Consider the following 71707-nt stretch of genomic DNA (forward strand, 5'->3'; position numbering starts at 1 on the left):
GTAAAAAAATTCTAAATGAACATTGGCAACAAGATAGACAAAGACTTAGGTCTGAGATTAAATAACAATCTTAAAGTAATGACTTCTTAAAATTATATTTTTAAAATCAAAATAAAGTTTTCAATCAAAAGCAAAAATTTATTAATTTACAACATGAAGGTTTATAAATGTGACTAAATATCTCCAAAAAATAAACTTAAGGTCTTTTATTTTAACTTCTAGACCCAAGGATACACTTTTTATAAGTTTACAGATGCTACTAATGTTGTAGTGCATACAATTAATAAAAATCTATTAAAAATATGAAGGGTGCTTTGATCTAGCTACTATTAAAAGTTAAGTAATAATAAGCAATAAAAAGATAGACATAGAAAAAGTGTCAACTCTTAATTGAGTGATTTAAAAAATTCTTCAAGCGTTTTGGTATATTATAGAAGAAAACTATGTAAAAATTATTGAAAAAAATATTAGTATAAAGTAATTTTCTACAACATGTTTTCAAAAAATATGTTATATTGTTGTATAAAAGAAAGAATCTTATCACATTAAATTATCCAAAACCAATTACCTTATTAAACACCTCCTATAAATTGTTTTGCAAAGATTGAACAATAAAATTGCAATTAATCTTAGTAAGTATTGATTCACGTCAATCAAGCTTCCTTTTTATCCCATGCATTCATCTAAAACAAAAACCTAGGTATAAAAGAAACAATCATCCTAATAAAATTTTCTACTTTTATCTTTATTTATTTTTTAACAGTACATAATAAAACACAATAACATTTTTTTTATCCACTGAGTGGAAAATCCAGACTTTTATTTTTTTAGTTGTGCCTATATATATATATATATATATATATTTATGTTTTTCTAATTATCAAATCTGTATTAGTAAGATTTGAAATTCACTGTGATAAAGTGCTTGTTTGATAAGAACTTCAAACAGAAAGAAAACAGGATATAAGTGTAAAAAAATTGATATATTATTTTGCTTTCTGAGTTTAGATTAATATATTTGACATAGAAATTTGGAGTTGAATTTCATTAAATCTTAAAAATTAGGCAACATGAAGTCAAATCAATTACTACTTTGACTCTATTAGATTTAACGAGATTATGTCAAATCATTCATCATTATTGTTTTTTTAGTCTAATATCAATGTTGAATAAAATATATGTTTGTAGTTCTTAACATCTCATCTATATTCTGAAAAAGAATAGAGACTAGAAAAACTAATAAACTAAGAATACATGGTAAAAAAAAAAAAAAAAAAAAAAAAAAAATCAATAACAAGTCTCAGGGTAAGAAATGATAAGCTACAATACAAACTACAAAGTTGCAACATGTTCATTAAAGGCCCGAAATTATTTAAATGTAGTTGTTAGTCATGTTTACAAAATGTCTTATTAAAATATTTTCTACACTCACAACCCAAAGCCCATTCCTAAAACTTATTGTCCCATGGACTCAAGAGTGAGATTCAATTCACATACTTTGCAATTGTAAGTTCATTCTCTTTTAATTATTTTATGGATTCTGAACACCCCACATTTGGTACACTCCCATGGAACTGTTCACTCAAACGCTTTGTATCCAAAAGGTTGAGTGTGCAGATCTTGCAACTGGCCATCGTGCCCGTCCGATCTTTAAGAGGGCATCTGATCGTCCACGAAATGAAAACCGGGCTGATACTAGGGCTGATACACTAGTGTGTAATCGGGTTTATACTCGGTTGATACTAGGTTTGATACTCGGAGAGGCGAGTCCCCGGATTGGATTGTGCGGCGTCGAATTAGGGCAAGAGGTCCCTGGATGCGCAGCAACACACGGTGCACACGAATGAGATAGCGAGAGTGCGAGAGGGAGGGGACGAGACGGGCGGATGGCCAATGGCGGCGAGGGCGGCGGCAGCATCGGATTCAAAGCCCAAAGAGTTTGAGGGTCTGCAGTTGCGACGCGGAGTTCGGCAGCAACTCGGTCACTTGCACAACAGAAGCAGACTCGGGATTGTCAACGAGCATTGCGCCTCAATCCCCGACGGAGGGTCGCGCAACAGCACCATTGCACACGGCTGCCAGAGTAGGACGAGACCAGAGAAAGAGAGTGAGAGAAAGTGACGGTGGGCTTGTAGTTGGGGTGGGGGCAGGGTGGCTTCAGAAAGAGGCGTTGTGGAGATTAGGGACCGGCGAGCAGAAATGGATGGTAGCGCAACCACTACGAAGGGATAAGGCAAAGGAAGCCGGGATAGAAGAAGATGAATGAGGATGAAGGGTGGGTATTCATCCTTGGGAGGGGAGGGGAGGGGCGGAGATGCGGGAGTCGGAGCCTGGGCTCGGGAGCAGGGTGCCGGGCCGAGAATGTATGGATCCATGTCCACAGCTACTAGATAATGTACACGGCGGGCCGATTGGATAGCCCCCTTTGCGCCGCTATTCTTTGCCTTTCCCTAAATCGTTCTTAACTTAGAATCATTTCTTTTGATCCGTCCATCGCCTACACGTATAGATACTGCCGTGATCGACCTCATCGATGCGTTTAGTCTTTTTTGAAGGATATTGTTTGTTGGCGGTGGGATCCTGTACAACTGAGGTGATCGATCGATGAGAGTGGTGCCTGATCGGACAGTTCTCGGGCGTTAGTTGCTGTTGTGTGGCAGCTGTGGTTGATTGTAGAAGGGTTGTGATCCGGTCGGGCCTTTGATCCCATGGACAGTGACTGCCGGTGTGGGCAGAAGGGGTGCATATCTGTGTGGGTGACAGATTTCCAGAGTGCGAGTGTCTGGTCTAGTACCATGAGGCGGCGAATTGGTGGTGTGAGAGAAGCTCTGTGAGCGGTTAGACTTGTCAGTGGACGTGGGATTAGTTATTCTTTCAGAGGGTTTTTCGAGTGATCGAGCACTGATCGCGTGAAGCCTCGGGGGTTGCGAGGATTGACGTAGTTCGGGTCGAGCTTACCAGCCAGGGTTTAAGAGGAATTGCGTTGATCACGAGGCCTTACTGGTGGAAACAAAGTAACTTTTTTTTGTTGTCGAGTCGAAGCAAGAGGTCTCCTACAATTTTTTCCAGTAGTTTTCTTCTGTTCGCATTCGAGGATGGTTGGCGTTCAAGCTGACACTAGTCCTAGCGCTGGAGGGCTGTGCGTTAGAGTAACGCCTAGAAAAATGGAGGAGCCGGGCTACTGTAATCTCTCGCTGGCTGTTGACTGTACCCTTTCTCTAGGGTCCACTACGTCGCGGATAGACATTCCCGCTCGGCTCTCTCGTGCAGGATCGCCTGATCAGGACCACCCATGGCCCCTGACAGTGCTATCGGAGCGAGTGGAACGTGACCGGAGTGAACAGGACATGTCTTGGGGCGGTAGTAGCAATCGCAGCGATCCCGACATCTCTCCTGAGTATTTCCCTCAGGTACATTTCTGGTCACTGAAAATTATCGAATTCTCAGGATAAGGTTCCACAATTTTTTCACGATATTCCACTGTTGTGCTCAATCTGTTTGCACAATGTCTCTCGAGTGCACCGTCCTCCTCGGCAGCGGTGGTCTGTAATTCCCGTGCGCTTCTGGAATTTAGGAGCTCATGTTTGCTGCTGTGATCATGAGATTTCGATGCTCTCGTGCTGATCATAGCAATTCTTTCTCACCTGGCCTTGTGTCGATTTCATTCAGGTTTCCGAACGAGGCCGAATCACTGATTTCGGCAGAAAAGACTTCAAGGCATGGCCAAGATCTTCTTCTCAATCATACAAGGACGAAGCGAATGCCTCCAAATCACTATTCAGCACGCTCGAAGATCAGGCTTACAGCAACCGTTCAAGTCGTCAGCCTTGGCTACCGAATTACTTTGCCTCTCGCGTCACGGTTGAGGCCAAAGCAGCGTCCAGGATCGAGCAAGAAGGGGACGGCACTGCCCGTGTTTGTGCCCACTGTGGGACTTCGAAGACACCTCTCTGGAGGAACGGACCTGGAGGACCAAAGGTGTTTATCTCAGCCTCTTTCGTTAGAACCGTGTACGGCCTTTGTTTCCCAAGATTGCTCTATCTCTCTGCTATATTGTTTTAATGTTAGTACTCACTCCCTGATCTCCCTCTTTGCAGTCCCTCTGTAATGCGTGTGGTATTCGCTTCAAGAAAGCTGGACGGAGGTCTGCTGCTAGTGGTTGCTCTGAGTCGCAGACTTCTCCCCCAGTCACCACTAAGGTTGGGAGGCGGAGACCTGCGAATGATGATCAACAGTACTGGATGTTTCCTCCAGAAGTGAAGTCTAGGAAGAGAAGCAGAGGGCCTCTTGTCAGGACGTCGGATAGCCTTCTATCCGGAAGTTGCATGACCTGGCAATCGTCTCTGTTTGCTACCTCGCCAAAGAGCACACTGCAACAAGATTTTAGAGCCTCACCAGTGTCTCGCAGTCAAGTCAAGGAGCTGAATCTCCAAATGGGTTCATTTTCCTCTGATGAGGAGGAAGGAGCTGTGCTGTTAATGGCACTCTCTTGCGGCATGGTGAATGCTTGACCTGTCCTTGGCTTTCCATTCATTCGAGACACATTTCAAATGCACCAAATTCGGTTGCATAAGGCTTTGTAAATAAATTCAAGAGTAATAACTTTCGTTAGTGGATTCAGCTTGGTTAAATTATTCAATGACACACTTTCAGTCTTGGAAGCAGTTCAGCTATTCCCGTTGCCGGTGCTTTGGCCATGCCGACTAGTGCTGCGGAGTATAGATTACGTACGTTGTGCTTCTGTTTCAGGGACAGAGCATTGATGATCAATTTTGACTGTAATCGGTGGTATTTAGTGGTATTTTTGCATCTTCTTGATGTTTTTCTTCGAGGATAGTCCTGCACTGTTTAGTTGAGATTCCGCCACCTTCCTCTGTTCATCGTTTTGATGAAGGAAGTTGATGTAGAGGTAGAGTCCATTTCAATGGAATAATGAAAATTCTGCCCATTTCGTACATCTGCTATCACGTTCTCATCCCTTCACTGCCATTGGCGCTTGTGCGGCTTTTGCTTCTCAACAAGTCAAGCAGACTATCTTAAAAGTGCATGCAATGTGGATAACTAATCTCATGCAACTAGAGGGACTTTTTTATGCTCCGCTTGTACTGGTAGATTGAGTTGTACCTGGTGTACACCATTCAGTATGTTAAAAGTACTCTAACCAGGCACAGCAGCAGGAGTTGGCTTGCACTTCAGCTGAATAGCTCTCTGTTGACACTAAGACGCAAATTCTGAAACCATGTTTCTCAAGACACGCTGCCGTAGTATTATTCGCATTGTGTGATCAGTTTCCAACTTTCACCGGTACAGTCAATTTGTGGCAGTGTACGCGAAAATAGTTAACGAAGGAGGGGAGAATGCCCCAAATTCTTCATCGATACTTTCACATGATTAACCAGTTTCCCGCCTTACTACAGTAGGGTTTTCCTTTAACAGAAATAATCTAGAAACAAGCTCAATTGGTAGCCATAATTTCTTATTTTCCCACGAGTAATATGTCAATGTACTTAGCAAGGTTAGTCAACAGCTTCCGGTTTTCCTCGTTCATTGCTCTGTCCGCATTGGCTTTCAACTCCGGATATCGCGACAGGTCTGGGATTGGGACTTTGCGATGGGGAGAGGGACATTGTTTCAGATCTCGATGCCACTGTTTTAAATCGTAGTCATTCATTCGCTTTGTTGGGATGAAGGGGCGACGTTGCTCATGCACAACGCCATTAACTTCCACCACGTCTGAAGTTTACCATCGAGCATCAGCCATAGTCTCTCACGTTCTCATAATAAGTGTCTCCAACTGCGCTCTTTCTCTGTACGGGTGGCTTTCAGTAACAAGACTGCCTAATTCTATCATCCGGTGAGTGGCGTGGCTCTCCGATTGAGATCGGCAACCTCAGATTTAAGACAAATGTGTGGATTACTGTGGTAGGGTCTCAATCATTTCATAAGGACATACTCAACCAGGTTAGTTGTTTTAATCGAAACGTCTTTGCAAAAACATCTGTAGACAATGACTTCCACACTTGATACTTCCAAAGTCGACCTATGTGGTTTTGAGGAACCCAAGATTGTTGAAGCGATGTGGCATTAGAAGCGCACAATCAACCAGGGTTGAGTTTTATCTCGATATTGTGCACCTTCACCAGCATAGCCTCTTGAAACAGATAAGTTTGAGGTGTTTGTCGGGACGGTTCTCATTTTCGCAATCATCAGACATTAAGCGGCGTAAGCGAGAAGGGTTTCGGATCATCACTGAGTAATGATGTTCAGGCAACTGGCGACAAGCCAAAGTTGGAGAATGCACGATGGGATTGCCACCTCTTACTTTGAATCCGCTAGGGGCACTCCACCAACGCAATAGTTATCGGTTACAGCATAGCAACAGTGAAGCGCTTACGTGCCACTGCATCCTGTTACAAGGCGTTCATGATAATATACTCAATGTGTGAAGACGCATGAGCAGGGGCTCACTCCTCACACAAAGTTCATGGTCACAAAACAGATCCTCCACATCACAGTACAATCTCGCACAGCACCGTCGGTAACACAATTTGCCAACTTCCCGTCACGCGTGTCACGCACACGTCAGCTTCACAGTGCACTCACGAGATCTTACTGTGCTGAGAAAATTCTTCTTCCAACATACCCCTGACATGCTCATTCTCCAACCACTGGAGTCAAAAAAAAATTAAACATTTCAGATGAAGCACTCTCTTACAGCTACTTCAAAGCCCAAATCAGGTCGAATGGTGTGGCAGTGCTAGGTATTAGTGCCAACCACAGCTCAGTTACTTTAACCTCGCCGCATGTTGAAACACTGGTATACAGCAGAAGCTATGGAGCACCGGCTACACATGTGGATGGCACTGGAGACTCAAATAGGAAACCCGGTACAAAATGGTATTTAATCGTCCAGCTTGCCCCCTGGCTCGTGATTCACGCTCCGAGTTTCCATAGAGTTCCTCCCCCACAACAGAAAACCTATAAATAAACCTACAGCGAACACGCTTTTATGATACGGTCTCAAAAAAGAGCACGCTAAGGATATTTGCAAGTTCAAAATCAGGTGTGGTATATTTGTAACACTGAAAACTTTTCGCCCGCAACACTTAATGGGCAAAAGACCTTTTCACATCTACTGCATTGTATGATGACCGTGCTCCCCTCTTCGTCCTATACTCCATAAAGAGGTCTTTTATAGTAAGCTTCATCTCCGAATGGCCAATAATCGGCAATAACGTGTTCGATCGACATCGGCGCGTGTTCTCACAGATTCCGGCATCTACCGTAATCACAGGTCGCAGCAACCATCAGATATTGCAACCAAATGATTGCCGATCTGGAAAGGTATGAGGACGTAGAGGTTCGATCCGAAGGCTATAACGACGACCGCAAATTCAGTTCGCAATTTGGAGGACAGGAAATGATTGAGCGATCCTCGGGAAACAAATAGGGCATCGTTCTTCAGGGGGGGGGGGAGCGCGAAAGGTGTGTGGGTGTCGTGCATACGGTGCTCGTTGGGCCACATCTCCCAGACTCCGTTGCTTTTGGCAACGATCAATCATAAGGGGTCGTGTCCAGTCATTCTTTCTGCCGTCGCCACCTCAACACAACAAAAAACGAAGCCAATAAAAAATGGGGGCGGAGAGTATTCTGAAACCCTAATTTGGGTGCCGGTCAGCTCCACGGTCAGTTGGGTGAACCTTCTCATCCATATCGAGCACTCGGGCAGGTCAGAATTTTCTTTTTTGGGTATGCCCGCTTATCTTGTCTGCTCATTTGTGATGAAGAGGGTGATAAGCCCTAACTCAGATTCTTTATCTTAAAACGGTTTTAGAATGCATTGGAGAAAGAGCATGAAAGATGCTCATCGTGTGAATGCGGACGGTGCCCTAATCTTCCTGCTAATACAACAAATATTTTATAATACTAATGGAATCCTATGCCTTTGGGCACTGCAATCTCTGGTACATTCATACATTTCCTTGTTCATTCTTGTTCTTTCGTTCCCATGTTCTTCACCTTCCTCACGTTCCCTTCCATACAACCAATCTAAAGATTTCTTTTTCTCTTTGTATTATATCCAAATTATCTTATATAATAGATACAATGTAATTTTGATACTGTTCATGTGCTTAAAATTTAGATAGTGCTTTTAGTTTTATTTTAAATAAAAATTTATATAATGTCACTTTTAGTTTTTATATTTTTAAATACTTATAATTTATTGATTTGAAAATAGAAAAATATGTAGGTTTTTTTCATAACTTAATGAGAAATTCTTATCTAAATTGGATGTAAAATTATTATAAAAGTGCATTTTATCAATTGAAATGTTTTTAATTTATCCCGTAGATGTTCAATGCAGTGTAAAAAATTTAGGTAAAAAATTATATTTATCATATAGATTGTAATTAGTTTTGGTTGCAATTGATAGATTTGTCATTGTAATATGTTAAAAGTTACAATGGTGCATTTCTTAATAAAAAAAACTAAATGTTAATGTTAACTTCAAGATTGCATGTAGAAACTTAAAGATATCACTAAATAAAGTTAAAGTTGAATTTGGTCAAATGGTGAAATGTTTATTTACATAATAAAGGCAATCAAAGTACAAACAAACAAAAGTCAATTGTAGACAACATTGGTTTTTTTTTTTTCAAAGTTTTTTGAAATTCTTCCGAGAAAATTATTATAAAGGATCATTTTTGATAATACTATCTACCAACTATATACACAAATTCTAATAATCAGAGGATCTATAAAATATTAAAAAATTAAAAAATCTACATATCAACATTTCCCTCTACAAATTATATGAATTGAAGAAAATTATTTTTTTTTAATTTCATATGTTGGCTGATATGGTAAATAAGTAAAATTTATATTTAGTAAATATTTTACTACAAATTGTAAGAAAGATTCAATTTTATTGATTGTAAGATGAAAAAGACAAAAGAAAATAGAAAAAATATTATTAAATCTTCATACAAGAAATAAATAAATAAATCTAATATTAAATATATGTTCTTTGAAACAAAGGTAGTAATTTAAAGTTTATTTTAGGATTTGAGAATAGAAGGTATAGAATTTGAAATCAGTAAAAGCATATGACAACAACAATCTCCATAAAATAAAGAATCTTCTCTACTTTTAACAAAGAAATCCTTTATTGTATGGATCATTGTGGTAGTCACATGCTTGTACTTCTTTGCACAACTATGATATTGGAAATATGTATAAGCATGTAACCATAACAATGCTCCTTACAACAAAGTATCCTCTTTATTTTAATAAAAATATTTTTTATGACAAAGAACATTGTTCTCATTGCACACTTGTACTTATTCTTTGCATCCTTGAGATGGTTAATGTACTAAAATAAAAATATTAGTTAAAGTTGTATTTAGAAAATTATATTAAAAATATTTTGTACTTAATTCATGACTTGTGAATATTATTATTGTTTTAAAATTAGGTTATAGCAAAAACTTAATTCTTTGTCAGATTCTTTTTATTATGTTTTATGTTGAATTCAAAAACTAACTCTAAAATTCTTGTAAAACATTTTGTAATTATTAAATAGAGTCTCTTTTTCTTTTTTCTCTTTTTTTTACTTAATTTATTTTCATGAATAATAAAATATAGCAAAAAAAAATAAAAAAATGGTCTCTTTTTTTTCTTTTCTTTTTTTTGTATTCCAAGTTGAATTTATAATGTTCTTATGTGATATAATTTTATTGAAAAATTAAAATTAAAATTTTAAATTATATGCAAAATGTAGGAAACATTTTAATAACATTATAGTTTAACATAGTGTTACAAGTAAATTAATTTGGTCTTAAATTTTAAAATTGAATTAATCAAAAAGTAAGTATTGCTTAAGTTTCTACATACTTAAGATAAATAGACAATTTTCATTTATTTGATATCTTTTTAAACTAAATTTTTATACAATAGCTATTTCTGAATTTAACAATTGACTTTAATTAAAATATTATCTCAATTTCAATGGATTCAGAGCATTTGATATTTACATTGAAGATTTTTGTTTTTGTTTTTGTTTTTGTTTTTGTTTTTTTTTTTTTGCTTTATGATGTTTAAAATTATGAGAAATATTATTAAAAATTTTAAATTTAAATTAAGAAAATTAAAAAAACTAAAAATTAAATTAAATTCTTTTTGAAGATTTTAAAAAATATATATAAATAGCTTGGAATTTTTTTAATTAAATATTTACTATCTTTCTTTCAACCACTATTGTTTTTTTAAGTTAAAAAAAGAAAAAAATACACAAAAGAGGTGTATTATTAGCTACTTGTCTATAAAAAAATCATATATAATATAGAAATATTTATTAAAGATGTAGCATAAATAATTCTTTAAATAATATATTTATATTACGTCATTTTCTATAAAAATAATTATTTTTTACAAAACATATAATTGAGATAGTTAGAATAAAATAAAATAAAATAAAAGAACTGATCCATTGCGAGTCCCATTAGTAGATCTTAAGTGTTGGAATTATTAAAAATATAATTCTAAATTTTTTAATTAAAAAATATTAAGATTAGATAGTTTTTTTTATTATTATTCAAGTATTTAATAAAATTTAGAAGTATTTATAAGATATAAGACTATTATTAGATTTTGTAAACATTTGTTTCAATATATATGTCTATATACCTTCTATATACATGTGATATTTATAATAAAAACCTAAGAATATGAGTTTGTATTTAGAAGAAGCATGACAAAGAATCTCATGTCTTTTGAATTATTTATTATAGAAAATAAGATTTATAGTTGATAGAAATTTATTTTATCATTATATAAAATTACCAAGGTAGGAAAATATAACTCTTAATTGACATACCATTAAAAAAATAATATATGAATTTTTAAAATTTATTTAAAATTTATATATAATATTTTAGGAATTTTTAGAGTAATTTTCAAGACTTTAGTAAAAATGAGTTTTATTACTTAAGAAGCTACTATGAAAAAATGGAGCAAGATTTGAAGGCCATACATGCTTCACAGGCTAATAAGATGTTTTTAAATACTACAGTGAAGTCAAAAATGCAAAAATATTAGTTTTATTAGTAGAAATTAGGAGGACTACGACTTAGTCTAGTCCTTGTTGAAAAGAAGCTACATGTACTATCTGGGTTGTACATTAGATGTAGATAGAAGGATAAGACTAAGGCCTTATGGCCTTTTTAAGTCACCTTCATACAATACTTGTGAGCCTTTGTAGAGCTCAAATTCTTAATTTCCTAAACAAGTTATTTTTGAAATAAACATTATTCACTTAATTATTTTATTATTTATATATTTTTTAATATTTTTATAATTTATTTTTAGTACATATATTTATAAATTTTTCATGTCACAGGAAAAAATAATCTATCTAAGAATATATTTTTTAATTTTTAATTTTACTTTTTAATAGATAAAATTTTCAATGGAAATACTATGATTAGTTTAATAGTGTGAAATTTCTTCGTTTCACTTATTTCACTTGTTTTATTTTGTATTATATATATACATATATATTATATTTATTTATTTATTTTACTTTATATCAATAATTATAAGCAACTCTTAATTGAGGCCATCTTGTAATTTGAAATAAAGAGTGACTTTTACCCTCATATTCATATTAAAATAAATAAATAAATTTTAAGTTTACAAACTCTAATTTAGTTATATAAAAGTAAAATACATATATTATCAAATAGTTAATATTTTAAATATATTATTTTAAAAAATAATTAAAAATATAATAATTTATAATTTTTTGTATTAAATATTTTTTTATAATATATAACCATTATGATTAAAATAAAATCTATTAATTAATACAATAAATATTATAGATTATTAATGCATTAGATTAAGTATGAATCATATTTAAATTATATATTTTATATTATTAATAAACTTAAAGATAATATATTTAATCCTATCTAAATCAATTAATATTGATTACAATAAAATATGTAAGTTGTGTATATATATATTTATATTTATATTTATACATATCTATACATATATTGATTAATCTTAATTATCTATCTTATTATATCAAGTTATAATTTACATTCTAATAAATAACATTTTTTAATTTACCAATCGTCTCCAAACTTTCATCAAGAAAAAATATTTAATTAATGTGTGATAAGATATTAAATTATAAATATTTAAATATAATATTTTTGATATAAATTAATTGTATAGAAAAAAATTATAAGAAATATTGAAATGTGTGAGATTCATATTAAAAGCAAACAAAAAATAGGATCAAAAGCTTCGATTGTTGTTTATTTAATTTAATTTTTTTATTTCTAATAAAAATAAAATAAAATTTTATATAAAATATTTTAGAATTGATCTTATTAATTTAATTTGAATTAATATTATCATATAATAAAAAAAATAAGATGCTTTTTGTAAAATATTTTATTTTTTTGAAGATTGTAGCTATATATTTTTATTGATTAATACTTCTAAGTAAAAAAATTTCTTTTGATGTAAAAAAATCTAGTAAAATTCGAACCAATTATCATATACAATTGATATTTTACTATTTATTATTATTCTAGTATTGGTGTTTATAATTTTTAGAGTTAATTTACTTTAAATTTAGTAAGAATATTATATATTGAAGTAAATTTTTACAAATGTTTAACAAACAATCTAATAACCAAACAAGTGTTTATTAAAAATATTTAGCAATTACATGTGAGTTATTTGTAATATTGTTGTATAAGATTATAAGTCTCATTCTTATAATATTAATAGGATTTTTTAAAATTTATAATTAATAAGCAAATTAAAATATTTATTGCTCAAAACACATGTTAAAAGTATTTTTGGTATAAAATTAAAATTTATTTTAATTTTAATAAGTGATTTATATTTAAGGATTTATTTGAATATTGTGTATTCTGGAAATTATTTACTAGATAAGCTAAAGCATATATTACAAATCATAAATTAAAATATCTATAAAAAATATCTAAACAAAGTCGAAACTATTTTTTGATTTTTTAATTGATTGTTATTTTAAAATGCATTACAAATACAGTTATAAATTTATTCAGTTCATACTTATGATATTTTTATATTCAATTTAATTATTATATTTAAATAAATTTAAATTAATAAAAATTTAATACAATTAATTAATTAATTAGCTAATTTTGAGATGCTAAGATATACTATTATGAATATATTAAGATATATTATGAATGAGGTAAATATATAATCCATTTTATACAATATTAAATGGGACAAGAAAATGCCAAAGGAGTTTTTACATTTTAAAAAATTTAGTCCAAATTATATGTATTTTGAGGCTGTGTTTTATTTACAATATTGAACATTAATAATACTAATAATCCAAATTAAAAATTTAATGGAATCAAATAGTAAAAGAAAAAGATACAAAAAAAATGAAAGTTAAATACTTTTTGTTATTGTTATTATTTAGTCTTTGTATACTTTCATATTTATACATGTGTGTCAATTGATATGTATATTGATGATGTTATTGGCAGTAAATTAATAATTAGAAATTATCTATCTAGTTATGTTTGCAATTTTCTAGTATTGTTTAGACATATAAAGAGATTGTTTTAAGAACAATACTAGAAAATATGTCTAAACAATACTAGAAAATTGCTCACATTCAATAATAGAAATTTATCAACTTCATCAAATATACCAAATATAAATATTTAAGCTTTATAGAACTACTCCTATTCAATAATAGAAAGTACCAAATATAAATATTTAAGCTTTATAGTGCCCTATACTCTCAAAGATAACCAACCTCTAAAAAACTTTGTACCCACCTCAGAGGATTTTCATGGAGCCCAAAAGTCTTAGGTGTTAACATGGTTTGTGTATTGACAGACTTTGTGTAGGAAACATTAACATCCTCCTTCACAATCTGCTGACCCTCAGAAAACTGCGTTCAACAATCACACAGAGTTGCAAGAGATCAAGCAAGTGTACAAAAGGAACCCTAATTTTGTTTCCCACTGGATATAAACTTCAACAATGGCCCTAAATTCAGGGAAGATGTGGAAGATGCCACTTCTCTTGGCACTCAACTTTGATTTCATTACTTATTTGAAGATGAATTTAATGCTTAAGTAGGAAGTCAGTAATTGTTAGACATGTCTCCATCTAATAATCTGATACTCTCCCATCTTCTCTGTCACAAAGTTTGAGCTCATTACTTTGTTACCAATCTGCATTTGAACACGAGTTCCTGAGGAAATTGTAAGCAGCAATTCATATATTATTGAAAAGAAAAGTATGGACAGATTCTTGCTTGATGGTTCGACCCTTGAGCAATACGTAGTAAACGAGATCGTTCAGGGACATTTTTAAGGACTCAATTGCCACCTACCAGCAAGTTGTTATGCTGCACAAAACATTGAAAAACTAAAAAATTAAATGAAAAGAGGTTAGGATGGTGTTGTTCTGGTTGTGTCATTCAAACCCTAACCGTAAGCAATGACCTATTATCCTCAGAGATAGAAAATAGTGGACGCATATGTGCTCAACTTCTGGACTGGATCGAAAATTGTTCAAGTTAGCAGCTGAAGACATGAACCAACATCATTCATGTGGTGGAATGTATGCGTCAATTCAACATACCTGCCGAAGCAGATAAGGAGAACAATCCATAGTAATCGGCTTGCTATGTTCGATTCTTTATACCATACCCACGCCTGCATCGCATGGAAACAAGATGTCAAGGAGATGGTTAGAATCTTAAACACCAATCTCACCGAAAATGAAGACTCTGTAGAATGAAATATTCAACAAATAACAGCACTCTGATCACATAATAATATTGGTAGAAAACAACTGTGAGGATGATCCTAACTAGCACTTGGCAAAGCCACCTGTCATATACGGGATCGTGCATCGTAATACATCAACGTCACGCTGTAAGCTTACCGCAATTGCAACAACATTGTCATAAAAGTCGACTGGGAAGGCACCCATCCATCTGTAAGCCACATTGGAATTTCAGCAACAAGACCCACGATATTGCGTTCTGAAGGCGCGATGCTCAGCTATAAATTCGATAGGAGTGCCCATCTCGACACTCGACTTGACCCAACAAACCTTGTTCCTGATATGTTACCAATTTCAATACACGAGTATTGAATGCTGGCCATCTTATCTAAAATTGACGGCATCAAGCCTCACTGTAGCAAAACAAGGGAGAGTTGGGAGTGCGGGGTAAGCAGTTCCAGTCGAAAAGGGAGGCCATCAGTAATGCAGGTATAGAGTACTGTACAAGCCGTCATCAATCCCAGAGCCAAAAAACCGAACCTCCCAACCACCACGGGCGACACCATTGTCGGTATCTCCCCACTCATTCAAACCCACTCCTGATCATCCCAACACCAAATTCATTAGCAACTTTCTAAAAACAAAATTTCAAAACCTCATCTACTGACCATCCTCCGAGAAAGAACACATGGGGGATACAACGAATCCTGTCTACCATTATGTCCATGGACTGGGTTCAACTGTGTTCTACATCCTCAACAAACATAAAGAAAAAAAAAATACACTTGTCACTTATAGTTTGTAAACATCAGCAAAATGCGTACCAACAAGCACACCACTACATAAACAAATGCAAAAACCTTACAAGTATCTCCCTAGCAAGGAGAGAATCGTCTTCTTGTCAACAAATTAAGGGAAAACGGACGATCTCATCGAGGAGATGAAGTTTGCTTTGTTGGCACACTGTAAGCCGAGACCTGCGGAGTCTCGATCCCTCTTCCGAACACTACCCTCGTTGCTAGATGCAGAATCCACGCTTGCAAACACTTCAGAATCAGCATGTGCATCTCAAACCTTTGATTCCAAGAGTGCCTTCAAACCTGTTCTCCTGAGCATCACAATTCGTCTACTCTACATCAGAATAACTTCATTTTTTTTAGTTCATGGGCTCAATTGGGTTGTTGAATTACGTTGACATGAGTTTGAGCAATCAAGCCATACCATCACATAAGCGAGTCCATATCACTTTGACTTATAATACGTTGCCACTGGATTGTTGTATCGTATTGAATAGCAGTGGATGAACGGAGGAACGAATGGATGCGCTCATTCTTTTCAGCTTAACATGAAGCTATTCACTGGTAAGAAAAGAAGCTAGTTTTTATTTATTTATTCATTTCTTCTTCTTATTATTACTACTACTACTACCAGTGTATTTTGTTTTGTTTTTGGGCATGAGATTATGGGGCCTGTCACAAGCATGCCATAGGGCTGAACCCACCAAACAACATGGTAGGTGGGTAGTTCAGTAGCTTTGGAATTGGGTACACCTTGCCTTAGCTCTTCAGGGCTTGAAAGATATGGACATGGAAAACCATAGCAATAGGAGAGGTCTCCCTCAAACCCTAAACCTGGAACAAGGCCACAAGGCTAGCTAGCAGCTCAAGCAAACTGGCTTCTCATGTAGCTTGTTTGGAGGTTTAGATGTGGAGCATTTGTTATTTGGGTATCAGAGTAAGGAGGTTAAACCAAAGATTATAGAGAATTGAGAAGCTAGTGAGAAAGTGGACATGAAATTTACCATTGGAGAATGTAAATTGTTGGCAAATAGGGGGAAAGACGGAGCTTCATTTGAAGAGAATATTGACGTGGGGTGTAAAGAGCAAGCTTTAAAATTAGGAATTCCATTTTAAACTGCCATCTTTAGTTGTCTTCTTGAAATTTTGGTAAGAAACAAAATTATTGTGAGTATATATATATATATATATATATATATAATTTAAAAAATGATAAAGGCAAATATGTGTTGTCATTGAAGGAAATTTGTTTTCATTGCCGTAAAGGGCGAATAAAGGATGTCAACTATTCATTGGTATACTATTCAACCATTGGCTCACATAAATTTATCAAAAAAAGTTCTTCATAACATTTTTCCTACTTTGACTATCACAATTGTGTTAATATTTCTTACACCACATATCACCCTCCTATTCAACATGGAGGAGATCTTTAGGGTTGATTCTGGTCCCTCCATTGTTACCTTCCTTACCATTTTCGAATTTTCTTTTCGAATTTTCTTTTTAATTGATATGGTTTTCTTTATCTTTGATTTAATTTTCTTTTTCATTATTTATTCATTTACAAAAACACATGTACCTTCTTGCATGGAAATTTCATTTTTTTAAAACAACTGATAGTCTCTTTTTTTTTAAAAAAAAATTAACATGCAAAATCAAAACTAAACAAACCCAGATGAAATAACCAAAATCCAAATAAAAAAAATAAAAAAAGTGAATGAGTTGCAAGAGATGATGTTGCAAAACATAAAGGAAGGGAAAAAAAAAAAAGAAAAGAAAAAAAAAAAAAAGAGTTCCCTGATGACATATTCCAGAATAGAAATCCCATTTAAGGAGAGGGTTCTAGTTAACGCTGGGATGCACATACATCTGTGCTCAGTCAATTGAAGTTGAAAACCAACACACTTTGTGGCTTACATCGATCATCAAGTGATACTTTGGACTGTCCCAAATGGACGTGGTGTGTCCACTGTCAAGTTGTCAGTTAACTGACCCTGCCACAGGAATGAACTGGTTGGCCAGTTAAACTACCAAAATCAGTTGGGTAACAACAATAGTTAACTGATTAATCAGCTCCATAATTAGTTGATTAACTAATTAACCATGTTAAACTACAGTGACCAAACACTAATTGCATCCAATCAGAGCCCACACCTACTAAGCAGAGCGAAAGCAGATGCTACATATCAATGATACTAGAAACATGGACCAAGTTAATTAATTAATCGGCAGTCGGCCAGATTTTGGACAAGGTGTTGTTAATTGGTCGGTTAACTAGTGCACTCTAGACATGAGCCAATATAACCGGTGAACTAGCGCTGGGGATTTGGACATTGGGCAGCGCTTCCTTGCTTGCTGGCCCCTAGTTTAATTGGAGGCTCACAGGCTTCTGAGAGTCACATCAAGTGAATTCCTTATGAGCTCAGTTGTTGAAAAATTAGAATAATAGGTGTCGGATTTTTAGTTGTGTTGGAGGCAAACCCAATTTGAGGCTCTGAGGCTCTGATGCATCAACATCATGTGAAAGGTCCGGGTGTGCAGTTTAACTTGTCCACTCAACTACAGCAGCCGTAGGGTCAGCAGCAGGAAGAGATTAGAGGCCCTGAGTTGCTAATTTGAACGCTCATGGTGTGGTTATTAGCTGACGAACAATGACTACTCTTTCTAGATCTAAGTCTTACTGTGGGATTAATCTCTACATTGCACAGTGACTTTGTCCTCGATTGCTTCTTCCTCCTGAAGAATCACCGGCTCACTCACACACACGCATGCGCGCGCCGCAGTTATGAGTGTATTGTTAAGCTAATGCTGCACTGACCACCCCGGTGCACGGCACGGTCCAGCTTCGATTCTGCACAAAGAGCCTGCAAACTATTCCCCTGGACCGGTAGAGGATCGATGTAGGGGGGCAGATGTGTCGGCGTTTGCAGCGAGATCGGTTGCGTGGGTACGTAAGAATCCTGGTTCAGTGCATGCCGCGCTGTGCACAGGGACCCTGTGTTGAGGATCTGGAACCTGGTTGTGCCCCTTTTGTCTTGCGAGTCGACAATCGATCTATCACAACTCCTCACATACCTTCGATTCATGGAGTCGTGTAGTGTGCACACCAGCTCTGGAATTAAAGAGGACTTTGTATGACGCAGCAATCTCTGCGCCTTGCTTTAGCTGCTGCTGGTTACCGTAATCAAGTCAGTCCTCGGATGTATTCTTCAAATGCTGCGACGCAGTGTGCTTCTTTCACAAGTAAATTCACAAGTCCAGTCCACCTGCTACTCGCAAGTGGGGTATGGTCTAAAGAAAGAGAATGATTTAATTTATCTAGATCGATGCTCCAGTGCCTAGTCCAATGGTACTGGATCACGGCAGGATAGCAGCTGGAGAGCCAATACCACAGACAACCAGATCTCTACAATGCTGCAACAGTGCCTTTATACGACGAGGATATAAGATAGTATCACAATCCATTCAAATGTAAAAGTGTAATGTGCATAGACTCGGACTTTTGTGATTCTGACTATAGTCCTGCAGAGTTGGCACAGAAAATCCTCGCCGTGCCAAATGCCCCCGCGCCTTATTTCTACCAAAATTCAACATTCACTAAACCTAATCTTACGCTCGTAATTCCATGAAGTTCATGCCTCGCGTTAACTGAGGAACTAAGTTGCCTGTACCCGGAGACTGGGAGTAGCGGAGAAGGGGATTACTATTTCAATGCTGGGACCGAGATTAATGAATGTAATACGCATCTATTGCGGCGATGATCGTTATTTTCAGGGACACAGCTCATTTGCTTTTGAGCCAGACTGCTGTGTAGGTCATGTGTGTTCATGTCGTGATCAATCGACCGAGCGCTGCAGCTGAATCTGAATTAGTACTGCAAGCCCATTAAGTCTCGCACTTATGAAGCCAGCAATTATCTTTAGATCAAACAATAAAGTGGCTCGCTGCGTTAGCCGCGGTACTTGCTTATCCAGCTCCATCAAATTGTTCACATAATATTGCATGCATGGCAAAAGTTACTCATGTGTCGTCATGTGGAAGCGAAACATTCAAAGCAGCGTTGTGAGTTGCAGCAAATCATGATGTCTTGATCCTCGTGGAGGGGTGGCCTACTCGTACTGCACGATTCTCATCGTAGTTGTTGGCGCGTGTTGAATAGCGAAAGCTCGTCTTGAAGAATCTAATTTATGGCGGTGACGTTGTTCAGCTCCTTGTTTTCTGTTCAAGTACTTTCCCCTGAGGTGGTTGCGACCGTATTATTCTTCGATTGTACTGCTAAATTGCGTGTTGGGTTCATATCAGAGTTGGGGGCGTTGCGAAAGCTTGTAGATGCTCATAGCAGTTCATCAACCAACTTACTGTGAATAGTGAAGAGGGAGAACTTGTTAAAAGCTAGTACAGGAGCCTCCCCAACTGGCAAACTTGTTTCCGCGATTTTAGCAGAAAACAGAATTGCGAGACGTGTGAATAGTGTTCTAAACCTTATGTGAATTGCAGTCGAAGGCTGCTAGAGATAGAGACGTCAACTCCGACGGCACACATTGCAAGATACTTGAGAAAGAGACAGTAGAAGATTTGACAGGACAGTCATGCGTCTGGTTGCGACAAAAGAGCATGCTGGGCTCATGGCTCGGCAAACATGCTCAATTTCTGCGACACCCTCAACCCAATCGACGTTCCGACGAGATTTTCATGTTCCACAGCACTACCGTGTCAACATCAACGCAAACTGTGAGTGTACATTCCCTCCTGTATCACTAGGCCTAAACAATGGCTCATGAAGCACTGGGTTTCTCGCATGCTGTTCCAGCAAGATTAGAGCACTTTATCAAGTCAACACTGCTTGGTCCCTAGAATTGCTGCGAGGATGTGCGTACCGAGATTGCTACCACGCAATGCATTAACACCTAATACTCTGATGATTGTGTCCAGGGGGGGTTCCTCGGATAAAGTTGAGACGAGCGAATAACTATTCATTCCAAAAATGTGACAACCATAGTTGCAGTGGCCCCCAGGTTGCAGGACCTCATGGAACTTTCACGAAGTTTGATCCATTGGAAAGCGCAGGAAGAAATTCGCATAGAAGTGCAGTATCCCGTACTTCCCGAACTTCAGAACCCTTCGACTTGGATGGGGAATCGTCTCTTCCCTCAGAATTGGTAGAAACCAGAGTGAATTGGTTCAGCGCTTTCTGGCGCTTTACTAGACCTCATACCATCATCGGCTCCGTAAGTCTCCTAATTCTATAGAAACTGAAACACTTGCTCGCTTGTACTTGCGCCAGATGCTTGGGACAATCCTGTTTCAAATTCACGAGAACATGATAAATTGTCGCCATCGGATTGTGAAGGAGTGTCTGTCTGTCTGTGCTCTCAGGGTTTGGGTGTGACTTCCGTCTCATTGTTGGCCTGTCAAGGGGTGAGTGACGTCAATTTCAAATTTGCCATCGGACTGCTGAAGGTAATTCTCGGACCTTAGTCCCGAAATTGGTTACCGTTGAGCAAGTGCTTCGTTAGGCCATGTCTCGTTGAAGTGTCATGTCGACATTCTAGGCTAAGGAGTTGGACTTGAGTGTGTTGTGTACTTCCAGGCGGTGATTCCGGCGCTTTGCATGAATGTGTACATTGTGGGCTTGAATCAACTCTATGACATCGACATAGACAAAGTGAATAAGCCTAATTTGCCATTAGCGTCAGGAGAATTCTCCGTCGCAACAGGCATAATCCTGGTGACGTTCTTTGCAGCCGTGGTATGTTAATCGAAACACTCACAATCATTTCATTAAGCTATGCTGACGGTTCAGTTTAGAAAAGAATCAATCTATTATTGGAGTATGTGTGGTGACGGAATTGCCTTGGAGGGTGTTGGCAGAGTGTGGGAATGGGATTTTATGTGGAGTCCCCGCCGTTGCTGTGGGCTCTCTTGGTCAGCTTGGTTCTGGGCACAGCGTACTCAGCCGATGTATGTTCGTCACCATTCGTTTCTTATCAATTATTCCTCAGTTTTCATGTTTACCATTCTCATTCCATCCCTAATTTCAATGACAGCTACCATTCTTGCGATGGAAGAGGTCAGCGGTGGCAGCAGCAGCCTGCATTTTGGCTGTAAGAGCCTTGGTTGTACAACTTGGATTCTATCTTCATATGCAGGTAATCTCCCAGTGCATTCGGGTATGAAATGTAGCAATCGTAAATTTCGTCTTGCACTCTAAGCCATTGTTTCTTTGTACAGGTTTCTATTCTTGGAAGAGCTGCAAATTTCCCTAAACCACTTTGGTTTGCGACTGGATTCATGTGTTTCTTCTCTGTTGTCATTGCGCTCGCTAAGGTACCTTCTGATTGTTTCAATTAGCGTCCTCTTTGCCGCTAGCACTGATCCTGGTTAAATTTCTGAGTAATCTGAGAAATGGTGAAGAAATGGGTGTAAAATTTGTGCACGATAAAACTCTGGATTCTGTTGGGCAGGACATCCCAGATGTGCGGGGAGATAAAGAGTTTGGAATCCGCTCTTTCAGTGTGAGACTGGGCCAGAAACGGGTAACAACCTGATCAACTCACCGCTTCACACTTGAATTACTCATCAATAGTGCAAGTCTTCACACCTCGAGAGCTCATGTGTGAGATGAGTGATGGGAACAGGTATTCTGGATGTGTGTCACCTTGCTGGAGGCCGCATATCTTGTAGCCATTATCACTGGTCTCACAGCTCCGACACTGGCGAGCAAAGTCATCACAGTAAGTAGCGGTTTGTCTTGCAACTGTTTGTTATTAAATTTCATATGATGATTGCGAGGTGATGTGTAGTTATTCTAATCCTAACCGATGTATTTCTTGCAGGCCACGGGGCACGCCATCATGGCGGGGATACTGTGGGAGCGATCTGACAGCGTTGACCTCACAAGCAAAGCTGCAATTACGTCGTGGTACATGTTCATCTGGAAGGTCGGTGACTCGCCAGATTCAAAACCTAGACTCATTTTGAATAATATCCTTTCATACATTCAGGGTGCATTTCTGACAAGAATTCGCAAATTTGGAATTTCTGCAGCTTTTCTATGCCGAGTATTTACTCATCCCATTCATGCGGTGATTGCCCACTTCATAACGAGGGACATCATAGAACTAGTAGAATATGTGCTCAACAAGCAGCAGATGTATAACAATTTTACATATATGACCCATGTAGATATTTAGAAGTCAGAATTCACCTGAGACTTTTAAGAATGAAATAACTGTATTTGAAAAAGATTGTTGATGATCATGATGAAAAAGACAACGATGATGAAACACTAAGTGCTCTACTTAGAATCAAGGGAACATTCATTTGCTCAAGTGAAGATGCAGTGGATCGGTGGCTTAAGAGCTCTTTAGCAGTTCGACGCAAGCTCTCTTCCACCTCGATGATAGTTGGCCTAGATCCGTCAGCAGCACTTCTCACCTACAGGTACAGAAGATCTGACAAAATGTGAAGAACAGGATTAAGAAACCAAGAAACATTGGATAAGAAAATCACCCGTAGAACCGATACGAGGTATCCGTTTGGAAAAGTAAGGTACCTTCGCTAGTAAGGTAGTTGAAAGGATTCCATCTGATGCGGAAGAACGCACGGAAAATACTTGAAAATCAAACTTTTTCAGTGTTCGAAGCATGCTGAGAAACATCATTTGTCGGTAAGGGCAATTGGACTTGACAAGAGCCATGATATTTTCCATAGAACATTTATGTGCCCATGTTCAGTATTCTCTTCAGTTTCAATGAATTTAGACTTTGCAATCTTGTCTTCCACTTGCTCAGGATTAGTCCGCTTCAAGTTCTCTATGGTGGTATTAGTGTTGAATGCATTCCCATTTGATATCCCAGATTGCCTTAAGGCTCCGCCCTTATTTGAAAAGCTTGGAGTCGACTCTGAAGCTCCTTCACGTACTCTATTGCATCTCCAAGGATCGATGCCTTGTCCATCTGCAAAAGACACATGTCCTCTGGGATGTTATTTAGTTTTCTCTTCTTGAACAAAAAGATAATAGAATACAGTAGTACAAGGAAGGAGAGCATACCTTGGAGACATTGGGTACCAGAGCACGCAATGACAAGAGTCTTTCGTTCAATTTCTCTCGTCTTCTACGCTCTGCAAGCACATGACTAGCATTTGTTTCTTCAATACTTGGTACTGGTTTATGAGATTCCAACTCGGAGGCCCTTCTGTCTTCACCAACTTTTTCGGTGGTTACTAAGCTGCTCTCTACTTCCACGTTGATTTCCTTCAAGGTACCATTGAAGAGTTGTGTGACATGAAACAAAACCTCTTTCAAAATCCATTGACGATTCCCAGCCTTGCGATATTTCCTCGGAGGTGTTAGGCTGTTCTTCCAAATGACAAATGCGCTCGCAGGTGAAGTACGCTTAGAACCTTCTGGAAATTGTTCTCCATTCCGCCTTGAAGCACTGCCCTGTGCAGATCGCCAATTAAGTTTTTCAGAAACACAAGGAAGTCAATATTTGTTCAACAGTAAGACAAGAATCTATCCGCATTACTCGCTGAATTTTAGGTTTTCGGTGTTTTGAATGTTCTCCACCTTTAACCTGGTGCTCAACGGAACTGGAATAGATTTGATTACTGTACTGTTCTCCAATATCTGAAAAGTTATGAAATAAAACTACAAGTTAGGTGGAAGATAACCTCGATATATAGCTTAGTATTCCGAAATTATAGCAGATTAAGCTGGTGGGATTTGATGCAGAAAGTACCTGCAATCGCTGAAAGATGTGTACACATGTTCTGGGTCCTTGACGTGACAAGCGCGTGCTGATGTTCACATTGTTCAGTGACATTTTATCCTCAACCTTCGTCCTTGGAGGATTGGAAAGCTTGGCCCTCTTGGGATTTCTTGCACTTGCATGCCGGAGGATTCCATCAAAATTATGCAAAAATACTTGTATCCATTGTGCCAACGCAAAATGTAGGAAGGAGTGAGTTCGACGTATGTCCACATTACGGGAGCGTTGCGTCTTTCCTTAAGAGTTTCAAGGTTTGTGAGTGATATTGTACAAAAACAAAAAAATATTAACAAGATTTGTTTGCTTACCAGAACTTGGAGATTGGTTGCCGTGAGCCTCATGTTCTGACTTCTGACAAGTCATGTTGGAAGGCTCGTACCTTTGCCCGATGACCAAAGAACTTTGTGAGCGGTTATGTTTTGGTTGTTCCAAGAAGGATAAAAGATGTTGCACCATCTTCGAGTCTACTGGTACCTGCTCTAGATAAAAGTCAGGGCTTCAATCGTATTGACGACACCCACAAATATAATGCGATGGACTTTTCTTTTTGAGGGATTGGTTGCTTACATTTTGGGTTGTTCCGAACTCTCGAAAACCATCCTTAAGAGGAACGCAGATAACCGTCTGTTTGTCACCGCCATGAAACAACATGTATGCATCTTTTTTCTTGTTCGCAACGTACACATAAAAAGCAAAAACAAACACAAAAAAAAAAAAAAAAAAAAAAAAAAAAGGATTATCAATTTGAGCACAACAAATAGTTTAGCAGTTGTTAGCTAAGGAGATACCTGAATGGAGGCACTCTTGTTACATCTAAGCAGTAGCGGTGTCGCATCATTCCCAGCCATCCAGAGAACCACAACTACTCAGGTTAGTTGAGACTGGCAACGCTTCATCACTCTAGTAAAGTGCAGTCTCTTTCCCTCGCTGAGAAAATGTATCTCGTGCATTATCTAAAACACAACAAGTTGGTTAATCATGATGACGATTCTGCATGTGTAGTACAAGTAAGCAATTAATTGCGCTCAACTTGTAGTTTTTAGTACCTCTGACCACCACAAACACGAGTCAAAAAAGCACTTAGGGAATAGCACAATGTGGTTTTCGTAGTCTGGTTCCCTCGGCTGAATACTTGATTATATCTAACTCAGGGTGGATGGGATGACTCACAACACGCTGGTTTATACTTTTTAATTGACCACGCTTGTTTTAAGCAACCCAGTGCTTTTCACAAAGATCAGCTCTTCAGTTAATTATCAGTTGTTCAAGGGAGCCGTGAAAGGACACCTTAGAAATAAGGGCTCGTGTGAAAACTTAGGTAGTCATCCCGTTGGCTCCGCATAGCCATTTGTATCGTCCGCTTGCTGCAGCCCTTCCCATCAACCTGTCCGGGATGACATACAACAATGACAAATAATAATATTAATAATTATTAGTACCTCTGACCACAACACAATAATAATATTAATATCAATAATATCGATACCCAAATAGATTCGAACTAACTCAACATATTATCAATTTGACCACCATGCTACTGGATCAAAGTCCTTTTCCTAGGCCTTAATCACAGAAGCTGGGAATGGGTATATGTTAGCATTTGATAAAGGGTAGAATAGCATGTACCCTACTCCCTCAGAGAAGCTGCAGGACATTCATAGGAGTAAGAACCATTCTTCTTCTGCGAAATCCTCAGGCTTCAAAGCAACTGGCTTGTTAGCAATCGCATGCCTGAGTTCAGTATTAGACAATGTTTCATAAAGATCACGAAGCTGGTGAGAACGCTGCAAACCGAACTCCTCAGGCGTCAATTCCTTGCCATCGATGGTTTTTCGTGTTTTGATGGTTCCATTGAAGTAGCCATCACCCCAAACCAACTTTCTGTCATAACAGGATTTTGATGTCATTACATTGTCGCAGACATGGTGCTGAGGACCAGCTACACATTCTGAAAAAATGACGATAACCAACCCGTTTGGAGAGTGACAACTTCTGGTCACCGGGAGCTGGTTTCCAGAAGGTGAAGTAGGTCCATTTTACAGCACGAGTGGCGGCTTGCAATTGAAGCCGCAACTCCGACGGCAACTCTGGAGTCATTCCCTCGATCACGTCTAATTTGAAGACTGCTATTACTTAATCATACTGCCTGCGCCACGAATTTCTATGAGGTTAAAGTCCAGGTCAGTGTACATGATGTGAAGGCATTCCTGATCTGGTTGAGTAATGATTGTTTAAAATTCCTAACTTTGGTTATTTCATGGTTTGAGTGGCCCTGCTATTACACAATCTGCAGCATGGATCCTTCTTCTCTATGAAACGATAACATTGAAAACCCCAGCAGTTCTTCTAATCCATAGTCTTTAGACGCATATCTCATGGTCTTCATCACTGATGATTGAGAAAGTGACGAAACGCTACGTCAAGCTTTTATAGTCTCTTGAACAGAGAATTTAAGAGCCGATCCTTACAGCATTTGTTTTCATGGTCTACTTGTTTTCAAGAGTGCGAAGAAAGAAGCTATCTGGCAGACTGAAGGAAGGAAAGCTTCGATCTAACGTTCGTGGATTCCAACACATTTGACACATTGCAACCAGTGAGGTAGAATCTGAACTGGGTGCCTAGTGTTGAATCTCCGCCGTTGGATGCCGGCATCATCTGGTTTTGGAGACCATATTTCGTGATTCACTTTGATTAAGGCTTTTACAGTAAGGAAGGAAAGAAAGGAAGGAGATTTTGAATTCAGAGGAGTGCAATTGGAAGCGTATTGTAAACTAAAACTGTTGTTATTGAGTATATTGTGGAGTTGGTTGGTCTATTTAAGTGTCAACCAAATGGATTTGTTATGACAATCTATATAGGATATATAGATGTGTACTATACATACTAGTTCACTGTACTTATTGGAGATACAAAGTTGAGTTGTCTTATTATAGCATTATATAACTTGTTTATATAGTAGTTTTTCTATAATTTAAGCTTTTATTAGAAATTAATCTTTTATATCTTTGATAGAATTTGATTAAACTTTTAATAGATTTTTAACAAGTTTGTAATCATTTGTTGCATATAGATGGAGAAAATTTGTAATGAGCTTGTTTTGACTCATGAATGATGTAGATGTTGTCTTGTCTCTCAAAAATTCAATTCTATGACAAAATTGCAATTTATTAAGGTCAATCATATTATATTCTTTGTCAAACTTGGTTTGTAATGCCTATATAGAATTCATGGAACTTCTAAAAATAATTGACTTATCTATATATAAAATAAAAATTTACATTATGCTAGTCTTTTTTTAGATTGATGTTCCACCTTTTTGGCCTTCTTAGTCTTCAAAATTTTTTTTAGTATCTATTATACCAACTTAGACATAATCTTTAATTTGATTTAATTACATAAATTTAGATGATTTTTTTTATTAATAAGAATTTATTATCACTTCTTCTACTTAAACTATCTTGTAAATCTACATCTATACTAAAATCTTCATAAAATGTTGTATCACATTATTAGATTATTTTCTTAAATTTTACCAATATCAACATGCATACCTTGTATTTTTAAAAATACTTGAAAAAAATAAAAACATAAAAAATCAGAATACTTGGTTGACTTTGCATCAAATTTAATTTTTTAAAAAATAATTTACAGATCTTAACATATATATAGCAACCAAATATGTACATATAGAAAACACAAGATTCTCTTCTACTTCTTTCTTCTATTGCCTCAACCTTATGAAGATCTATTTTAGTTACTAAAATATAGTATTTTATTTAAATAAAGCTTAGATTTCACTTTTATTTATATATTCAATTAAATTAGTATCAATTTTTCTCTTGATTCTTTCCAATACTTCTAATATTTAAATTATCATCTTATTACTTTTTTTACACTTTAAACATTGGAATATAAAAAAAATTGCAAGATTTTTTTTTAAAATAATTTACATACTTTATTTATATTAAATTAGCCTTTATACATAATAATATTTGAATTTTTAATATAATGAATCAAAATGAATATACTATAAAAAATTAAATATTTAAGCTCTCAATTAGTACAAAATACATTTATTTTTTTCATGCTAGTGCAAGAAAGTATTTGAATATTTATAATATATGTATATGATGAATTAGTAATTTAAATTTCTATAAATTCTTGCAACATATTTATATATATTTAAATTAATAAATTAGTAATTTTTTAAAAAAGATAAAATTTAATTGTTTATAGATTTATAATTATTAAGCTAATATAAGTAATTTAAAGATTACTTTATGTGAATACATAATTGAAATTTATTAGAATTAAAAATTTATCTAAAAATATCTAAATACTTTAAATTATCTATAATTTTAAAATATAAAAAACTACCAATAAAAATTTAATCTCAATACATTTATAAGGCCATAACCTATTTAAAAGCAAAAAATATATTAAAAAGAAGCTTATAAAAATAGAAGATTATATAATATAATAAAATAGATTATAATAAGATAAATAAAATATATAATTAGTTTTTTTAAATATAAATATAAATATAAATATAATGGATGCATATAATATTTGAATAAATAGAATTAAATAGAAGTAATTAAAAGTAGATAAAACATATTAGGTAAATAATATCTTTCTCAAGAAACTTTGACAAAGTTTCCAAATGTAGATTATATCTTTAGATTCCAATAGATATGCATCGTCTTTATAGATATGGCTATTATAACTTGTTCTAAATATTTTTTACTTTAAAGAAGCCACATTGGAAGAAATTTATAATTCAATATTTAGATCATAAGTCTTGTAGTCCTTAGAAAGCTTCTACAAAGTTTTTTTTATAGTTGGTATAAATGGAAGCAAGAATGAAACCATCATCAATCTTGCCAATATTTTTATTTATATTTGAATCTTAATTTAAGATTTTTTGGTTTATTTTTATTTTAAAATATAAATTTTAGTTATTTTCTCTTATTTCTATTTATTTTCTACTCACTTTCTTCTATTCTTGGTAATAAATGAGTATTTTATTTTTGATTTTTTTTAGATTTATGACTAAATTTATATCCTTGAAATTTTAATTAGACTAACATACAGAATATTAGAGCCTTATCTTTCTTAATAAATAATGAATTTGTTTTTTTCAAAGCATCAAAGCATTTTAGAAGATTTAGATTAGCTTCTTCTAAACTAATATTATATTGGAAATATTTCTTCTTTTTTTTTTTTTTTTTTTCTTCTGGTATAGAAATTTTCAAGCTCTTATAAGTATGGCACATTTTGTAGAAATAAAGAAGGCCGTATTATAAACACAAGAAAAAAATGAAAAATTGGATGTTTGATATGCATCAACTTTCTCTACTATTTCCACCAACATTAAGAGCATTTAATTATAAAATTATACAAATGACAAGGATTTCTTCAACAATTACACCACTTCAAGTAATTTATGTAATTTCATCAATTAGAAAATCAAAATTTATTCTTTTTAAGAATTTTCATACTATTAGATCTAAATTTAAAGGATTCATCAACCAAGTATAACTTTTTATTCAATTCCAACTTCTTAATCATCCAATTTAAGCATTTCATATTAAATTTATTGAAACTTAAAGTAGTAGATTTCTTCTTTCTTGATTCTCATTTTTTTAGAATAATAAGATCCTATATTAGAAAACTTAAATATATTTTTGGAAAAAAATTAATTTATGTTTAAAAAATATAATACAACTTATACAAAAACCAACAAAATCCATATTTTATAGCATAGAATCATTCTATGTTAATGTATGCTTTCTAATAGTAAAAATTAACAATTAATGTTTGATAGAACAATGATGTAGTCACTAATTAATTTCTATATAAGTTACAATATGATGTGAAGAAATTATTGCTCAATTTGCTTGATTTTAAAACTTTAGGTTAAATTATTGAATTTTTTATCAAATGTAACAACTAACTTTTTAAACCTCAATTAAAAATCTATATATAAGTACCTCAATGCTCCTATAATTATATTAAAAATAGCTCTAATAATATAATTAAATGTATAAGATATACAAATTGAAACTATACATTAATATAGTATATAAAATCAAGCTTGAAAATGCATTAGGAATCTATTTATTAAAGAAAAGAAGTCTAAAAGCTACAAATACTTAGCATCAGCAAGGATTGTATTCTAAGAGAAGTGTGGAGAAAGATAATTCTTACTTCCAACATCCTTTACTTATAAGTGGTGGTTTCCTTACCAACGAGGCAACTTCCATCTTTTTGATATTACATCCATTTCTACTTCATCTAACTAAATCCTTGGTCCTACCATAGTAACTTTCTTTAACTCTTTACTACCTTTTGAATATTAACAACATACTATGCTTAATATCTATGTAGTTGTAACTAAGCAAGTACTTGTTGATCTTCAACACTTCCACTTTGCTAATTTTCAAAAGGCTCTCAATCCTAATCTTTGTATTAACTCATGATGTCTATACTTCACTAATACTTTTGTAAGTACATCACCAAGCATGTCATTTGTAGCACAATATTTCATACCTATTATTCCATCTTCAATCTTCTCTTGTATAAAATGATGTTGAACATTAATGTGCTTGGTTTTAAAATGGTGTATTTTTTTATTTTTTTATTTTTTTATTCTTAATAAATGTAAGACATCCTTGATTGCCACATATAATTAGAGTTTCTTCTAATTGTACTAGTCCAATGTCTTCTAAGAGTTGTCTTATCTAACACGCCTCTATTGCACAATAATTTGCTGCCATGTACTCTACCTCCATTGTTAATCTTGCAATGGTAGGTTGTCTCTTGTAATTCCATGAAATATCTCCCATTCCAATGAAGAAGACATATCCCATTGTGGATCTTCTATCATTTCCATATCTAGCCCAAATCGCATTACAATAACCTTACAAATCAATGTTCTTACTACCAAGGCACAATTTGAGGTCCATTGTATCTTTTAAGTATATTAATATCTTCTTTACCATTGTCAAATGCAATGGTCCAGCCTTAGACATGTGTTGGCTTGTACCACATCCATTGCATTTCTTTTAGTCCTAAACATCTACTTACAATCAACACTAGATTGATTTGTTGGAAGGGGTGCCAATTTCCATGTATCATTGTCCATAAGAGATTGGTACTCTTCTTTTATAGCCTTCTTCCACTTGATTGCATCTTCACACTTCATAGCATCACACAAAGACAATGGATCAACAAGAAGAGCAATATTTGCATGTTCTTCACTTGCTTGAGAGAAGATGTGATTCTTCCACCATTCACCACGTTGCCTTCTTTCTCTCAAAGGATATCTCCTTTCACTTGTAGAAGAACATTCACCTTGTTGCACTCCATATTCTTTTCCAACCTTCTTCTCCTTAAACCTTGTCGTTTTTCACTCAATGGTTGGTACTTTTTATTATTATCATCATCTCAATCTTCAACATCTTCATTTCTTTCATTGTTGGTCCTAGCAATTGTAGGAGCCTTCATCTTTTCAACCTTCTTTGGCTTTTTATCTTCATCTTCTTGTTTCTTTGCTGAATTCAAAGATGTATCCATAAACACACCATTACTCCCACTTGGATACATTTCCAAGTGCTCACAAGCATTCTTGTGCTCCAAAAACTCAATATCACCACTTTTGATGTTCTTGGTTTCCAAGCACATTAGCCTATATGCCTTAGTACCTTCACAATAACCAAGAAACACACACTTTGTATCTTTTGCATCAAGTTTGGACCTCATATAATCTGGTATTTTTGCATAAGGAATACAACCAAAGGTCCTCATATAGGAAATGCAAGGTTGTCTCCCACTCCAAGCTTCTTATGGTGTCATTGATATAAGAGCACTTATTGGACACCTATTTCTTGTATACACTGCATTCACCATAGCTTCCCTCCAAAACTCATAGCCAAGATTTTGAGCATGAAGCACACTCCTTGCCATCTCTACAATGGTTTGATTTGCTCTTTTAGCAATATTATTTTTTTGTGGAGTGTATGTAATTGTGGTTTGTATAGAAATTCCTTCATTCTTCAAATAAACATCAAATTGCTTAGACATATACTCACCTCCATTTTCCATACGCAGCACCTTGATCTTGTATTTACTTTGTTTCTCAACAAGTGCTTTAAACTCTTTAAACCTCCAAAAGCATTCATTCTTGGCTTTAATAATGTAGATTCAAATCTTTCTTAAATAATCATCAATGAAAGTAAGAAAATACCTTGATCTTCCAATACTTATGTTCTTCATAGGTCCACATATATCAGAATGGACAATCTCTAGCAACTTGGTAGCACATGTTCCTAAGCTACTTGAAAATGAGGCTTTTTGTTGTTTGCCTTGTATGTATCCTTTACATGCAAGTTGTTTTGTATTTTAGCTTGTATTGCCAAGATCTAAGCCACTTACTATAGACTTCAGCTCTCTCATGTTCTTCACATTCAAATGGCCAAGGCGGCGATGCCATATATCCAACTTATCTTGGTTTAATGTAAACTCAGCAAATGTACCTACTTCTACTCCATTCACCTTCTTACAAATGAGGTAGTATAAATTTTCCTCTCTAAAGCCTTTGAAGACCTTATCTCCACTCAATATTCTTACAAAACATCCATTCATATCAAATTGCACTTTAAAACCTTCTATTATAAGTTTACTCACTGAAAGTAAGTTTTGCTTCATCTTAGGTACATAAAAGACATTTTTGAATTTGATCCTATTGGTTTGTCCATTCACAACCACCTCCACCATAATAGAGCCAATTTCAATGGCTTCATATGTGCCACTATCTGCTAACACTACGTTTGATGCTAGAATAGCCTCACAAGTGTCAAATGAATACTTATAAGGTGACATATGCTTGAAACAACCTGAATCTACAATCCATCTTGACATGGCAGCCATAGAAGTCCCAATTGTTGCCATGAATGCATAATCTTGTCCTCTAAACTCATCTTGCATACTATTTGCATTGTTCTTCTTTATCTTTTTGCCTTTGTAGCAATTTCGAGCAAAATGGCCTACTTTGCTACAAATGAAGTAAGATTTGACATTATCTTGTTGATTTGGATAGTTGTCCTTGCCTTGACGTGAGTAGAGTACTGAATCTTCACTTTGAGGCTCATTTTCTTTCTTCTTGGTTACTTCATGGATAAGTCTTGCCATTACATAGTTCATTATAAGTTCTTTTAGCTTAATGGACTCCAATGCCACAATAAGGTAGTTGTAGGATTCGGGAAGGCTCATGAGCAAGGTCATGACAATATTACTTTCTTCTAAAGACTTGTCAACAATTGCTAGTTGGTTTGTAAGAGCCTATACCTTATTGATATGAGCGATGAGGTCTTCACCTTCCTCGAACTTACAAGTGAAGAACTTCTTCCTTGTATAGATGATGTTGGATAAGTTCTTACTCTTATAGATGTTGCAAAGAATCTTCTATGCTTCCGCTAGTCTTTACAAGAGATAATGTGGGAAAAATTGGTTTCATTCACATTGGTTGCAATCAATCCAAAAGCCTTCTTTTCACGATGTTTGAACTCCTTTTTCTCCTTCATATCAACATCTATGCTTGGAGCCTCTTCACTTTCATCTATAATATCCCAAAGATCCAAAGATGCCAACAAAAGCTCCATTTTTATCTTCCAATTATAGAAATTCTCACTTCTAAACTTTTCAATTATTCTCAATCCTTCACCTTCACTTGAAGCCATGTCTAAAAGAGAGTTGTATCAAAAAAGATTGTAAAAAGAAGTCCTAATACTCTCAAAATCAGGAAGAAGATTTCGTTGCTTTAGAATCACAGAATCCTTCTTTATGAACAAATTAATATTCTTACTCTCATAAATACTCTCAACTTCACTTCTAAGACTTCTAACAAGTTTAATGACTTATCTAAGTATCTCAAATCTGATTTACCACTCAAATATCACTTTTATGCTCACAAATCACTTCTATACACAATAAAAAGCTTTTTAAGCACAATCAGCAACTTTAGGATATGAAACTATAAAGTTAGACTATCAAGGATCTATCTCAGCAATAGCACAATGCAAGTGTTCTATAACTTCGCCTTAAGGTGAAAAACCAAACATCAACACCAAAATGCTGTTAATCACAAGTAAAAGGAAACTAAGATCTAGATTTAGATCTGAATCTAAAAGTTAGGTACTTCTAAACCCTAACATGAGCAACAACAACTTGATTTACTCCACACTTACACAACCACTTCAAAGAACTTCAAAAAATACTCAAGCAAATGTCAGAAGGCCCATAACCTATTGAAAAAAAGAAGTCTAAAAGCTACAAATACTTAGCATCAGCAAGGATTATACTCTAAGAGAAGTGTGGAGAAAGATAATTCTTACTTCCAACACCCTTTACTTATAAGTGGTGGTTTCCTTACCAATGAAGCAACTTCCATCCTTTTGATATTACATCTATTTCTACTTCATCCAACTAAACCCTAGGTGCCACCATAATAACTTCCTTTAACTCTTTGCTACCTTTTGAGTATTAACAACATACTATGCTTAATCTCTATGTAGTTGTAATTAAGCAAATACTTATTGATCTTCAATACTATTTGTGGAAGAAAAATATTTAAAGTCCAAAATTCTTTTAATAATCCAAAAAAACTCAAATATTTTAAAATACCATATTTGAAAATCTTAATCCTCTAAGAAATCCGAAATCTAAGAAATTTTAAATCTTATCAATTCTAATAAATCTTAATAAAATCTTTTAAAAAAAAACTTAACAAAATCTTAAGTAAATTCTAACAAATCATAAAAAAATCCAAATCAAATTCTAAATTTTAAGTAAAAAAGTCAAATAGTACAAAAAACCTAATTATCTTATTGGATTAACTTTAAGTTTTGTAATTTATTAGATACATAAATATTGTATAAGCTTATAAATTTTAAAGAAGATCTAACTTATATAAATTGAAAGATAAGGCAAAAAGACCACCACTAATAATTCTTGGCCCTCAACTCTTAGATTGATGAAGAACTTTAATAACTAAATCTTATATTTTTTTGATAAATTTTGCAAAAACTTTGTATATAGCTTTAGTATTATGTCTTTTTTTAATATTTTAAAAATCAATTTCATTCAAAATTATAATATTTAAATATTTAAGAATAAATAAATATTCTTAATTTATCCTTTTTTAATACCTTCTTATATATATAGACTAATATCTTAGAATTAAATGATTAAAATAAAATTAAAATTAAAAATCAAGTTATTTTCTTGTACATTTACATATATAAAAATTCAACTATAGGTCAATCTTTAAGTTTTAAAATCCTACTAAAGAATAGCACTAATTTTTTTTACCTTTCAAACTATAATGCATACAAACCTTATTTTTCTTTCTTTCATAAAGAAGCTCCTCTAAATCAAAAATCCTACAATACACTTTTAAAAATCTTTTAACACCTTTGTCCTAATTTCACTCTAATTTCAAAATAAAAACCATATTTTTTTTTACATTCTTTTTTTTATCCTTAAGATCTAATTTTTACTTCATTTTATAAATACTCCTATCACAATTCAATTTTACCTTTTTATAATAATTTTACAAAAAATTACTCTCAAGTTTGATTTAAAGGTGATTTCATTGTTTTCTATCTATTTTACTTTAATTTTTATAATTTATAGTCCTATAAAGGATATAAAAGTTCTTATTAAAATAATAAAAAATAAAAAAATAAAACTACAAGAAAAATAATAATAACAATATAAAACAGCTTAAAATAATATAAAACATGAAAATTTTAAATATATTCAATATATCAATTATGAATTTTATTAAAGTCTTTTTTGCATGTTTTAGTTTCACCCATTTTTTCACCTAATAGTTGTATTACGATAAAAAAAATGTTTCAAATCCTTCATAACATAAGAAAAAACTAGATACTAATATGAAATATTGTTTCTATATTGTAGAGAATCAAAACACATTGATTAATATTGTTTTAAGAAGAAAAAAATTTACAAGATAAGAAGTATAATTTAAAAAACAAAAAAAAATTACAATATACGAAAAAAAAATTATATTGCAAAATAAGAAATCATATAATTGAACTCTTATACTAATTTATTTTATACAAGCCTTGTGTTATTCTTTAAATCATTTGGTTATTTTTTAATACAAGTTCATTTTGAATCTAAAATCCCAATATTTTTATATTTTTCTTATTAGATTTTGATGCTTCTACTTATTTCTTATTTTAAATTTTGCAAAGTATCAAAAAAATTATTAGTGTAAAAAATCAAATATATACATGTAGAAATTATAGATAGATAAATTTTATTTTTATAAAAAAATATCTATAAAATTATATTAATATAATTAATTATAAAAGATAATAAAATTTTAGTAATGTTTTAGTATTTTAGAATCTATAATTCATCTTTTTTTTAAGAATTAATGTAATAAAAAAAAATCTCTTAAATAAATTAGGTATTTTTTAGTCACGAATATTTTATTGCCATATTTAAATAAAAATAAAAAAATATATGTTTTATAGGTATTAAAAAAAATTTAGGAGCTAGGATATTTATTGAATTTTTAAAAAAATATTTTTTTAAAATTCATACAACACTACAGTCTTAGATTTGATTGCAATCAAATCTAAGATTAATATATAGAATATTAAGATTATTTGTAAAAGAGTATGTTGATGCATTGCTAAAATACCAAATTTATAACTACTTAATTGACCTTCAAGAAGTAGCTCAATCACCTTTTAAAAACATTTATATTTATTAAAATATAATTTTTTTTTCCAAAAATAAAATAAAAATAAAAATAAAAAAATAAAAAATATATATAATTTTAAAAATCTCTTATATATGCTCTAATCTACTTTGTACAAAATATAAATGGATCCTTGCAAATGACTATAGATTATTGTAGATTAAATAAATTGACCATTGAAATTATTTATCCTTTGCTTTTAATTTCAAGTCTTCTTGATCAATTAAGTGAAGTTAAGATCTATATTAAGATAGATTTGCATAACAATTGTAACTACTACATATTTGAAAATAAGTTGAATAGGATATTGCATTCTTATTTAGTTATGGTTATTTTAAATGTTATTTCATGTCTTTTGAACTTACAAATTTTTTAGATTTTTTTAAATATTTAATACACAATGTATTTTGTTAATTTTTAGATAGTTTTTTCTTACTTAATATTTAGACAACATTCTTATCTATTCTAAGAATACTGAAAACCATAAACAACATATATTTTCTTGTATTTTGAAAACTTAGAGATACAAGACTATATGTTAAGATTAAATAAATAAATAAATAAATGTTTTATACAATTCAAGTTAAACTTTTTAAATGTATTATCTCAAATAATAATTTTCAAATAAATTCTAAGAAAATATAGATATTATAGATTAATAAACTCTAAAAATGATATATGATGTCTGATGTTTTTTTGAATTTTCAAACTATTATCAATTATAGATAAATACTTTTTCTGAATTTACTTCTTTACTTACACACTTAACTTGAAAATACAACTTAAAGTAGAATAAATATATTGAAGTAGCATTTTAAGTTTTAAAAGTAGCTTTCATTATAGCTTTTTTTTAAATTGATTTTTTAAATTCATTTTATATTTAAAATTTATGCATCAAAATTATATTTTATAAAATTTTATTATAAATCAATCCACATCATAGGTTTTATCTTATTTATTTTTATAAAAAAAAAAATCTCAATTATTAAAATTAATTATGAGATCCAAAGTATTAAATAATTATTATTATAGATTTATTTTTAAAATAGAATTATTATTTAAAATATTATATTAATCTAATTATATTTTATATTTAATAAAAAAAATAATAATTCATGTCAATATATATCTTAAATTTTTACATGAAATCTCAAAGATGGCTTCAAATGTAAAATGTTGTTAAAGCATATTTTTAATCTTGAGATACTTATTCTTTAAAAAAGGTTCTAAATCATTGATCCAACATTTATTTATTTTAAAGAAGCCTTGGTCATTTTTTTCAAAGAATATAATTACAAATCTTCTACTTTTAAATATTTAAAATTCTATTTTGTAATAGTAGATTTTTAACCAAAATTAAACATCATATATCTTCTATTAAAACCATTGTTAGTAAAGAAACAACTGATTTTTTTTCTATAAAGTCTTTACAAACCTCATAGGTTTTCAAATAATATTATTTCTAATCAAAGATCTCAATTTGTTTCAAGGTTTTGGATGATATTAAAAATATATTAAAGGTTGATATTTAATTATTTTTAGTCTTTAATCTTCAAATTAATGGATAAATATAAATATATGGATTAAAGATAAAAATAATATTGTGAAGGATATGAATCACAAACAATCAAAATGTCAATACACTCTTATGTCACTCCAAAAAAATAATTATTTATTCAAAGATATTTTAATATTAAAACTAAAATGGCTATTATAAAAAAAAAAAAGCGTAAAGACTCTTGAAACAAGACTAAGAACAAGAAAGACATTGACAAGAGTGAGTAAGGCCTCAATCTTGCCTCTATACTATTTAATTAAGAGCTACATTGTGACATATTGTAGGACCTCTAGTATATGTCCAAGTTGCAAGGTAAGTGTCTAACTTGCAAGAAAAGTTTCATATGTAAGTGCCACATGACTAATTTTTTCTACAAGTTACCAATATGTGTGACAAGTGGCCAACTTAGTAGCCAAGTTTTCAACCTACCAACTATCTACAAACATATAAAAAGTCAAATTTGCATCTATGAAGCTTCCAAAAAGTGTCTTTACAAGATATTATCAAATTTACTTCTATTTATTTCTATCTAATTCCTTCAATCTAAATATATATATATATATATATATATATATATATATATATAATATTTATAATAATACACTATCAATTATATCTAAATAATTAGATAACTTTCTTATCATTGAAAAATATTTAAATAATAATATTGTGCATTCTTTTATACAAAAAAATATCATTTTTAATCAATTATATTTAAAATATAAAATAAATAAAATAAAAAATATAATATCAAAGAAATTTATAAGTAGAATAGTAAAGTTTTATACAATTAAAAGAGACTCAATAACAATATAAGTATTAATATACAAGTTTTCAAAGTAAAACAAATTTCATTCAAAGTTGGTGGTAATATTTTAATATTCTATCATAATATTATTAAGACTAATTAATTTTTTCACAAATTAAATTATTGAAGACTTTATCTATTTTTATTAAAAAATAAATAAATATAATTGAATATCAATTAAAATAACTACAACCAATAGAAATTTATAGTATATTTTATGTATCTCCTACTAAACCTTATATTGTAATCAAAATATTAAGAAAAAAACAATTACTAGTACCTCTTATTAAAATAGATAAGAACCAAGAGTATGAAATAGAAGAAGTCTTGGATTTAACACAATGCCAAAATAAATTATAATGCCTTGTATATTAGCATAATTATAATATTTTTGAATGTATGTAGAAGCCATGTAAAATTCTTACAAATGTGCCAAAACCTATTTTAGTTTTTCAACAATGACATCTATAAAAAATAAAGATCAACTATTAATAAGAAGATAGTATGAAATAAGAAGGAATATGTCTAGGATCTAAACTTCAGAACATCCTTGCAAGATAAAAAACTAACAGTTATTAAATTTATCTTTAAATTTGTCATTTGCAAAATTATCAAATGAATCATTTCAATTTTTTTAATTTTTACAATGATTAAATTAAATTAAAAATCTTTTAGAAAGATATATTCTTTCTTAAATTGATGGCAACAAACAACATATATAATACTACAATCTTAGGTGTGATTCTTAATGCTTAATAATACTACAAGAGGTGAATATCACATCTAATAATATTTATAATGTATTGATTAGGATTTAGGATTTAGGTATTAGATTCTTTGTAATCAAAGAGCAATATTTTAAACAAACTATTTTCTTACATCATTTTTATACTATTTTTTATATAGATTTTATATTTATAGATCTAAAGTCATGGTTTAAAGCTTTTTAAAGATATCCAAATTGGTGAAAAAAATGTGCTTTTGAATATCTCACCATTTTAAGATAGTACAAAGTAAGGGAAAAAAAACCATCATATGGACCAAATTATTTTTTTATTAGTATTTAACTTATAGAACTTTCATTTGGATTGTGATAATCACACCAAGTATATTTAAGTTTTAATGGATATATTAAGCAATTTTCCACATAATTGTAAAAAAAATTAAATCACAGTTTTAGAATTAGAAACAATCTGTGGTTTAATTTTTTTCATGCCCTACATAAAAATGAATAAAACAAAATACAACTAACTTTTCTAAATGTAAAACTGACTGAGCAAGAGTTCTCAATTTTAATCAATCACAAGCTTATCAAAATTGAGGCCACTCTCCTTCTCCATTAAATATAGAAACCCCTTGAGATTGTTAGCAGACTGCTCTGAACTGCATGAAAGACTTCAACAAACAGCTGCATTCACAAGATTATCACGTTTCTCTTACACCTTGGTGAGTTTTTGACATCGAAATCAAGCTCGTTTTTTTCGCAATTCTGTTTACGATTGTGCAGTCAAGCATCTCGCAATCGATGCTCACAGAACATTCGATTCTAGCATGCCGTGAGCTCATGTCACATTATCACTGCAACCGTGATAATGTAGTAGAAATGAGAGTGATGGTTTTGAGAAGCTTGAAAGCATGGACAATTGTTATTCGAGATAAAAGAGCTTGCTGACAAACTCGAAATATCTGAACAACACTCCCGACAACGCAGCCTCAACATGAACAGCTGCAACTACACATCTGCTGCCTTAAAGTTTTCTTGAATTTGTATTATACAAAAGTATTATTTAAAAAATGGAATACTGTAGAAAATGTGACGTCTCTTTTACCTTGTTTTTCCTCGTATGAGAGCGTGAGGAGGTTATGTGGCGGAATATCAGTCCTTGTTTCTGTTCTCCAACTTTGCATGCACATTTGTTTCAGTGTGGGGTACTGTCTACATTCAAGGTTATCAGTTGCAGAGATAACAATTGATAATAAAATTATTTTTAGGTTGGGAGAGGTACGAGAATGGGTATTCTACTGTTGAAAGTTAGTGAGTGCACGAGGTTTTCGTGCAAACTTAAGCACAGGAAAAGGCGATCAGGGGGAAAGAACCGCGTCCTCTTACTTGACGATGTTTAAAGTCAGAGTATCAGACGAGTAGGGGAGTAAGAAATTAAGGTTGCAGGAATGAAAGCCGTTCAGGAAGTTGTGAATACGGCACATTCAGTTGTCTCTGGCATTATTCTATATCTAAAAGTACGATCCGATTACATTTCTTAAGGTGAAAATCGTGACACCACATTCTCTGTTACTGGTATTCGAGCACTAAAATACTGATTTTGGGAAGTGGGTATTTGACACTGTAACAGTTAGCACCAGTGGTGTCCTGGCAGAACTAGTCATATAGCGAGTTCAAGTCTGGAAGAATTACAAGACCTGTAACTGTTTCCACATTATAGTCAGTTACAGTGAATGGTTTCTTAAATAGATGCAACAAGTTTAATGAGGGAATTAACCTCAACAAATAATCCTAATCAAGGCAGAGTATTCCTTCCTTCAAAGAGGGATGCACTATTCCGTGTAATTACTGTATGAAGAGCACAAGAGGACGGATGAGAGGGTTAAAACTAATTCTCTTACGAAAATAACCACCTCTAGTACTCTCAAATTGTACACTACAATATGAACTATACCCGTTTCGCGGTACTGGTACAGAGCATGCATCAACTTGGACGCTTATGTCCATGCAACACATGACTCAAGCTAAAAATCTCAACATGCTACAGCCAAGATGGAGTGGCTTCACATAAATCCCACACTAGATTCGATGCAGAGCAAATAGCAACATATCTCCGCACCATGTTAATCAATCGACACAGCCACTTCCTCGCATTACAATACAGCTAAGAATTATTGAATAAATAAATAACCTATTTAGTGATGTGCTCAGGGCTGTGGCCGCGCTTGCACAATGTACACATCCTTGCCAATCACACAACCCTCAACATCCTGAGGAACGCCAAAGTGCTTCTCCAGAAAGAATCCGACAGTCGCAAGATACTGCCCTATTTGCTGTCTGTATTCGGTATCAACGGAGAGACGTTGATTGCTGTAATCCACAACTGCTTTTACGACGCTACCATCAGCCACATTGGCTCCACCCTTGACCATCATTTGCTCACTGAAATTCGCAAAAGCCAAAGTCTTCACAGTTCCATCAAATTTATTGGCCGCAAGACGCCATGGTGTGCCTCGCGTTCCAGAAGCCAGCGTTTCACCCAATCCCACTGCAATCTCAGCCTGAACCACATTCTTATCCTGATCAATCGGACTTACAGTATGCAGAACAAAACTAAGCTCCGGAGACAGAAGCTCTTGGACGAGGACAGCCATGGAAGCTTCCTTCTGTGGTACCCCGGCAACTCTTCGACTCAAGACAGCCCTCCTTGTGTACAGAGACGCCCACACTTGCGCTACTGCCTTGCCAAAAACATCAGGTTCGGAGAGTCTCACATTGGGAATCGACTCGTACAGACCGGCTCCCGACATGCCAGCCAAGTCCTCAACATTTGCACTTGACCGCACGATAAGCCTAGTTTCCTTGGGAAAACCATCTGCAGAAAGCTTATCTAGAATAGACTGTGCAGGCCTTTGTGCTGCAATAAGTACCTGTAATTCGTTGCACACTTTATCGAGCTCTCCACCCTCAAGTGAAGCAGTCTCCACCTTCTCAAGAAGTGTCTTAAACTTTGATGAAGAGCCACTGTTCTCAAGGGTGTCCTCCATGGCTCCGAATGGAATAACTTTACCTCTCGGCACAAGAAAGGCCGCAGATACCTTCTTTGCCTGCTCAACCAGAACAGCTAGCTCGCCACAAGCAGCTGCTTTAGAACCGGCATTCTCTGTTGTAGCTTCAGAGAGGTTAAGCACGGTACCAGGGGGGCTTCTGACCACCACGCTCTGCTTTGTCACAGTGATAGTGTCCTTCTGTTGTGATTTGGGTTCTGACACAGATTCTTGTTTATCTTGCTTCTGAGGAGATAGAGCATCGCGAAATTCAACATGGACAGACTCGGGTGATGCCACAATTTCAACAGGCTTGTTCAATAAGGTGCGCAGATTGGCTGACCTTTCTTCGTCGTCACAGGTAACAAAAACAATCTTCTCCTGACGAGCCCGGACGCCCAAGTGAGACAAATGTGGAAGCTCATGTAGGAGGATAACCCCTGCCACGTTTGACCCAGCAGCCTTGACCTCTTCGTCACCATCTGCTTGTTTAACAAGCAATATGATAGGTCCAGTAGCTGAAGTGGGCAAGGTGCCTGGAACAATTCTATCAACTTCAAGAAGTGTACCCCTGGCTCTTCCGGGCATTATGACATCAAAGCCATCCCCTCCGGCAGTAGTTCGAATAGCCTTCAGGAGGAAAGAGCACAACTTGGCGACTTGAAATACAACACTTGCTCGAATATCAGCTTCCGTGTAAGTCCTCACTGAGTTTTCGGGAATTCCAAGGGCATTCCCAAGCTTTTCCACGAAATCAGGGTACAGCTGCAACACCGTATCCGTGTAGTTTTCGGCAACTCGACGGACGCGGTCTATAGTTGCCTTCAATCTCAGTGCCCATGCCTTGGTATCGTTGGTGCGTGCAGATGTAGCTGACCAGGCAAGCAATTCATTCTTAATTGCAACACATTCCTCTTTCTGCAACCCAGACAAACCTAGTTGCTGAACAGCCATGGCGAGACTGGTCAATGCAGGTGTCCATTTCCCTACTCTTCCGCTTTTCGCTTCTTCTGCAAGCCATGAAGCACCTCCCTCACTTTCAAAAGCATTGATCAACCTGCTTAACAACACAAAAGAATAGTCCTCCAAACCTAACTCCGACAGACGCCATTTCTGACGCATGGCAATAGCTGCGTCAGATGCATCGTTCCGAAGTCCACTCACAAGCCCTTCCAAAAGTCTCTCCCGAATGCACGTCAGTGCATGTAATGTATCAAGCACTGACTCGGTAATTTTCGCTGTGTCGCTGGAGTTCAGCTGATCCAGCTTCCCTTTGCTTGCTAGGAAATGGTCCAAGATAACCTGACCCTCATCATCGATGGACTGGCGTAGTCCCTCCAGCTGCTCAGTCAAGCCACCAGCATTGAAGAAATCTTTCAACTCCGCGTAAAATATTTGAAACTCTTTCACAAATGCTTCATTGTACTGACCCGGATTTCTGGTAATTCTTGCAAGCATATTCTCGGTAGCTACTAAATCCTCCGGCCCTGCACTCCTATGCAACTTATTCTGTATAGTGTGCTTAATCTCTTGCTTCAGATCATGAGGGATGTCGTTGCGGTGCGCTATGTCGCGAATCCTTGTCAAAGGAACAGATGCTGTAAACTCTGCCTTGAAAGCAGGCAAGCAAGGATGAATCTTCTGAATCACCAATAGCTCTTTGAGATCAACATCCTTCTGGCCAGAGATGCGTTCAAGCTCGACAAAAATTCTTCTGGATATTTCAGCATGCTTATTAGGTCTGTAATGTTGACCATCCTCGTAGCACACAATCTGTCCTGTATTGATCCATTTTAGATATACTGCAGCATTGATAAGTGCTTTCAGCCTATCCTTCTTGCCAGCCTCCCCACTTAGGAGATCACGGACCACGTCCAACTTCCGCCACCAATTGCTCGCACTTTTATCACCTTCAACTATCTGCAATGTTGGTCCACCCAAACCTGTAGTATCCCATTTCCCGGACCTCTCTTTTCTATCTTTAACGGAGGCTCCCTGCCATTCCTTCACAAAAGAAGTTGACATTTCACGCACTGCCTCCTCAACCTTTGAAGATTCGGCCTTGCCCTCAGTCTGCTCTTCTGCTTTCCCTGCATGCCCGTTGTCGGAGCCATGACTTTTTGGCGATCGCCCTCCTTGAAATTGAGGGTCCTCCTGCGTGCAACCCCAGTGAGTGACGAGCTCAAAGTCGCCTTCGTCAGGCAGTGATATTGTGCGATTAGGACCCTCCTCCCAGATGACGCCGCCGTCGTGGGTAACGATGATGTGTTTGTACTCGACTGTCTCCCCAGAATCCCCCTCCAAATCTACAACCCATCCTGCTTCTGTCCATGTCATAGGCACCTTTTCCTGCCATGCACCTATACTCTTTGCAGACCCCAAGATCGCATGCGTTTCACCAAACTGGACCTGATGATCTAGACGCACGCGCACCTTCACTTTCTCTCCACATCGCACCGATAACACCGATCTCATGTTCCCTGCACCAACCCTTCGTCCTTTGACCTTACTTTGCGTGACTGCAGCCTTCCTCAATCCTTGGAAACTGATCCTCCGCAGCCCCATCTGGCCCAACTGTCCACATTGCATTGCACTGCTACCAGCCATGGCTACTGCGCTCTTCCGACTCACTCTCTTATAGATACTGCACCAGAATTCCACGTCGAATCTCTCACTTCAAGGACAGAGCTCTGCATTTACAAATCTCCGTTGAATTAGTTTTCAATATTACACGATACTATGATAACCTGTGAATTATAAAAGAATAGGTCTACATACGTAGGGAAGGACATGTAAAGAAAATCAACCATCGATGTTGATGATAACTTGATAAAACCCAACCATGTAAGATTTCGAGGAATATCTTGTTTCTAATCAGGCAACTTTTTCTGAAACTGACACTCACAAACCAAAAGTCGCTACCACCATTGAACAGATGCAATAAAGAGCTTCACATGAACACGAAATTTTTTTAATCAACGAAGGTATGAACGCATATTCATTGTAGTCATCCAGGAGAGGTTCAACAGAAGATGCATCTAATTTTCATTAAACTAACTCATCAGATCATTTGACTAATTATTCAAATTCAACTATTTATGACTTCAGAAATGGCGAACCAAGCCACAACTGAAGAGACCAACAACTGGAACTTGCATTGAAATTAAATTTAAGATTCTACCCATCCGCATAAGACCTCGCACGTCAACCAACACACTTACAATCAAGGTTATCAATCGACAGAAGTACTGTCAATGTCAGTAATCGCAATTGCTTCGAGTTCCCAAATCCCACGTCGTGAGACACGATTTAATCATGAGCATCTCCAAGACATTTAGTCCTCCAAGGATTTGAGAAAAAACATGTAGGAAGTTGTAAATCTGCTACAGCGTTTCCGTGCCCTTGAATTGACTAATAAGATTTCAAAAATCTTTTAATGAGAACTACAACGAAACATAGGTAAAAAAGATCTGCGATTTCGTATTCAAAAGTTCGCAGCCACTCACCCTGATATTAGAGTTGAAACCCACTTCATCTCTCGCTTGACAACAAATATGATCTCACCAGAAAAAGACATCCCATAACTAGTTGTAGTTCGTACTTTGATAACGAATAGACCAAAAGTGGGAATCAAGGTGGAATATCCAATACCACATCATAAAAATAAATAATTAAATAAACTCCGAACTTCTAATGTATCGAGCATGAGAAAGCTGCAGGCAAAGTTTCAAACGACTATACACAATAGAACCAGTCCACTTCATAAAATCTGCTCGAATCTACGATTGTGTAATGCACCAGACAAGGAGACCTCTTCCAACCCCTCAAATCAAAGAATAGCTAAAACAGCTGATGAACTACGCTTTTAATATTACATGTACAAGGATTTCCCAACAAAAACACAAAAAAATAGCTCAAAAAAGAAACTCACAGCTGAAAATGACTAATTTCATACAACGAATCAAACCCAAAGCTCCCTAGAATGCTTCAAACTCAGAAAAAATTATCTTCATACACAGAATTACTGCCACAGACCTAAAGCTCGCTGGACCCCGAGACCAGGCCATAACCACTGTCTGCTAACTCACGAAAATCACGACCGTCCCTGTGAAATTAAGCCTTAACCATTCACATTCCAATTCATGCGCATTTCAATAAACGTTCCAAGACAAGGGACTCGCATGAAAACTTCAAAAATTTCGAAAACAGAAGTGGACAAAATGCAGGGCCCCACGCCTGCAAGCACATACCGGCACTGTCAATTCGCATTTCCCAGCTCCATATTCCTACAGCTCTCCAAAACCTCCCTTACAAAAATGCGGCAGACACAGACAGACCCACCCCCCTTTCTTCCCTCTCTCCCTAGAACGGACTCCAATGCAACGCATAAAGACGGCGACACTGAACAGCACAAATGCGCTGCGACGGAGGGCCCAGGAGACAGATCCGTCTTGAGAGATCAGTAGATACAGAGGGACTACGAGGGGAGAGCGATGACACTTACACCCGAGAGATATTTCCCAGCATGAATCGTCTTCCTCCTCCTCCACAACGAATATGCGGACCCACATCCCACATGATATATCATCCACGAGCACAATCGATTACGCGGCCCTGGCCGTCAATCGTCACCGCGGAATCCCCATCTCGAGCGCGGTCGTCGTGCTCGCGTTGGATGGACTAAGAGCCCGCTTCGCGATGGTGCGAAGTCCCATGCGCCTTGAGCCAACAAATCGTTGATGAATGGTGCGCGCTCACTCACGATCTGTGCGTTGTACCAGGTCCTGGTCTTCGATGATGCTCCGTGCCGCTGCATGCTTGCCAGATGGTGGGCTGCAACTCCAACAGCAACTTACGATGGCAGCATCACCCCTCCTTCTCTCTCTCACTCGCTATCGCCATAGCCAGAGCCTCCTTGCAACTCCGGCCCCACGGAACCCTAATCCATTCGTATCTACTACGGTGTATTTTTGTATATAAGTATATATGTGTATGTGTATCTGTAATGTACTTCGTATTGTGTATGCGTTTGTGAGGAGGGGATTGTCTTGTAAGTTCCGAGATTTATTGGGCATGAAAAACTATATGTAATTATATGTAGGTGTGATGTGGTTTAGGGTTTGACATGGTGATTAAGGTGGAAGGTGATTTTGTTAGCCTTGCGTGGGAGTTGGAGGGAAATATTTGTATGATGTGTAACACAAAGTTTAAATTTCAAGAGACAATCCAAAAAGTTGCTAATTAAACTTTTAGTAATTTTATTTATTTATTTATTTTGTTAAAGTTTGTAATGTATTGGGTGCCAAAAGTATAGTTAAAACTTTTGACTGTTTGATGTAAATCTTTAAGGATATTTACACTGAGATAGAAATTTTACTTTGATACTATTGTATATTGTACTTTTTGTAAAAAGAAGAAAAAAAAGTATAAGATTATTTTATCTAAATAAAAATGCATTAACTTTTTCCAATATACTTGACAAATGTATTGTTTTTCATGAAATCAAGAAATATATGTTATTATCATTTAGAGCTGTATGAATAGTTGTTTATTTTTTAAAAATAATTGATTTTAAAGTTAACAAAACTGAACCATTTGGATGTATTTTAATAGGGCATACATATATTAAGTGTAGTATTATTTAATTAAAATTTATAACTAAGGTTAGTATAAAAGAGTGGTAGAATGCTCTACAAGTTCATAATGAATTAAGTTATTAAATAACTTCATAATGTTAATTTATATGACTCAAAGGTATTAAATTAAGTTTTACATAGTATGAAGTTATTAAGTTTTCAAAGACAACTTTGGAGTTTAAGAATCTAAACAAACCTCTAATAAAATATCTGTAATTCATTAAAACTCAAACTTACAAAATTTATAACTATTATTTCAAAGATATAGTCACTTATATTTTCTGTATATAAGGGAATAAAATTAATATAATTTAAAAAATCTACTTTTAAATAACTACATCAGATTTAAATTTTAATTGATATTATTTTTATGCAATATAAATTTATTTATTTATTTATTTATTTTAATTTTTTAAAAAATATTTTAATTGATGTATTTTGAAATTCATTTTTTGTTATAAAATTGGTATAAATTTTAACATATATGTTTTAACATATATATATATATATATATATATATATATACATATCATTTTGATGATTTTTACTTATTTATATTCCTTCAAATTTTTCTGAATTAATTTTAGATTCTTTCAGAAAATTCAAATAAAAAACGTAGGAGACAAGACTTGTTAAAGACCTTTCTTAGTCGACTTTTGTGTAGCAACTTGAGTAGCAAGCTTTTGAAGAAACATTGTAAAAAATGTCCTCAACAACTTGAATAATAAGTCATTAAGAGCTGAAATGAAAAAGAAGACAAATATAAATATATTAATTTATTGCTAATAAAGTTTCGAAATAAATATTTTTATGTACTCAAGATGTTAAAATATTTTCAAGATTGATTAACAAACTTAATATGAATTACATGGAAGATAGTTTCACTTAATTAATCATATTTTTACAATAACTAAATCTTTGTACCATATGTTATACTTCCATTTACATAATTAAATTAACATATTACATGTGTTGGCATTGAACTATTTCAATATAGCACCATGTGCTGTGGAATTAAGTGAAGTATAATAAACTGAGATGCACTACAAGAGATCCAAAATAAACCTCTCTAATACTTTTGATAAATGCAGACTTATGAACCAATTTTGAATATAAAAAATATTGTTTGTGTAATATGTAATATTTTTGCAGTCACATGATTTTATTAATTCTTCATTAACTTATAATCCTCAAAGATCTTGCAATTATAAATGTCAGTATACATTGAGATTGTAAACTTTTTGTCACCTGATACTGATACTACGTAGATGTACTTCTTTATATACCACAATCTATTAAAAATGTAGTATTCGTTTGGTTTTACACAACTTTCATTGAAAGTCGATAAACAAATAGACAATTAAGAATTGAACCAATAATCATCATCACAAAGTGCATCTAATTAGCTTTCAAATGATGACAGAGGAAAGGATAAAATATTGCAATAGAAAATTGCTCAACATGCACCAGCTGCGACAGTTACGACATCATGTCAACATTTTCACAATCTTAAATACATTTACCTTCAAATATCTCAACTCCTTCTCCAACAGCACGTATAACGAGACGCTGAAGGTACAAATTCCACGCATAGATACCGAAATCTTACTTTCATTTTTTTACCGATTCAAAAATGTTCATTAAAAGTATTTTAAGTATTTTAAAAATATTACTGTACTTCTATACAAGTTTCACACTTGTATGGATAAGTCCTAAAAATCAAGTAAAATATAGTAAAATAAAAGAATAAATGTTTAACTTGTTTAAGGGTTTCGATAACAAACTACCAAATTGTTCGTAAGCATGCATTGTGTTGATGACACAAGTGCGATAAGTTTTCATGAAATGAATATGAACTCATAAATGTTAGAAGTGTGAGGAGTTTCCAGAAGATGAACACCACCATCGAAACAACAGAATGGCATGCATGCATTCACTCTTTCATAAGGGAGTTGAAAACGAGCAAAAGCAATAAACTGATATGCACTACAAGAGACCCAAACACACACAAAAAAAAACAACGAAGAACAGCAAAATCAGTTCAGCACGCACCATAACGAGGACGGAGTGCCGAAGCAACGTGACTGAAGCAAAAATAGCCCTCGTTCAGACCCTGCACGTAGTCTCAGATGACTGAGGACCTGACTATGAGTAAAAACTCCATAGCAAGCAAGCAAACAAGACAGACACGAACAAATAAACCATACACGCAAGCAATTAAGCCAAGTAATGAATGAATCCACTGCTGAAGCGGAAATGGTTGAAAAGAGAAAAATTTGTTACTAGTGTACAAATTGTCTGAGAAGTGGTAACAGCTTTAGTATGCAGGTGAGGCTCCACCACCCTGCTACAACTGCAAGAAGTGGGGGCATCCACTTTGAGTCGCAGGCTGGTCACTGAACGGCGAGCTTCACTCATCACCAAAATGTCACACTGAAAGGGGTGAGATCGGTGTTTGGTATCAAAATTGGATTTCATAAGAATGCTTCAATTAGCAAGTCGAGGAATCTTCAACATGCTGTGGAAACTTCAAAGCATACGGAGGGATGCTGCTGAGATAAGGGCAGAGCAAGGAGGACTTTTTTACATGGTCGGGAGTAGTTACAGCACCCCATTCCTCCCTGAGTAGTCTCGGTCGCCACACTTCCAGTAGTGAAGGTTCTGATTTTATACAAAAATATATAGATATACTGTTTTCAGTAGCCACTGCTGATGCGTTTCATGTAACTTGGATTCGAGACTCCTGATGGCCCATACCCTTGGCTCGGCCTGTAAGACGAGCCGAACTCCTCATACATTGGTCCACTCTCCCGTTCGAGATGAGTATCTCGGTAAGAAGGCTCAAAATGCTCGTAGTAAGTGGCAGGGCCGTGGTTCTCAAAGCGTGCTGCTCTATCATCCCTGTTTCCGTGGAGTTCCTCCAGATGACCATACGAAAATGACCCTCCATAGGGCGACATATCGGCTCTTGGATCATAACTGTGGTGGCTATAATATCCTCGCTGCATCTCAATGTTATCATCCTCTTCGAGTATAGTGTGGGATCGGCTTCTCTCCATTCTCTCGTATGATTCATGGCCGTTCCTCTCCGAATAACCAGGATGTTCCTCGTAAGATGACAAATGTTCGCTCTCCTCGTATGCGTGATGGCCCCGAACTTCGTCTGGGGGAACATGTTGATGGTAAGATGATGTAATCTCATCCTCGGGCTGAGCTTGACCAGTCTTAGATTGTATGAAGTTTATAAACGCTTGGCTATAAATTTGCTTGGTCCAGAAATCGGCTTTCTTCTTGGACTTCTGAATCTGTTTCAACACTACTTGGGGATCTACTTTGCCGGTCACAGTAACCTTCGAACTGCGCCTGTCCGTCTTAACTTCAGTAACGCCTGCAACACCGAAAAGAGAAAGAGATGTCAGAACGCGAAATGAAGCAAACTTAACGCCCCCTTCAAATAAGCGAGTCGTGCAAGTTGTGCTCGCAGTGCAAAGTACTTACCCGGCAATTTTCGTAAAGTATCCTTCGTCTTCGCCTCACATTTGCTACAGCACATTGGTACCCTCAACTCAATCTCCTGAAATACCAAATGTAGCCAAAACGAGAGTTAGGCGCGCTCAAAACTTAACTGTGCAAGGGCCACACATTCGAAACAAGCACTAGCGGCACTTGCCTGCACGAAACGAGAAGGAAAAAGAGCTTCATACTTACCGGTGCCACCTTTTTGGAACGGGATTCCAAGCGAGGTTCCCCAAGGTTGTAGACCGGAATTGCACTTGACGACCGAGTTGGACGATTTGAAGTTGGGCTGTTGGTGTGCAACTCGTAGGCTGGAACGGCACTTGTCGACCGAGTTGGACGATTTGAAGGTTGGTTGTGAGAGTGCAACTCGTAAGCGGGGACAGAACTTGTCGACCGAATCGGACGATTTAGGAGCGCACCGCGAGAGTACGCATCCGGAAAAGGCCTTCCTGGGTAAGCATATGCGGGAATAGCGCTGGACGATCGAAGAGAACCCCCTCGAGGTGGAAGTGGTTCAACAAAAGGGGATTCGTCATAATGGCTGAAAGCAGGTATAGAGCTAGAGGTTCGAGGCACCCGCGACAGCGACTCAGAAAATGGCGATAGAGCATGGTAGGGGGCAAAATATGACTCATCATGCAGAGGATATTGGTGCGACTCGCGAAAGCCCTCGTAAGGAGCTTCATCAAAGTAGGGGGCAGGCTCCCTTATCGGGGCCATCCATGCGGGTTCGTGCCTTCCATAGTAAGTCTGCAGAAACCACAGCAGCACAACTTGTCAATGAACAAAATCATCCCGCAGAAACATAGCAGATGCTACACGACGCTCAAGGTTACAACAACTAAGAGCAATGGACTGTCTTCCTTTCGAAGTCCACACGTCGGATTTCAGGAAGGGACCTCGTGAAGTGAACAACCCAATCCTCCAATCATTCAGCTACCTACTTGAGATCCTAATGTCCTACTTCTTGCGTAATCCGCAGCCAATTGACTCACCACTATCTATGCTTTTTTATTTTAAAAAAACTGAAAATAAATGAAAGTCTAAGCATCTCTCCTGTTCCAAATCTCACACTCTGCACTAGTGGCTACCGCTCACCAGGAGACTCGTCAGGATCTAAAACGCTGACAGAAACTACAAAGACCAGAGTGGATTCACAGTTACGCACCTCTCTCATGAGTGTCGCCATGGAGCCACGCTATAGCTGAAGCTACAACAAAACCCCACACAGCAGGAACCGTTTCGGATCGATTTCTTGGTCGAAAACTCTTCCAGTCAGCGGAAAAAGGCTAGATCACAACAACGCTGACGCAGCAACAGAGTGCCCAAGGCACATAATTTCTCTAGCAAACAGACAGACAGAACGGACACACACACACACACACACACGCCGACTGCTGACGCTCCTCAAAATAAATAAAACAGAGACAGAAGAATTCCTATGTCGAGGGAGAAGAACTGCTGGTGTCTGGCTGGAGTTATGAGCATATGATGGCAAGATATAAGCGCGGCTCAGATAGATAAGGCTGAATATTCAAACACAAAGCGATGACCGACATCCACAGAGGGGAATCGAAGTTGCTACTGCTGCTGCACCCGACGGAGCTTCGTCTCCCCAAGGGCGTGTGCACGGAGGCAGACGACGCTGTAATGAATGAAGGAGACGAGGATGGCGCACAACAGGACACCCACCCGCTTCTGCGCATCACAGGTCTCCGCAGCAGGCATAAAGCATTCTAGAGGCTACGCTATCGTCACCGTTTTATTATGCGCTCAGTGGATTTTATAAACCCCGCCCCGCCCGCGCTTGTCACTTAATCATCGGAGAGCTGCCGGAACTGTGCCCAGCCAGAAAGTAGTATTACCCACTTTGACAAAGTTGACGCGCTAATTTGCCGTCTGGTCGGTCAATCCCGGCGACCTTTGCCTTCCTTCCAGTTCCCCTCCGTCGAGAGACTCCTCGTCGTTATTTCGGCATCGCCACTTGGGCAGAACCTTCCTTCCTTCCGTTCGCCCCACCGTGACGCAGCAAATCATTCCGACACACGTATCTGGGATGCGACCTTGTCAGACCCAGACCCAGCTCCGGATCTGAAGCCCCGCTTCCACCCCCCCCCCCCAATTCATTAATTCAGTCATTTCCCCTCTCCCTCTTGTGGGTCTAGAAGCCAGGCATCTCTCTTACGCTCTTTTATGAATCCCTGTCTGTGCGAGGAGGGGTTAATTCACTCCCAGTAAAATAAAATAAAATAGAAGGAAAAGCCTTTCTCTCATTACTGCAACCCACTGCGGGTATCGTATGCGACATTGTGTACAACTCCCTCCCCGTACTAACACAAACTAGGCCAGTCAGTATTTACAATCGTGTTGTAGCACACTTAGACTCGCACTCACTTGCTACAGTCCACCCTCGATGTGTGTTACTCCAACAAGTGTCAAAATCGTATATGTGTTAAGGAAAATTGAGCTCCCCCCTCTAAAAAAAAACACTAGTAAGTGATAATTGTTAAGAGAATTTGTAAAATTATGTTCCTTTCTTCAATGAATTCACCTTCACAAGTAATAATTTTACATTATTGTATATAGCTCACCATATCTTCACACATCATCCATTCTACATCATACAAACATCATTGGTCACAAACTCTATCAACATATGTGGGATTTAAACTTTAAGCCATCTTCCATCAACCTCTTTGTATTTGACTGTTGTATAATGTGAGGATTTAGTAAGGTTATAATATTGTAATAGATTTGTAATTTGATGATTTAGAGAGGCTAGAGGTTTAAATCTATAATAGAAAAGAAATTCGAATTTATTTTGATGTAAAAGAAAGAAATCATCTAATATCATCAAAGCTTGGTGTTTAGTGGACAAAATATTACTAATAAGGTTTTGGCAGCATAAGCTAATTCTACTTATCATACATCAATTGTAGATATGGATATTTGGAAATTATTAAAGAAGAGAGATTTATTGGATATTATTATTCAATATTTAGTTGTCACGAATATATATAGATACTATAATAAATACCTATATGATTAGATAGGAGTAACTAAAAGTAGCTTAATTTCATAATACCTTTTAAAAAAACTTCTTAGAAGCTTCATAGATGCTACTTTGACTTTATATGTTTTTGTAGTTGATTGGTAGGTTAGAAACTTGGTCAATAAGTTAACTACATGTTGATAGCTTGTAAATAAAGCTAATTATTTGGAGCACATATAGATTTTTTTTTTTGCAAGTTAAGATACATGTCTTGCAAAGTCAACACATTTTGAAGGTCTTATAGGACATCACCACATAGCTCCTAGTTAAGAATATATATGGAGGCAAGAATGAAGCCTTCTTCTTTCAAGAGTTTCTAGTCTTTTTGTTTTTAGTAATAGTCATTTTAATTCAATATTATATCATCTTTGAGTGATTTCCTAGTTCCTTTCAGTGACACAAGAATGTATTGAGGATTTTCTTTCTTCAAGATTCATGTCCTTGATAGTTTGATAAGTTTGCTAACTTATTGTTTCTATCTTATTTTAAAAATGAGTGGATTATTCTACTTCTATTATTGTGTTTTGAAGGTTACAAACTACTTACCTTTAAATAAAAAAAATCTTATTTTATAACACTGATCTTTTCTTCAAAGAGAGTGAATTACCTTTCTTTGTTGAAATTTTCATTTGATATTAGAGGTTGCAAATTACCTTCTTTTAATTTAACTTTTTGAATTTATTTGCATTATCTATAGAAAGAAAGATTATGGATGCTACTCCTAGCAGAAGTAAGAATAGATTTGTAACTATTGCAAATCTTCATGAACTTATTAATACTCTAAGTGTAGAAATCTCATATAGTTCTAATGTAAATCATAGAGGTATTATGCCTACGCCTATGAAAGAAGTTCAAAGTTTGCGACAAGAAGTTATACAATTGGAGGAAGTAAGTAGATCAACCTTGCAATAAATCTAGGGAGTTTTGCTTCCATAAGTATGACAGAGTTAAAGATTAGTATGCATGAGAAGTTTGATAGAACAAGAACAAAATTTTGAAGATTTTTGCAATAAATCAAGCTCTATCTAAGCTTGCATCCTTTCCAATACTAAAGTCAGATTTATAGGTGCACTTCTATTAAGAAGTGCTTTCTTTTGTTTTACTCTTTTAATAAAAAAGAAATTCATGAATCTTTTAATATTTAGATTCATTCTTAGAAGTGTTTGTAGCCACAATTAGTAAAAGTGATCAAGAAAGAATAATACAAACTAAGTTTTTATCTTTACAATAAAGATTATGGTTAGCTACCATATATGCTATTGAATTTTAAAATCTAAATTGTGACATGGACTCAAATGACAAAGCCCTTATAAATCAATTTCAATATGGATTGAAAGATAATGTCAAAGATTTATTATTGACAATGCCAAAAGCAAAAAAAAATGAATAATTTATTATTCAAGCCATTGCATGTGACAATCAATTATTTAAAAGACGTCAAGAATAAAGATTTGGCTAGAGAAGAACAAATCAAATAAAGATGGTTGCTCTCAAGTTTTCAAAAACTTATTCACTGAGGCAAGAATCAATGCAAATTAATATGGTATATTTTAAATTCTTCAAAGAGTAGAAAAAGACTCAATGACATCAACAAGGCTTATGCTTATATTGTGGAAAAGCTTAAGACACTACTCAGCATTATTCAAAGAAACAATATAATCACAAAATGAGAAGCATGCTTGCCAAAGAAGATAAGGTGTCAAAAAATAAATTTCTTCAGCTACAATAGAGACCATGCGGTTGGAATCTTATATAACTCCTAGTAAAGGTCCTATTCTCTCCTCAGATCTCTCACCTCATTTTACAATAGAAGTTGATTCAGGACCAAAAAATCAAAAAGTCTTAACTTTGTTAGATTCAGAAGCCTTAGCCTATTTTATAGAGGAAAATTTTGTCAAAAAAAAAGAAATATCATTTTTCAAAAAAACTAAACCTATACATGTAAAAATCAAAGATGGTTGTTTGCTATCTACTAGAGATATTACGCATGTGATTGTTCTTTTAGATGTACTAATTAAAGATCATAATAGCATAGTAATATTTAATAAAATAAGAACTCTATCCAATTCAAGTATTTAAGGATTATTTTAATTAAAAAAATATATTTCTTAGATAGATTAGATTTCTTATAAGAAAATTATTTTGATAGTTTAATTCAAAATTTCATTAGTCAAGTAGAAATACATAAGTCTAGTACATCAAAATCCTTATGTCAAGGATACGAACTTGATAGAAATAAATAAAAAAGTGAAACTTTTTTCAAAGAAAGATGACAAAATAGAAATAACTAAATATGTATATTAACAAAGAAATTGGAATAGCTATTGCCAAAAGACAAGAAAACTAGATACCCTTGAAACTAGACTAGAAGTAAGAAAGAAGTTGACAAGAGTAAAGAAGGCTTCACTCTTCCTTCTATATATATTATCTACTTAGGAGCTACATGGTGACGTTCTATAAGATCTCCAAAAACGTGATGACTTTGCACAATATGTATTTTAACTTGTAAGGCAAGTTTTCTATATAGACACCACATAGTTAGCTTGTTTTGTAAGCTACCAATACATGTGGAACGTGGTTAACTTATTGACCAAGTTTCTAACCTACTAACTAAGTATAAACACATGTAAAGTCAAAACAACGTCTATGAAGCTTCTAGAAATCTTTTTTAGAAGATATTATGAAATTAATCTACTTTCACCTACTTCTACCTAATCATATCACTTAGATAACAGTTATAGTAAATATATGTCCATGACATTATCCCCCTTTCTAGGAACGAGTTCTACAAGGAGCGATGATCACATGTCGAAGAAGTTTAAGATGGGGCAAATTGTATTTGCTACATACTCTGATCTTTATTCTCTTCGAAGATGATTGATAGGGCCTCTCAACTATCGATAGTGTCTCATACCAAGGTAGAAAGATCACCCTGTTATTTGATCGTTTTTGAGGCCATCATAGCTTCCTTCAAATAAAATATTTGGAACACCATCAGGAGTTGATTCTACCTCTAGTAAAATCACCAAACATCAAGAGTCTCTTCCGAGGTCATGATACCAAATGCATTGTATCTCGCCATCTATTCAAGAAAAAATATGTCGATCTTGAGGATCTTTTGACGAAGATCAGCAAATACTTGCTTACTTACAACCACATGGAGATTAAGTATAATATATTGCTAATAGTAAAAATGTAGCAAAGAGTTAAAATAAGTTATTCTGATGGCATCAAGGATTTAGTTGGATGAGGTAGAAATGGATGTAATATCAAAAAGATGGAAGTTGCCTCGTTTGTGAGCAAACCACCACCTATAAGTAAAAAGTGTTGGAAGTAAGAATCATCTTTCTCCACACTTTTCTTAGACTACAATCTTTGCTAATGCTAAGTGTTTGTAGTTTTTAGATTTCTTTTCTTCAATAGGTTATGGACCCACTCACATTTGCTTGAGTATTTTTTGAAGTTCTTTGAAGTAGTTTTGTAAGTGTGGAGTAGATCAAGTTGTTGTTGCTGATGTTAGGCTTTGGAAGATCCTAACTTTCAGATTCAGATCTAAATCTAGATCATGGTTTACTCTTACTTGTGGTTAAGAGCATTTTGGTGTTAATGTCTTGTTTTTCACCTATACACAAAGTTTGCATTGTACTTTTGCTGAGATAGATCCTAGATAATCTAACTTTATGATTTCATGTCCTAAAGTTATTGATTGTGCTTAAAAGGCCTCTTCTGGTGTATAGAGGTGATTTGTGAGCATAAGAAAGATATTAGAGTGGCAAATCAGATTTGAGACACTTAGATAACTCATCAGACTTGTGACAAGTTTTAAAAGTGAAGTTGAGAGAGTTTTTGAGAGTTAAAACACTAGTTTATTCACAAAGAAGGATTCTATGATTCTAAGGCCACAAAATCTTCTTGGTGATTTTTGAGAGCATTAGGACTTCTTCTTACAATCTTTTTTGATACAACTCTTCATTAGACATGGCTTCAAGTGACGGTGAGGGATTGAGAGTTATTGAGAAGTATAGAGGTAACAATTTCTACCATTGGAAGAAAAAAACTAGAGCTTTTGTTGGCATCTTTGGATCTTTGGGATATTATAGATGAAAGTGAAGAGGCTCCAAGCAAAGATGTTGATATGAAGGAAAAGAATGAGTTCTAACATAGTGAAAAGAAGGCTTTTGGATTGATTGCAATCAATGTGGATGAAGCCAACTTCTCCCACATTATCTCTTGCAAAGGACCAACGAAAGCATAGAAGACCCTTTGTAACATCTATGAGAGCAAGAACTTATCCTACATCATCTATACAAGAAAGAAGTTCTTCACTTGCAAGATGGAAGAAGGTGAAGACCTCATGGCTCATGTCAATAAGGTAAAGGCTCTTGCAAACCAACTAGCAATTGTTGACAAGCCTTTAGAAGAAAGTGATATTATCATGACCTTGCTAATGAGCCTTCCCGAATCCTACAACTACCTTATTATGGCATTAGAGTCCATCAAGCTAAAAGAGCTTACAATGGATTATGTGATGGCAAGACTTGTCCATGAAGTAACCAAGAAGAAAGAAAATCAGCCTCAAAGTGAAGATTCAGTACTCTACTCACGTCAAGGCAAGGGCAACTATTCAAATCAATGAGGTAATGTCAAATCTTGCTTCATTTGTGGCAAAGTATGTAATTTTGTTCGAAATTGCTATAAAGGCAAAAAGATGAATAAAGAGAATGCAAATAGTGTGTAAGATGAATTTGGAGGACAAGATTATGCATTCATGGAAACAAATGGGACCTCTATAGCTGCCATGTCAAGATGGATTGTGGATTCAGGTTGTTCCAAGCATATGACACCTTATAAGTGTTCATTTGACACTTATGAGGCTATTCCACCATCAAATGTGGTATTGGCAGATAGTCGTACAGGTCAAGCTATTGAAATTGGCTCTATTATGGTGGAGGTGGTTGTGAATGGACAAATCAATAGGATCAAATTCAAAAACGTCCTTCATGTGCCTAAGATGAAGTAAAACCTACTTTCAGTGAGTAAACTTGTAATGGAAGGTTTTAAAGTTCAATTTGACATGAATGAATGTTTTGTAAGAACATTATGTGGAGAAAAGGTCTTCAAAGGCATGAAAGAGGGAAATTTATACTACTTCAATTGTAAGAAGGTGAATGAAGTGGAAGTAGCCGCATTTGCTGAGTTTATATTAAACCAAGACAAGTTGAATATATGCCATTGTCGCCTTGGTCATTTGAATGTGAAGAACATGAAAGAGCTAAAATCTATGGTAAGTATCTTAGATCTTGGCAACACAAGCCAAAATGCAAAACAACTTGCATGTAAAGGATACATACAAGGTAAACAACAAAAGGCCTCATTTTCAAGTAGCTTAGAAACACATGCTACTAAGTTGCTAAAGATTGTCCATTCTGATGTATGTGGACCTATGAAGAATACAAGTATTGGAGGATCAAAGTATTTTCTTACTTTCATTGATGATTATTTCAGAAATATTTGAATCTACATTATTAAAGTTAAGAATGAATGCTTTTGGAGGTTTAAGGACTTTAAAGCACTTGTTGAGAAACAAAGTAAATACATGATCAAGGTGCTGCGTATGGATAATGGAGGTGAGTATATGTCTAAGCAATTTGATGTTTATTTGAAGAATGAAGGAATTGCTAGACAAACCACAATTACATACACTCCACAACAAAATTGTATTGCTGAAAGAGCAAATCAAACCATTGTAGAGATAGCAAGGAGCGTGCTTCATGCTCAAAATCTTGGCTATGAGTTTTAGGGGGAAGCTATCGTGAATGCAGTGTATATAAGAAATAGGTGTCCAATAAGTGCTCTTGTATCAATGACACCACAAGAAGCTTAGAGAAGAAGAAAACCTTCCATTTTCCATATGAGGACCTTTGGTTGCATTGCATATGCAAAAACACTAGATTGTATGAGGTCCAAACTTGATGCAAAAGGTACTAAGAGTGTGTTTCTTGGTTATTGTGAAGGTACTAAGGCATGTAGGCTAATGTGCTTGGAAACCAAGAAGATCATCAAAAGTGGTGATATTGAGTTTTTGGAGCATAAGAGTGCTTGTGAGCACTTGGAGATGTATCCAAGTAGGAGTAATGGTGTGTTTTGGGAAACATCTTTGAATTCAGCAAAGAAACAAGAAGATGAACACAATAAAGATGAAGATGAAAAGCCAAAGAGGGTTGAAAAGATGAAGGCTCCTACAATTGCCAAAACAGCAATGAAAGAAATGAAGATGTTGAAGATTGGGACGATGATAATGATGAAGAATACCAACCATTGAGTAAAAAATGACAGGGTTTAAGAGTTAGAAAATAACAAGGAGTGCAAGAAGGTGAATGTTCTTCTACAAGTGAAAGGAGATATCCTTTGAACGAAAGAAGGCAACATCGCGAATGGTAGAGGGATCACATCTTTCCTCAAGTAAGTAAAGAATACGTAAATATTGCTCTTTTTGCTGATCTATTATCTTTATGTGATGCTATGAGGTATGAAGATGCAATTAAGTGGAAGAAGACTATGGAAGAAGAGCATCAATCTCTTATAGACAATGGTGCATGGGAATTGACACTTCTTCCAGCAAATCGATCTAGTGTTGGTTGTAAGTAGATGTTTAGGACTAAAAGAGATACAATAGGTGTGGTGGTTAGGCACAATGCAAGATTAGTTGCAAAAAGATATTCACAAGTTGCTAGAATTGATTTCATTGAGACTTATGCATCCGTTGCCAAATTCACCACAATTATGACCATTGTAGCAATTGGGACAGCAATGGATTTAGAAATACACCAAATGGATGTGAAGACGGCCTTTTTGAATGGAGAATTGTAAGAAGACATCTACATGGACCAATCTCAAGGATTTGTACAAGAAGGCAAAGAACATCTTGTGTGCAAATTGAAGAAATCCTTGTATAGATTGAAATAATTACCAAGGGCATGGTACCAACAAATTGACACCTTCTTGGTCAATGAAGGATTTGTGAAGAGTGAAGTTGATCATTCATTGTATGTGATGTAATCTAAAGAGTTTTTGCTGATTGTAATCCTTTATGTTGATGATTTGATCATCTTGGATAATAATATGGAAAAGATGGATTGGATGAAGGCCAAATTAGAGAAGGAATATGAGATGAGTGATTTGGAAGAGTTACACTATTGCTTAGGAGTGGAATTTGTAAGAGATCGTGGTAACAAGACCATTACAATGAGCCAAATTAAGTACATTGAAGAAGTATTGAAACGATTCAATATAGAGGAGTGCAAGCTTATTGGAACATCCCTGGAGGTAAATTTGAAGTTGATGAAGCTTACGGATGAGGAGCTTATACAAGTTGAAGGTGAGATGCAAAGTGTTCCATACAAGACAGCAGTATGCTCACTCATATATGCAATGGTCACCACAAGAGTGGATCTTGTGTATGCGATGAGTGTTGTAAGCCAATACATGTCTAAGGCTGGACCAATGCTTTGGAAAATGGTAAAGAGGATATTGAGGTACTTAAAAGCTACAAAAGACTTCAAATTGTACCTTAGTAGTAAGAACATTGACTTATAAGGTTATTGTGATGCAGATTGGGGTGGAGATGAAAATGATAGAAGATCCACAATAGGATATGTGTTCTTCATTGGAGTGGGAGCCATTTCATGGAATTACAAGAGACAATCTATCATTGTAAGATCAACGATAGAGGCATAGTACATGGTAGCAAGTCATTGTGCAATAGAAGAGTGTTGGATAAGGCAATTCTTAGAAGACATTGGTCTAGTGCAACTAGAAGCAAATCTAATTATGTGTGACAATCAAGGATGTCTTGTATTTGTCAAGAATCCAAAACACCACTCAAGGACAAAGCACATTGATGTTTAATATCATTTCATACGAAAGAAGATTGAAGATGGAATAATAGGTATGAAGTATTGTGCTACAAATGACATGCTTGCTGATGTGCTTACAAAGGCATTAGTGAAGGATAGACATCATGACTTGATTCAGAGATTAAGATTAAAAGCCTTTTCAATATTAACAAAGTGAGAGTGTTGAAGATCAGCAAGTACTTGCTTAGTTACAATCACATAGAGATTAAACATAGTATGTTACGAATAATAAAAAGGTAGTAAAGAATTAAAGTAAGTTATTGTATGGCATCAAGGATTTAGTTGAATGTGGTAGAAATGGATGTAATATCAACAGGATGAAAATTACCTCATTGGTGAGCAAACCACCACCTATTAGTAAAGAGTGTTGGAAGTAAGAATCATCTTTCTCTACACTTCTCTTAGACTACAATCCTTGTTGATGCTAAGTGTTTGTAGCTTTTAGACTTCTTTTCTTCAATATCTTCATCTCAACTACATTGTCTTGAAAATTGTGATAATTGTAATGTTTCATGTGGCAAGTGAGTAAACGAAGGCTCTTGAGTCAAATCTGTTGGTTGTTGGCTCTCCATCTCCTCAGCATTACAACTACAAAGAAGCTACAAACAAGGATTGAAAGTAGAATGTTATCTTGTCTAGATCTTGTTTCTTTTATAAGGAAGGTTTTCATCTTCATTTTGATGGATGTTGACAATAAAAAGCCTCCATTGCCTTTGTTGCATTTGCAAGATTCTTTATTGGCTCCCATGTATGTTCACTAATATCATATCCACGTCAATGGACAAGATATTCTAATTTATTTTGATGCCACTTTGAATCTAGGACTTCTTACACTTCAAACTCTTCATTATTATCCACTTCTATAGGAGGAGGTGGAGCTTGTCTTCTTCCTAATATGTCAACTATCTTCTATGATTCAAGAAGAGATATGTGAAATACTGGATAAATTTTCATTGACTTTGGTATGGATAAACAATATACAACTAGATTGATTTGTGAAGAAATAGAAAATAGTCCAAGCCTACGATAGTCCACCTTATTACAAAAATGAGTGGTCTTGATATTGCGATGAAGTAATCATACCTTATCATCCATGTAGAATGGTGGTGTTTCTTTTGATAAACATCTGCATTGAACTTCTGTTGTTCTTGAGCTTTTTTTAATTACGTCTTCATCGTTGCATATAGCTCTGACAAATAATTTATCAAATCTTTTGTTGCAAGCTAATTAGCTTCTGAAAAGTTAAAAGTATCAAGTTATGGATGATAATCATAATTAGCAAAGAAAGGTATTTGTTTTGTAGGAAAATATATCATGTTATTATAAACAAACTCTACTAATGGCAAAAGAGTTGTCCAATCATCTTGTCGGTAGTTGATCGTAAATCTTAAATACTCCTCCAAAACTTCATTAACACACTCCGTTTGTCCATCAGTTTGAGGATGGAATGCTAAAGATAATTTTATATCCACTTTTATAATCTTAAAAAGAATTTGCCAAAATCTTGATACAAACTGAGTTCCACTATGTGATATAATATCCTTGGATAATCCATGATAGCGATAGATATTGTCAAGAAAGAGCTTAGTTGTTTCTTCATCTATGATAGATTTTGTACATAGTACAAAAAGTGTCATCTTGGTAAAACTATCTACTATCAGGAATATAGAGTCATAAGAACTTGAAATCGGAAGATCCATGATGAAATCCATAGAAACAAAAGACCATGGTTGTTATGGAATGGATAATGGCTGAAGAAGTCTATAAGGTCGATGACGAGGAGTTTTTGATCTTAAGCAAACATCACAAGATTGTACAAGATCTTTAACTGTCTTCTACGTTTGAGACCACCAAAAATCCCTGGATATTAATTCCAAAGTTTTATTATATCCAAAATGTCTTGTTGTTGGAAAGTTATGATAAGCTTGAAGAACACGTAATCAAGCTTCTTTTTCTAGAACATATAGGCGTCCTTCAAAATATAGTAGATTGTTCTTGAATTCAAACTTGGAAGTATCATGAGACTTTGAAGGATTTTCCTTAATATCACGAATAAAAAGATCAGAAGACATACTTGAGTGAACTTACTTAATGAAATTTGAATCAATAGTTAGTATTAATTTCATTGCTCAAAGATGAATATGCTCTAACTTCAAGAGAATTGTGCGTTGCTGATCAAAAGTAACATCTCTTTTCTTTGATATAAGATAAGATCGTCTAGAGAGTACATCTGACAAATCTTATTGTTTTCCTAGTTGATAAGTAATCTTGAATTTGAATCTTGACAAAGACATACTCGAATGGACTTAGTGACAATTCAAAACAAGTGTTGACATAAAATATTTAATGTTCTTGTAATTCATATACATATTGAATGGACTAGGAGAACCTTCTAAATAATCGTGCCATTCTTAAAACGATTCCACAATTACAAGAAGTTCTTTATTATGGATCTAGTAGTTGATCTGGGTTGCTAAAAATTTTCTTGAATGAAAAGCTACTTAGTGAATTTTATCATCTGTTCCCATTTGTCACAATACGACATCCAAAGCAAAGTTTGATGCATCTGTTTCCATAAAAAATAGCTTAAAAAAATTGATGTGATATTAGATTAATGCAGAAACAAAGACTGTCTTCAAAGCTTTAAATGTTACTTCCACCTCTTGATTACATTGAAGTTTGTCTTTATAAGTCAAAGTATAAGTGGAGCTATAACTTGAGCAAAGTCTTTGATGAAGATCCGATAGTAGTTGCTAAATCCCAAAAAGCATTAGACATCTCTTACCGTTTTTGGGATCTTCCAATTCATAATAGCTTGAACTTTCTTAGGATCCATCCTAAGTCCATTATTTGAAATGATGTATCTTAAGAAATCAACTTGATTAGTATGAAAAACACACTTTTATATTTTAGCATAGAGTCCTGCATCTCTTAGTTTTTGTAACACATGACGAACATAAAGTTCATATTCTTTTATATTCTTAGAATAGATTAAGATATCATTTAGGTAACAGACAAAAAAATCATCTAAAAACTCTCAAAAGACATCATTCATTAGATATTGGAATGTTATTAGTGCATTTGTAAGTCCAAAAGGCATGATATTGTATTTGAAATGCCATAGCTTGTTCAAAACGCAGTCTTCGATTCATCTCATTCTTTGATGCATATCAGATTGTATGCTCTTCATAGATCTATTTTTGTATAGATCTTAGCTTGATTCGATTGGTCAAGGAATCCAGATAATAAAGGTAGCATGTACCTATTCTTTGATGGTGATTTTGTTCAGTCCTCGATAATCAACACATCTCCGCAATGATTCATCTTTTTTCTTTAGAAATAAAATTGGAGCTTCTACCGGAGATTTGGAATGGCATATGAAATTCTTAGCTAGATTCTCTTCAATTTATTCCTTAAGTTCAGCCAACTCATTTTGTGATAAACTGTAGATTGGTCCAAATGGTGGTTGTGCTCTTTCTTGAAGGTCAATTGAGCAGTCATAGGAACGATGTTTTGGAAGAGTATCTACATTCTTCTTCTCAAATACATCTTGAAAATCTTGATATTGGCTTGGAATGTCACTTGAAGTCTTTTCACCAATAGAAACAGGTGTGGTATAAATGACACAAGGTGATCTTTCTTTTGCAGCATGCAAGAAAGTTCTTGTACCTAAAAATACAGGTTTAATTGTACTAGACTTATGACTTTTTACTTGATTAATTATGCTCTTAGTTATACTTTCAAAAAAATCAAGATTATGAGAAGTCCAATATATTTTAGGGTTATATTTTTCTAGTCATGATAAATTTAAAAGGACTGGATTAGAGAGAGATCTAATGATATTAAATATTACAAAGCTACTATGACCATTAGTTGCTACTTTTGTAAGAAGGGTTTCATGAATAACATCTTCTGAAGATAATAGATGACTATCTTTGACTTCTATATGAATAAGTTTAATTTTCTTCATTAAAAGTATACGTTGTCTTTTAGCAAATTCTTCATCTAAAAAACATGTTGAGGCTCTTGAATCTAACAAGGCACATGCTTTGTGATGTTTAAGTCTTAAAATAATATTTATCTTAAAACAAAGAGAGGATTTTGAAGAGAGAATAGGACCTTCACTAGATATTATACAAGGTTCTAGCTGCACAGTCCTTATTTAGCTGGATAAACTCATTTTTTGACATACTGTCTTCTTTAATAGCCGTACTCCTCATTTTATGGTTATGTCACTTCTTTGGACAATGTTGAGCAGTGTGCTTAGGTTCTCCATAATATAAACACAATCCTTCTTGATGACAAAGAGTCTTTTCTTGTTCAGTAAGAGGTTTGAAACGTATCGCATCAATTTGCATATCCTCTACTTCCGGATACATGTATTAAAGAGATGTTGGTATTGCCATTGAATTATAATAACGTTAAGGTTCTTTTGTATGGTTCTCAGATCAAAATTCAAAAAGACGATTATTACACTTCATAGCAAAGTTAATTGCTTGACTCAATATTTGAGAATCAAATAAGTTGAGCATTAATTTTTTTACCTCATATTATAATCCATAGAAAAATTGACTAAAAAGTACAGCATTATTTGACTTGATATTAGTTGCATATTGTCAAAATTATAAAGCATACAATATTATTTATCAATTATCTTATCATAAAATATAGATCTTGTTGATTGTAATACAAATTGCATCATGTTCTCTATACATGGATCAAAATTCTTCTAAAAAAAGCCTCCAGATTATCCAATATTGGATCTCATCGTTCAAGAAAAAATAAAAATCATGATAATGTTGAACTTGAAAGAAATATACCAATGAATCTAACTTGCGATCTTGGAATTCAATAGCTTCGGGGTTGAAGTTCAATCACAAGTTATACTTGATTGATAAATTCTCTAAATTTTGATCTGGTGCCATCAAACTTTTCAAGTAGGGTAATTCTAGGTTTTCTAATATTGGAAGGGTGTTCCACCATAAGAGAAGGGACATGATTTGGTATAGATGTTGAAGCAGCTCCAATCATTTTTATATGTTCACTTCCTGCCAATCTTGTTGCTCCTTATTATTGTAAATTAAGTTGATGCATCGCAAGCATTAACTCCTTCAATTGCTCTTGCATTTGTGCCATTGCACTCTTTCTTTCAACAAGTTCTACCATGATAACACTTAGAAAAGAGAAGATGTCTAATATTGCTCAAGACAAATAGAAGAGAGGGCTTGAGAACAAAGAAAATACTAAGAATAATATCAGTTTAGAAGAGGGTAATCTACAACTTCTAATACGCTTATGTCTTATCAAGAGAAAAGGGTAATCCACTCTTAATCAAGATTAGACAAAACTCTGATATTCTAAGTGCATTCTTGTCAATCTGTCAAGGACAAGAACTTGATAGAAACAAATAAACAAGTGAGACTTTTTTCAAAGAAAGATGAAAAAATAGAAATAACTAAATATATATATTAAGAAAGAAAATAGAATGGCTATTGTCAAAAAATAAGAAAACTAGAGATCCTTGAAACTAGACTAGAAATAAATAAAGAGTTGTTAAGAGTGAAGAAGACTTCACTCTTATCTCTATATATATTATCTAGCTAAGAGCTACGTGGTAATATTCTATAGGACCTCCAAAATCATGTTGACTTTGCACAGCAGGTATCTTAACTTGCAAGTCAAGTTTTCTATGTGGGCGCCACATAGTTAGCTTGTTTCGCAAGCTATCTATATGTGTAGCACGTGGTTAACTTATTGACCAAGTTTTTAACCTACTAATGAAGTATAAACACATGTAAAGTCAAAACAGCATCTATACAGCTTCTAGGAAGCTTTTTTAGAAGATATTATGAAATTAATCTATTTTTACTTATTTCTACCTATTCATATCACTTAGGTAACAATTACAATAAATATATGTCCATGACATCTTATTGATAGATGCAAGAGCTTTTATGCATGCCACAAAAGAAGGATTATCTTTTGCTTTATATGCCATGCTCATTTTTAATGGTGAGAAGACATCAAGTAATATTCCTAGCCTATATCAAGATTTTCAAGATGTTCTTGAAAAGAAACATGTAAAAATTCTTTCAGAGCATTTTTTTCATAATTATTCCATTGATCTTCATGAGGGAGGTCAACCATCATTTAAATCAATCTATAGCCTATCACAAAACAAATTGATTGCACTTCAAGAAAACATTGATAAAAATTTTACTAAAAATTTCATATGTCATTCTAAATCTCCAACTGGGGCTCCTATCTTATTTGTAAAGAAAAAAGATGGATATCTATGGATGTGTGTGATCTATCAAGGACTCAATAAGATCACTATCAAAAATACATATCCTTTAACTTTGATTTCAGGACTTTTTAATCAATTGAATCAAACTAAGATCTATACAAAAATAAATCTATAAGGAGCATATAATTTGATATCCATTAAAAAATGATATGAATGAAAAATTGTATTTTGAACTAGATATGGATATTTTGAATATAATGTCATGCCTTTTGGACTCACAAATGTATCAATTGCTTTTCAACATCTAATGAATGATGTCTTTTGAGAATTTCTTGATGAATTTATTATCTATAATTTAAATAACAGTTTAATTTTTTCTAAGAATAAAAATGAGCATGAACTTCATATTTGTCATGTATTACAAAAACTTAGAGATGTAGAATTATATGCTAAGTTAAAAAAGTGTATATTCCATACTAGTCAAGTTAACTTCTTAGAATATATCATTATCAACAAAAGATTAATAATAGATCTAAAGAAGGTCCAAACTATCATAGATTGAAGGATTTCAAAAATAGTAAAAGATATGCAATATTTTTTAGGTGTTGCTAGTTACTATTGAATCTTCATTAAGAATTTTTCTCAAGTTGTAGTGCCACTTATACATTTTACTTGTAAAGACAAACTTGAGTGGAATGAAGAAGCCAAAGCATCATTTGATGATTTAAAAAAGAAATTTATTTCTACACCAATTTTATATCATGTTGACTTTTCTAAAGTATTTTTCATGGAAATAGATGCATCAGATTTTATCTTAGGTGTAGCATTATTACAAATAGAAGCAAATGACAAATTCTATATCAAGGACAAAAACTTGATGAAAATAAATAAACAAGTATTAAAAAAATAGAAATTTAGAAGTATATATATTAAAAAGAAATTAAATTGACTATTGCCTAAAGATAAGAAAACTAGAGATTCTTAAATCTAGACTATAAGCAAAAAAGAAGTTGATAAAAATGAAGAAGGCTTCACTCTTGCCTCTATATATATTATCTAACTAGGAGCTACAAGGTGATGTTCTATAAGACTTCTAATATGTGTTGACTTTGTAGGATACATGCCTTACCTTATAAGGCAAGTTTTTTATGTATGCACTATATAATTACCTTATTCTTCAAGCTACCCACATGTGTGGCACATGGCTAATTTATTGATCACGTTTCTAACCTAAAAAGTCAATTGTAGACACCTTTAAAGTCAAAACAATATCTATAAAGCTTCTAAGAAGCTTTTATAGAAGATATTATGGAATTAATCTAATTTTATTTACTTTTATCTAATCATATAGATAATTATTGGTTTACATGTGTATGTCCATGATACTCCATCTAGTAGCTTTCTATTCTAAAAAAATTTCAGTAGCCGAGATTAATGATGAGATCCATAATAAAGAGTCCCTTGCAATCATAGATTCATTTTAAGAATGACATCATTATTTAGAACGAATCTCAAGTCCAGTCATTATATATACAAATTATAAGAATCGCAAGTATTTCATCGCAATACATGTTTCAAATCGTCACCAAATTTATTAGAGCATATTTTTATTTAGATTTGATTTTAAAATTACTTATCAATCTAAAAAACAATAAGGTTTGCAAGACACCCTTTTTAGATGTTCTTATCTTGTACCAAAAGAAAAAAATATATCTTTTAATCAACAAAAAATAATTCTCTTGAAGTTAGAATATTTTCACCTTCAAGCAACAAAATCAATATTAACTATTGATTCAACGTTTGTCAAAAAAATTCAATTAAGTATGTCTTTTGATCCTCTTGTCTATGATATTAAGAATAGTTCTTTTAAGTCTCATGATACTTTCAAGTTTAAGTTCAAGAACAACCTACTTTATTTTGAGTGAAAATTATACATTCCAGAAGGTGGAGCACAATTACATTTTCTTCAAACTTGTCATGACTTTTCAACAGCCAAACATTTTGGATACA

General features: G+C 34.5%; 5 protein-coding genes and 1 long non-coding RNA gene across 23 annotated transcripts; 2 read left to right on the forward strand and 4 right to left on the reverse strand.

Annotated features, from left to right (window-relative positions):
* Window positions 1-2547: 2547 nt before the first annotated feature.
* Window positions 2548-4955, forward strand: LOC112295513 (uncharacterized). Its single transcript, XM_024547238.3, has 3 exons — window positions 2548-3410; window positions 3670-3978; window positions 4098-4955. Exons 1-3 carry the CDS (start codon window positions 3096-3098, stop codon window positions 4509-4511), a joined length of 1038 nt encoding a protein of 345 aa, XP_024403006.1. The 5' UTR covers window positions 2548-3095; the 3' UTR covers window positions 4512-4955.
* A 7570-nt stretch (window positions 4956-12525) lies between these two features.
* On the reverse strand, window positions 12526-16146 carry LOC149987467 (uncharacterized). 11 transcript variants are annotated; one of them, XR_016498302.1, is made up of 6 exons: window positions 15689-16037; window positions 15154-15422; window positions 14983-15034; window positions 14677-14750; window positions 14348-14440; window positions 12526-13978 (listed from the first exon to the last, which is right to left on the reverse strand). It is a non-coding gene; the product is annotated as an uncharacterized LOC149987467 (long non-coding RNA). The 11 variants fall into 11 exon arrangements; XR_016498299.1 differs by lacking the exon at window positions 14348-14440; XR_016498303.1 differs by lacking the exon at window positions 14348-14440 and having other exon boundaries at window positions 13893-14264.
* Window positions 16147-19887: 3741 nt separating this feature from the next.
* Window positions 19888-23392, forward strand: LOC112295124 (putative homogentisate phytyltransferase 1, chloroplastic). Its single transcript, XM_024546331.3, has 11 exons — window positions 19888-20351; window positions 20553-20848; window positions 20997-21080; window positions 21211-21369; window positions 21492-21581; window positions 21668-21769; window positions 21852-21947; window positions 22085-22156; window positions 22259-22354; window positions 22457-22561; window positions 22668-23392. Exons 1-11 carry the CDS (start codon window positions 20210-20212, stop codon window positions 22707-22709), a joined length of 1284 nt encoding a protein of 427 aa, XP_024402099.1. The 5' UTR covers window positions 19888-20209; the 3' UTR covers window positions 22710-23392.
* Window positions 22835-25398, reverse strand: LOC112295216 (basic helix-loop-helix protein A-like). 4 transcript variants are annotated; one of them, XM_073540609.2, is made up of 7 exons: window positions 25183-25395; window positions 24962-25018; window positions 24703-24868; window positions 24365-24503; window positions 24193-24252; window positions 23674-24066; window positions 22835-23578 (listed from the first exon to the last, which is right to left on the reverse strand). In XM_073540609.2, the coding sequence occupies exons 4-7, from the start codon at window positions 24446-24448 to the stop codon at window positions 23486-23488; spliced, it is 630 nt and encodes a 209-aa protein (XP_073396710.1). In that variant the 5' UTR covers window positions 24449-24503; window positions 24703-24868; window positions 24962-25018; window positions 25183-25395; the 3' UTR covers window positions 22835-23485. The 4 variants fall into 4 exon arrangements, with proteins under 4 accessions (XP_073396710.1, XP_073396709.1, XP_090100450.1 ...); XM_073540608.2 differs by having other exon boundaries at window positions 24365-24509; XM_090244324.1 differs by lacking the exon at window positions 24193-24252 and having other exon boundaries at window positions 24365-24868; window positions 25183-25398.
* A 16606-nt stretch (window positions 25399-42004) lies between these two features.
* On the reverse strand, window positions 42005-48192 carry LOC112295256 (phosphoglucan, water dikinase, chloroplastic). 4 transcript variants are annotated; one of them, XM_024546559.3, is made up of 2 exons: window positions 47832-48192; window positions 42005-46017 (listed from the first exon to the last, which is right to left on the reverse strand). In XM_024546559.3, exon 2 carries the CDS (start codon window positions 45932-45934, stop codon window positions 42488-42490), a length of 3447 nt encoding a protein of 1148 aa, XP_024402327.1. In that variant the 5' UTR covers window positions 45935-46017; window positions 47832-48192; the 3' UTR covers window positions 42005-42487. The 4 variants fall into 4 exon arrangements, with proteins under 4 accessions (XP_024402327.1, XP_024402326.1, XP_024402330.1 ...); XM_024546558.3 differs by having other exon boundaries at window positions 47578-47868; XM_024546562.3 differs by lacking the exon at window positions 47832-48192 and adding an exon at window positions 46834-47782.
* Window positions 48193-50558: 2366 nt separating this feature from the next.
* Window positions 50559-53944, reverse strand: LOC112295257 (uncharacterized). 2 transcript variants are annotated; one of them, XR_016498175.1, is made up of 5 exons: window positions 53651-53944; window positions 52672-53232; window positions 52462-52537; window positions 51247-52351; window positions 50559-51076 (listed from the first exon to the last, which is right to left on the reverse strand). XR_016498175.1 is itself a non-coding variant. In XM_024546563.3 (4 exons), exons 1-4 carry the CDS (start codon window positions 53669-53671, stop codon window positions 51660-51662), a joined length of 1350 nt encoding a protein of 449 aa, XP_024402331.1. In that variant the 5' UTR covers window positions 53672-53944; the 3' UTR covers window positions 51194-51659. The 2 variants fall into 2 exon arrangements, 1 of the variants encoding a protein (XP_024402331.1); XM_024546563.3 differs by lacking the exon at window positions 50559-51076 and having other exon boundaries at window positions 51194-52351.
* Between the last annotated feature and the right edge of the window lie 17763 nt (window positions 53945-71707).

The sequence above is a fragment of the Physcomitrium patens genome, chromosome 18, assembly GCF_059467195.1.
Source record: "Physcomitrium patens ecotype Gransden chromosome 18, ASM5946719v1, whole genome shotgun sequence".
Classification (NCBI taxonomy): domain Eukaryota; kingdom Viridiplantae; phylum Streptophyta; class Bryopsida; order Funariales; family Funariaceae; genus Physcomitrium; species Physcomitrium patens.

Excerpts from the sequence above, each read along its gene's own strand:
- LOC112295216 (XM_073540609.2), bottom strand. The coding sequence starts at position 24,448 with ATGTCACTGAACAATGTGAACATCAGCACGCGCTTGTCACGTCAAGGA. Across the intron at positions 24,253-24,364 it reads ACATCTTTCAGCGATTGCAG|ATATTGGAGAACAGTACAGT; the intron begins GTACTTTCTGCA and ends ATAACTTTTCAG. Across the intron at positions 23,579-23,673 it reads TGGTACCCAATGTCTCCAAG|ATGGACAAGGCATCGATCCT; the intron begins GTATGCTCTCCT and ends TGTCTTTTGCAG.
- LOC112295256 (XM_024546559.3), bottom strand. The coding sequence starts at position 45,934 with ATGGCTGGTAGCAGTGCAATGCAATGTGGACAGTTGGGCCAGATGGGG.
- LOC112295257 (XM_024546563.3), bottom strand. The coding sequence starts at position 53,671 with ATGGCGACACTCATGAGAGAG. Across the intron at positions 52,538-52,671 it reads GTTCCAAAAAGGTGGCACCG|GAGATTGAGTTGAGGGTACC; the intron begins GTAAGTATGAAG and ends TTGGTATTTCAG. Across the intron at positions 52,352-52,461 it reads TACTTTACGAAAATTGCCGG|GCGTTACTGAAGTTAAGACG; the intron begins GTAAGTACTTTG and ends TCGGTGTTGCAG.
- LOC112295513 (XM_024547238.3), top strand. The coding sequence starts at position 3,096 with ATGGTTGGCGTTCAAGCTGACACTAGTCCTAGCGCTGGAGGGCTGTGC. Across the intron at positions 3,411-3,669 it reads CTCCTGAGTATTTCCCTCAG|GTTTCCGAACGAGGCCGAAT; the intron begins GTACATTTCTGG and ends GATTTCATTCAG. Across the intron at positions 3,979-4,097 it reads ACGGACCTGGAGGACCAAAG|TCCCTCTGTAATGCGTGTGG; the intron begins GTGTTTATCTCA and ends CCCTCTTTGCAG.
- LOC112295124 (XM_024546331.3), top strand. The coding sequence starts at position 20,210 with ATGCGTCTGGTTGCGACAAAAGAGCATGCTGGGCTCATGGCTCGGCAA. Across the intron at positions 20,849-20,996 it reads CTCATACCATCATCGGCTCC|GGTTTGGGTGTGACTTCCGT; the intron begins GTAAGTCTCCTA and ends CTGTGCTCTCAG. Across the intron at positions 22,355-22,456 it reads TGGCGAGCAAAGTCATCACA|GCCACGGGGCACGCCATCAT; the intron begins GTAAGTAGCGGT and ends TATTTCTTGCAG.